Below are 72,089 nucleotides of genomic sequence, written 5' to 3' on the forward strand. Positions count from 1 at the left end.
AAGGGTTTCATCAGCAAGAAGGCATAGAGTACATTGAAGTGTATGTTCTGGTTGCAAGACTGGAAGCTATACGTATCTTTTTAGCCTATACAGCTTTCAAGAACATTAAGGTTTATCAAATGGACGTTAAGAGTGTGTTTCTTAACGGGGAACTTCATAAAGAGGTGCTTCTTGTCCTAATATTATGTTTGCTGTTTGTTTGTGTGCCAGGTATCACTCGAGTCCCCGAGTGACTCATCTCGTGGCGGTTAAACATATGTTTCACTATCTGAGGGGTAATCCTAATACCGGGTTATGGTATCCCAATGATGATAGTTATGATCTCACTGCATTTTCCGATTCGGACTATGGAGGATGCAAGATCAACTTCAAGTAAACTATAGCGGGTTGTCAATTTCTAGGAAGCCGGCTTGTTTTCTAGCAGTGTAAGAAGCAAACAACGTTTTCCACTTCAACCGCATAAGTTAAATACGTGGCAACCTCGAGTTGCTGTTCATAGGTTCTTTGGATCTAGGAACACTTGTGGGATTACGGTTTGAAGTTTCTTGGTACTCCCACATTTATTGATAACTCAGCTGCTATTTGTATAACGAAGAACCCCGTGCACCACTCTAAAACGAAACATATTGATATTCGATATCATTTCATTCGTGATTGCTATGAAAAGAAACTGATCGACATAGAGAAGGTGCACACAGATTTTCAGAAAGCTGGCCTTTTTACTTAAGCGTTTGACAAAACGAGATTTCATTTTTTTCTTGGTTTAAATGGTTTGAAAATTCTTGCTGAAATCTCTAAGTTTGGATAATCACGTTTTGTTTGTATAGTTTTATTTTTGTATTGTTTGTTTTCGTTAATAATTTTGTTTTTTTAGGGGGGGAGGGAAAAATACAAAAATATTGTGCTTTTTGTTTTTATATAGAAAATCCAAAAACATTAATATATTCAAAAATCCAAAAACATTCAAATATTTCAAAAATACAAAAACATTAAAAATTTATGATCCTCAAAATGAATTTTAAAGCAAATAATATGATAGTACATTGGTCATTTTATTCCAAAATTTCAGTATAAAAATAAGCTTAAAAGACTGAGTACTTAACTGCATTGGTGTATTGATAGGTCTTAGACAAACTATTAGGGTAAAGTATGTGATATAAACATAAGAATTGCCAAATTGAAAGAGGTCTTAGTCTCTTCCAAAAGACTCGCTAATGAAGGCAGAAATGTAATAGCATGTCATACTCAAGCCTTATGTCTGTTTGATCACCAAAAACAAATATTTTAAATAAAATGCTTCTAGTTTATAGTTAACACTTCAATGGTGTATGGTCTTATGGCCTCAAAACATGTATTGATGGGATGCATCCGGTTTCTGGACACTATGAGTGTTTATGCGATTTATTATCCGGGTATTCATAATCTGGATATTTCAAATGCTTTAAGAGCGATCCCAAAGTCAATAAACTTGATTACTGTTGTACTTCGTACAAACTCATTACTGACTAGATTAAAATTCGATGTGAATCATATATTGTTCCTCCCTTGCGTACGTCTTAATACCAATAAGAAACGGACCCCAGGGGATGCAATGCATGTAAGCCATACAGATAAAGTCGTGCATACTCATTCACTGATAAAGGAAGTTTGGTGTATTGCTTGATAACGGGGGTATACCTTGTAGTGGGGATTATAAACTAAGATTTCTTAATCAACATAAATCCGATATATTGATCTTCAAGCATAATGGTTTAAGTCAAGTTGGGGTGACATAGTAAAAATCAAACTAAGCCAGAAATTAGATTAGAGGCTGATAGTTTTTGATATTCTGTGCCTTAATTGAAACTAAATCATATCACAAAAATACTTGAGAGTTTGTTATAAGATCTAAGTGGACAACAATATCAATGACCGACTTTATGCCAGTCATATTAAAAGCTAAAGAATAAACATGTTATGGAGGATTTCTTGATGAATATGATTCTGTGCTCAACTCACAAAAATATGCACTGCTCTCATATATTAGATTTCATATTTGTTTTGGTTGTTAAGTTTGTTTCAACTGCGAAAATATTCAAAATCCAAAAATATTGTGTTTTTATTTGTGTTTATTCTTTATTTTCAATTTTCGAGCTATAAGATAAAGTTTGAAAAATTAGAAAATACAAAAAGATTTTCCCAGTTTTTTTTTATTCTTTTAAGTTAATTCTGTTAAAGTTATGCGTTTTTCTCGAAAAATGTATTAAGGTATGGTGTTTTACCCCGAGTGGTAAAAGGGTTTTAAGGTAAAGTTTATTGAGACCCGGGGTTCAATGCATATTTAATCCATGGTAAATTGAAAATTTTCATTATTACTCTGTTATTTTATTCCCCATTCGTTACGTGTCAAGGTAACGAATGAAGGTCATTCACATTGAAAAAGAATAACGAATGTAACCATTCGCTTCCGTTGACCTGATAATGTATGACCTTATTCGTCATTGATTATGATAACGGGTGAAGAATGAATAACTTGCTAATTGTTATGGACTTAACTTATTGTTGATTCATTAACCGTGGTTAACGAATAAGACAACGGATTAGGGCCATTCGTTAATTTAAAATTAATGAATGAGCTCATTCATGTGTCTAGGGAAGCGTGCGTATCTGAGTTTATGTCACACCCCCATCTTAGGCCTGGGCGTGCGACCAACAGTTGGTACCACATTTGAAAATAAATCAGAGTTAGAGGATTAAAGAGGAAATTTTGTTTGCATAGATTAAAATATTATATTTACATTACAAAAGACGGGATTATAAAATATCCGTTAATTGTTTTACAAAGATTACTTGTTTATACAAAAAACACCATTTATATTTTAATATTAACAAAAGGATCTGAGCCATCAGATTGCCTAGATGTCACTTCGTCCTTTCCAAGCGGCTAATCTTCTTTACATGTAAAATGTTTAGAAAATATGTTAGCAACACATGCTGGTGAATAAGCTGACTCATAAAATATTTTCTTTACTTAATTGCCCCTTGAGACATAACTTTGGTTCGGCCCATCGTGGCTTAGGAATAATCAAGTTTTTTTTAAAAAAAACACAATTATAAACTTAAGTTTTACACAAGCCGCTCAACAAACAATGCATCGTTCTACATTACTTAGGTACCATCATTACACACATGATCACCCTCACTCGGACGTAACTTAGGTCCGGCTCATCATGGCGGAGACTCATGACCAGGTGTGGCGCGGTGTGCCCACCGACTTTTTACCACATACGTAAGGATCCAAACAAACGTACACGACAACCTGAGGGATAGCGATTACCTTTGTTTATAATGTTTTAGAGATACGTAATCTTATGTAATCAATATGTTTTGACACGTTTAATACAAGTTTTAAAAGTTGGGCGTATTCACATTTCTTTGAAATGATCAACTTCAATACACTAACCGATTCTTCTTTGCTATCTCGCACCTTTAGTACGAGTATAACCTTTTGTTAGTATCAGATCTTTAATCTGGATTAAGACTTCTAGTCTCTTTTGTATAATCTTTACCTCGATTATATTTTCTTTTATGAACCTTTAGTTCAAAATACTTTTCTTTTTATAAGTTAAACCTTTAGTTTTATATTATTCAAATAACAATTCAAATAATAATCACATCTATTAATAGAGAATTATTAAATATTCATATTCTTTATTTATTCCTTTCTTTATTCTTTCTTTTATTTATTTATTTATCGAGGTATTGAGTATACCTTCGACTTAGGGTTTAAGCCTTTAATATTTTATTATTATTTTATTCGAGCATTATGCCTACCTTGCTTGGCTTATAAAACCCTAATTACCTAGGCAACACTTTGATGCCTCTTTGTTTTCTCGAGCTTCTTGATCAACACCTCATTTGACACATTTATCGAGGCACACCAATCTTCGTCTCTCGTTGGCACGTACTTCGAGGCGGGTCGTCGAGTCGTCTCTATGGTGACACGTTCTTCGAGATAACGTCGTTGGTGAGTGGCACAGAAATCAAGGAAACGTCAGTTTTGGGCACGGGATTCGAGGAGAGTTGGCACGCTTTACGAAGTTTAGTGAGAGAGAGTACTTTGGAGAGAGAGAGAGAGCTGCTGAGAGATATGTGCCGAATGTGAGGGCTGGAAAGCCCTATTTATAGGCTGAGTTCGCCATGCCATCGCGATACGCGATGGCCTAAAAGAACCCCATCACGTATCTCGACGTAGGGTTGCAGTGCCACCCCTAGCCTTGCCACGTGGCGCCACGTGGTGGCACGTGCAAAATTTGTGCCACATGGGGACACGTGGCGGGACACGTGCCCCTTGTCAGACCACGTTATCACGATACGCGATTGATGACCGTTGTTCAAGTCAATCAAAAACCTGGTTAAACTATATAGATAGGATAAGTAAGGTATCGTATCCACCAGGAGTACGTTGTCAATGTAATCGTGTAAACAGTTTCAATATTATGAAGTAACAGATTTAGTGCTGATCACACAAGAAATTAAGTTGAATTTATAGAATTAAGCAAACAAACAAGTAAACGAGTTTCAATCAATTAACAAAGCAAATCACACCCGGGACTTCAAGTAAGCAACCTACAGTGATCTCATGCAAACTAACAGATTAATTATTAACGGTAAACTACAACTGATCAATCAGACAAAACCTTATACACCAACGTAAACCTAAACCTATTGAACACACAGAAATATCAAACATCAATAATCATATATCAACCATCAACAATTATACAAAGTGTTCTTAGTTACATGAGAAAACTGAAAAGATTACAGCCTATACATTCCCGAGTGAGATTCTAAGAGATTAGCCGAGCCTTGACATCGTTAGATCTTCATATATATGTTCTTGACACGATCTGGAAGGATGGAATTGGCTGCCTCAAGCTCTGGAAATCGCCCTCAATGATAAAAACGGAGATAGGGTTGTTTTAGATGAAAACTTGATTAAAAACCCTAACAGCCCGTCTGCACAACCCATCGCGATATGCGATGGGGTCTTCACTGGTCCATAGAGTATCGCGATGGACCAGAAAGTCCACTTTTAAATTTAAACCCATCGCGATACGCGATGGGTCTTCAGCCAAGCCCATCGCGTATCGCGATGGGACTTGTCACCAGCAAACTTTATTTGTCTTCTCGTTTTGCGTGCTGGACATCATAGGTCTTCATTCCGTTTCATATCACGTCCATATTGAGTACTTTAACGCCCGTGACCTGAAATACAATAATACACATATGAAGTATCGAAGTTCCTACAATAAACTATTAAAACTAAGAAATAAACGAGCTAAACAATATACAAATTAACCAACCATCACATCCCCACTTATCTTTTGCTTGCCCTCAAGCAAACTCTAAAGCAAACATCAACCTCCATCATAGATATGTAAATTATCGCCATTAATACTAGTAAGGTTTAAGGTCATACCCGGTTTTCCAGACTGACACTTTCTAGATTTCCATTAAGAAGTTAAACGTTAAAAGACCTAATTCACTATCGTAGGAATCACGATTGCATTTATCGTATGCAACAAGCCCTTTAAACCTCCCGGTAGCCCAGGTGGACGAGTGGGGTCTCGTGAGAGTTTATTGCGAACTACACCCACAAAGTTCGGTTACAACATAATATACAAAAAAATAAACACATCAGAACTCAAAAGATATATATACATAGACACCGAACCGGTTACCCATACAATATTCCCAATAATATAATATTAATATAATACAGTCCATGAGAATAAAAACAAAATAAAGTAAAAAGGTAACCAAAAGTCTACTGTGCTAGCGGATCATCATCAGCATCATCTTGTGGGTCCACCGGCTGCTCCACTGTAATAGTCAATGAAGGTGGAGCGGTACCTACAAGGCAACAAATAATAATCGAAAATAATCGTCATGACGGGACAGGTGGGCCCGCTGTGTCATCTTCTCCTGCTGCATCGCCTACTCCTGCTGATAGATCATGTCTAGCGTGACTTGCTGCTGCGGCGGCGGCTGTGAGGATGATGATGATGCATGTCTCAGCGGATGTTGCTAATGAGAGCGCTCAATGCACGGGATCGGAACGTGCTGACGATATGTAGGAATCCCCCTCTGCATGGCCACGTCAGCTGCAGTACCCTCTGATGGCGGTACCTGTGGTCCCTCTCGGATCGGGATGAGCGCGGGTGGAATGTGCATCTCACAAATCCTAGCTCTCCGAGCATCCGCCAAATCAAACGTCACTGTGGCCGGTCCGGGGGTGAAGTATGCAACCGGATATCAGTTAAAAACCCCCAGACTCTGCGCAATCTGCGTAATAAACGACCCCAAAGATAACCGGGCCGTCGCCTCCTGTAAACTCCGGCCTCTGCCGAACAATGTGAGGAGCAGCATCGCGATGTTCGCCTTCCTGCCAGTAGGGCTGTTCACGAACCGAACCAAACCGAACGCGGGCATGCTCATACTTGGTTTGGTTTGAAAGTGAGCCGAACCGAGCGGATTGAATTTAAATAAACGAGCAGAATCTTATGCTTGAACTTGGTTTGGTTTTGAAACCGAGAGGCTTGGTTCGGTTTGGTTTTGCTTGATTTCATACAAAGTTTCCAATTTTAAATTTCTAAAACTTCAAAATATCATTAATTCAAGACTTTCAACTCTAAATTGTCTAAACTTTCGCCTTTAAAATGTATAAAACTCATAGTTAACAATAAAACATATATAATACGAGTGAGTATGGTTTAAATTTGAACCTTTGAATTCAACACAAAAGATGGAAATTTTAAAAACTTTAAAAAATAGTATACTTTTATATATATATATATATATATATATATACATAAAGTTTATATATAAACTAATATATAAAAATTAATTCGAGCAAAACAAACCGAACCAAACCGAGCGAAGCTTTGCTCGTGCTTGGATTGCTTTTAAACCGAACCGAGCCGAACGACTCACTTCCAAACCGAGCCGAAATCGAACGATCATTTTTCAAGAAAAATTCAAGCGAACGACGAACGAGCGGCGAACGGCGAACAGCCCTACCTGCCAGTGATGATAAACAGGAGCTACAACAGATCGAAGTTGCTACTCTTGCCGCAGCCCGAATGGCGGCCAGCGATAGTGTAAGCGGCGATGCGTTATAAATAGCGATGGGCGGGGTCCCGTATGTAAGATGCCACAACAGAACTCTAGTGGGCCCCGTCCGCGATTTGTCCCCAAAACTAAGCTAACTGAGCCTCAGTGAGCCAAAACTGTCGGTCTCGCTGTGTGTGCATCGTATAACCACGAAAGCTCTCTATAAACGCGGGAGTCTGAACATACTCCCGCGTATACAAGCCAGTAGCCACAGCGAAATCTGGGACAGACACCTCATACACGTGTCGTCTAAGTGAGAACGAAACAGCATGTGGCTCGTCGAAATTAGGGGTCGTATACGGAACTTCGAGTAAAACTTGCGTGTGAGCTCGACGTACGAAGTTGCGCGACACTCGAGCACTCGCAACCACCGATCCGATATCATCTCCCGGAGCCTGGTCTCCGCACCCAATGTACCCAACAAAACCCAATCAAATCCAAGGAGCTGCATACCTCTAATACGCGTGTACCTGATATATTCCTTGGACGTGATGCTAAATAGGAATACCTAGTGCTGCGTGCGGCGTCCGTCGCCCATAATCTCCTCTGCATCAATGTCAGGAATGACCGGCACCTCCTGACCATCGTACTGTATGGTGCGAGGAATGTGCTGCTGAATGGGGCGGGGCTCACCGCTCTGTCTCTTGCGCCCAACGGCGCGATCAGACATATTTGCAAAATTAAACAATCAAGTTAGATATGTCAACATGGACTGTGGCGATAACCGTTTAGCATTTCGGTCGCGGTTGTCCCACATTTAATAAAATAATATTAAAATAATAATAAAATAAAAATAAATAAAGACAAAAAATTCGGGGACACCCTTTGCGTATTTCTCAAAACCAGATTATCCCGCCCGAATGGAGATTGAGTACGGGCGGATAATCAATTTGCAATTCAAAGCATTTAATATCAAACTAGCAGCGTGTCCCCAAGACTTGACTAACGAGCTCATAAACGGCATGACTCGACGTCTAACAAACAGACTCTACGAACAAACCGAATTGAACAAACAAAACGAACTGATAGACTGATTCGATTAAAGTGCAAACAAACAAACCAATAAACTGTCGGCAACAAAGAATTGTGTGACAACTCGGGTTTTGAAAATAAAATACTAATAAAATATTAATAACTTAAGTTCAAAACAATCGATAAAAATTGAACATTCACTATCATTAATTTAATAATAAAATAATGATTTTAAGTTTCGAACTTCACAACCCGACTTGTTACATTGCTATGTTTACAACGACCCGACATCAAACAAACAAATAACCCCAATTAACCCGGCAACCCAAAGGTTCTATTTTCTAAATTTCAATACAAACCGAACTACTCTCCCTACAACCCGGCACGTTTACGAACCTGAGAATACCCACACGCACATGTTAACATAATCAACACTCAAGTAACAAACAACCACTTCGATAAGCACCCGAACCCGCAACCCGATACCCCTCGAACGCTCAATAAAATAATAATAATAATTTACCTCGATATCGGAACAAACACTATGATAACCGAAGAATAATGACGGTGATGGTGACTGACTGTGGATGGTGGTGGTTACGACGGAGTAGACGACAGTGAAAGGGGTGGTGATAGCGACGGTGGTGGTGGTGAACGGCAGTGATGGTGGTGGAGATGGTAGAAGGATGGTGGTGACTGTGATGGTGAGTGGTGGTGGTGACTGACGAGGATGGGGGTGGACAGAGGTGTGTTTGGTGGTGTGCGGTGGATCAGCGGTGGTGGTGAATGGGGATGGGTGAACGGATGTGGTGGTTAGGTGGGTGGTGGTGTGGTGCGACGGTGGTTCACCGGAGAAGGGAGATAGGGAGGGACGACGGGGAAGGAAGAAGAAGAAGAAGAGGCGTTTTTTATAGAAATACTATTGGGTTTACCACGACCCATCGCGATACGCGATGGGTCAAATGGGTGGCGATCGCGTATCGCCACCCAATTGAATTTCAATTAGGGTTCAGCCCCCATTGCGATACGCGATGGGGCTTAGATAGACGTCATCGCGTATCGCGATATCGTCATCCCTGTCTGGGATACCAGCCTCCATCGCGATACGCGATGGAGGAGTTGTAATCCCATCGGGAATTGCGATGGGATGTGTTACAGAAAGTTTTTTTCTCGAAATCTGATCCGAAAATTTTCCGACCCGACCACTTTTTGGCATCCTGGCATTACCCTGAACACGTTTCCGAACTCAAAACTCAGTTTACGTACCTGGAAAGACGTGTAATTGATCCAACGCTTATCGAACTTCTCGAACTTCCAATTCTACAACAAGCTCCCCCACACTTGGTGTTTGCTGCACAAAACTCGAGACGAAAATAAGTACAAGAATCAATAAAATGAAAAAAAACCTGGACAGACACTTACAAACCACGGGTTGCCTCCCGTAAGCGCTGAATTTAAAGTCTACAGCTCGACAGTGCCTCGAACTCAATTGTCTTCATAAACCGATGAAGTCACAATGAACTTCACCGATTCCTCATCCATCTCGTGTATGTCTTTCATTTCCATATATGGCTTCAGTTTATAGCCATTTACCACTTGCCTCAAATGATCATCGAAATCCTCAATCTCGTACTGACCATGATTCCCGACTCGTACAATCGAATACGGGCCCGTCCACTTACTCTTCAACTTACCAAGGAAGAGTTTCATCCTTATATTGTATAACTAAACTCGTTGACCAACTTCAAAATTCTTTAACCGGATGTTAACATCGTTAACTTTCTTCATCTTTGCCTTGTAAGCGGACGCGCAATCGTATGCCTCATCTCTCAACTCCTCGATCTCACACAAAGCCAATTTTCACGCCTTACCTGCATCATTATAATCCATGTTAACCTGTTTAGTAGCCCAAAACGCTCTTTGTGCGATTTCAACCGGCAAATGGCAATCCTTTCCATACACAAGTCTATAAGGAGTGATTCCAATTGGTGTTTTATATGCGGTTCGGTAGGCCTATAGAGCATCGATCAACTTAGTTGACCAATCCTTTCGGTCCGCCCGAACGGTTTTCTGCAAAATCTGTTTTATTTGCCTATTGGAAACCTCAACTTGTCCACTCGTTTGTGGATGGTAAGGAGTTGCAATCCTATGATCAACACCATATCGTTTAAGCAATTTCCCGAATTTAAAGTTCTTAAAATGAGATCCCCCATCACTTATGATGGTTCTGGTGACTCCAAATCTAAAAAATATGTTACTTTGAACGAAATTGCAAACGACTATGTGATCATTTGTCCTAATGGCTATCACCTCAACCCATTTAGAAACATAGTCGACGGCCACTAGGATATACAAATTACCGTGCGAATTCAGAAACGGGCCCATGTATCGGGTTCAAGGGCATCTCGTCCCTCTTAGAAATGCCCCCGAGTTGTTGACACTTTAAACAGTGTGTCGCGAACTCGTGAGCATCCTTAAACACTGATGGCCAAAAGAAACCGCTCGTTAAAACTTTTCGAGCGGTTTTCTAGCCACTAAAATGACCACCACACGCAGACGAATGTGCGTTTTCCAACACCGATCTGACATCCTCCTCTGGTATGCATCGTCTGATCATCTGATCTGCACCAATCTTGAACAAGTATGGATCGTCCCAAATGTACTGTTTAGCTTGGGACTTCAACTGTTTCTTCTTTCTCCTTAGCCAATGCTTCGGTAAGTCACCTGCAACTTTAAAATTAACAATATGAGCAAACCAGGGATTTTGTGAGACTGTCAAGATGTGCTCATCCGGGAAGGACTCGTTAATGGGCCCATCTGTGTTCCCATTTTCCACCATAATTCGGGACAAGTGATCTACAACAACATTTTCACTTCCTTTCTTGTCCTGAATATCTAGATCAAATTCCTGCAGTAGCAAAACCCATCTGATGAGCCTCGGTTTTGCATCCTTGTTATCCATGAGGTACCTAACTGCAGAGTGGTCAAAATAAATAATTACTTTACTTCCCCAAATATATGATCTGAATTTATCTAGAGCATATACTACTGCTAGTAACTCTTTCTCGGTTGTTGTTTAATTCAATTGCGCCTTCGAGAGAGTTTTACTCGCATAGTATATAGCAACGGGTTTCTTGTCAACCCGTTGACCCAAAACAGTCTCGACCGCATAATCACTTGCATCACACATTATTTCCAAAGGTAAATTCCAATCGGGTGATTGCGAGATCAGGGCTTCAACTAATTTCAATTCAGAATGTCAAAGGCCTTAGCACATTCATCATTAAAGTCAAACGGGGCATCCTTAAGTAATAAATTGCATAAGGGTTTGGTAATATCACTAAAACCCTTAATAAACCGTCTATAAAACCCGACATGCCCCAAAAACGATTTAATGCCTTTGACATTCGTGGGATGAGGTAGAGTAGAAATAACTTGGACCTAAGCCCGATCCCACGACTTGACACAACATGGCCCAATAAAATTCCCTCTTGGACCATAAAATGGCTCTTTTCCCAACTAAGAACCAAGTTTGTTTCGATACATCTTTTCAAAACTCTTTCGAGTTGATTTAAACATGACTCGAAAGATGTGCCGAGGTCCGAATCTATGTGGCGGGTTACATACTCAAGAAAACCAAAGTTCACCATTGTAAAGTAAAGTCTTTGGATTAAAAGTTCTTCCTTACAAACTGAAATGAACTTTAAGGTGGCATATTTTCTCTTTCCCTATCTCACATTCACATATGTATACATTATGTATATATAGTTTTAATAATTTTTTAATGGGGTTTGCATAGGTTTGTTATGGAAAAAAGTGAGGTTTTTGAGAAAAGTTTGGAATATGATGTGGCAGTTTGTATATGTTTGTTGTTGTGGATGCTCTAAGTTACATGATTACTTCTTTAAATTTGAAAAGACTAAAATGCCCTTAATCTTAATAAAAAAAGTTAACAGAAGTTAATGTTAATACCTAAACTCGATACAAATTTGAAAGCTTAAAACCCAAACCTGTTAATTTAAAACCTTAGTACCCAAAGATGTTACTTTACTTAAAACCTCGGACACCATATGTGTAATTGTGCCTAATAGAAACGACTAAAACCATAACAAAATGTCATTTAAGGATACCCATTGAAAGTCGTATTTTTAAAAGTACCTGGTCTATAATTTGTAAAAGTTTGTTTATATGACGAAAACTGTAACTTCCTTGCGAAACAAAAAGTGTAACAACAACTGATAGCCGACAAATTCACCGAGCAAAATTAAAATTTTATGATGCAAAGGTGGACAACTCGACATCTTTGGAAAGATTTCACGAGCAATTGGATAAGTTCTTTATGATGCAAAGGTCGACATCTTTGGAAGGATTTCCTTTGTTATTTTATATTTATAGTCTTATATACATATATACACACAATATATGTAAAAAGAAATTTATTATAAAAATCATTAGATTAAATATAAAAATTAAGTGATGTTGCGTACATTGATATGGAAGTTTGTGGATGTTTGATAGTGAGACAAAAGAAGTTTTTTGAGAAAAAATTAAATTTATCTGATTTTATCGAAGTGGATGTTTGTGGTAATTTGCATTGGAGATGCTCATAGACACGATGATGAGAGGTGTATTTTGATGGTCCAGTCCCGAGTGGAACCACCTACGGCCTACCACAAGTTCATTATCGATCATGAATTTTTAAAATAAACAAACTGATTGAAAGGTAATATTGGATGGTTAATTATTAAGAATCACTATTTTTTAATCAACTTGAAGAATCATTGAATTTTCTAATATTTAACCCATCCATCTAAAGAGTTGAATATTATTTAATCAATTATTTAATATAACACGCATAAATAATAAAAAGTCAGGGATATTCGAATCACATACCTACTCGAATGTATTACTCGTTAAAAGAAAACTAGTTTTTATACCTCATCGCAACAACCTAACACGTTGAGTTAAAAGATTCATCATTATTTAACAACCAGCCACTAACCAACACACATTGCAATATAACAAAAACAATTACATTTTTTTGAATTTTCCGACCATAAGCCAGAAACCCAAACAAATAAGAAGAAAGAAAATTCAAACGGAGGGTGTTTAATGCCAATTTTAATGGTTTTTAAGTTAAACTTGTGAGTCCAGGCGTTAACACCGATTTTTGTCGTCCAAACCAAAACTAAACTAGTTTTAATAGAAACTGAACCGATACTAACAGTCTGATTCCAGTTGTGTTTCACAATTAAGATTATTAATTTAAATACCATCAGTTCTAACTAAACACCAACAAAATACGATAGTTAAGAGGACCATAACAGCAAGAATGATAGTTTTAGTCACATAAATCGTAAACATTAATAAGATGAAATAATAACAAGAACAAAGATTATAAAAATCATACTGAAATTAGGTTAATTTAAAGTTTACTTGTATTAAAATGGATTTTGTTCAATTATATTTTAACTATACCCAATAAGGTGAAATAAACTTTAAATGATAGTTTCTCATGCATTTGACCCGAATTCAAGGGTATGGGTCTTACCAAAGCCATATAGCCATTAAACGGGTTATAATATCTCATTATATTAAAATTAATCTCACCGAATATTTGATATAAAAATCCTATAAAATAAGGATATAATAAAAATTAATATCCAATTTTATTAAAAAAAATATTATTTATAATTATGAAACAATTTTATAGTAAAAGATAAGCGGGTTATGGGTCTGATCAAACCCAGATAGATTTTAAACATGTTATAACATCTCATTTATTTGTGAAACCATTTCATTATCAAACCCTAAGTATATTATTAATTACTTACAATAAATAAAATTAAAATACTATAAAAATATATCAATATTCTAAACCCTAATTTAATTTTCAATATGGATTTAGTTACACGATTCTTATTTCTTTTAAGTTTAACTTAAATGAAAAGTTTCACAAAATAATATCAAAATTATAACAAATGAACATAAACGAATAATTAAAAATTAAGTGGAAAATTCATTCAACGTTTCATTAAAAAATGAACAAACCCAACATAAATAAATCGAAATAGGTTTGAGTATATTATTAACTTCTTATATACTTGTATATATAATTACTCTACTTAATTATCACGTTTAGCACTTAATTTCATTTGTACGTTAACTTTCCCCTATATATATATATAACAAAATACATCTAATACTACATAATAAAAAAATAAAAATGCATTCATTTACCGTTTGGACCGATTCATATGGCTGATTTTTGGTATAAACCGTGAACACAACCGTTCACTATGGTTTGAAAATTTTGAAACCGTCCGAAAGTAAAAGAAAAAATAACAATTGTAAAACCAAACAGATGACTGGGTTAAACAATTTCAAGGTTTTAAACTGAACCATGAACACTCATAATTGTTAGATGATTAACAGAGTCTGCGTTCAAACACTTGTCTCATCGCGCACACCCTCTAGTATACATCTTAATCTTAAATATATATATATATATATATATAAACAAAACATTTAAAAGTTCTCTAGTTGCTCCCCACCCCGCTCTCAAGCCACCAGATTTTTTTATTTGTAGAGGCTTCTCATACATTTGACCGAATTCACAAAGTATGGGTCTCACCAAATTCAGATAACTCTTAAACGGGTTACAACATCTCATTAACTTAAAAACTAATCTCACCAAATATTTGATATGAAAATCCTATAAAATAAGGATATACTAAAACTTAATATCCGATTTTTCTTTTTTAAAAAAAGATATTATTTACAATTAAAAATCAATGTATAGTAAAAAAAAATAAACGGGTCATGGATCTCACCAAACTCGGATAGCTTTTAAACGGGTTATAACATCTCGTTTATTTGTGAGACCCTTTCATAATCAAACTCTAAGTATATTATTAATTTACTTACAATAAATAAAATTAAAATCCCAAATATATATAAATATTAGAAACGAAAAATATAAAACAAATCCGTAATAAAGGGTAAAGCTAGTATATAATATTGAATCAAATTATTAAAAAAAATTGCTATTATTATTTTAGCCATTTAGAAAAAACTGATTAAGGATAAGGAAAAAGATAACAATATAATACTATAGAATATACAACTAAACCAATAACACTCGTAATGTAAGTTCCTAACCTAACAAAATGGGTTCCATAACTAAACCCCATGCAGTTCTAGTCCCATACCCATCACAAGGCCATGTAACCCCTTTCATGAAGCTAGCAAAGCTTCTACACTCCCATGGCTTCCACATCACCTTTGTCAACACCGAATTCAATTAACCACCGCCGCCTCATCCGTTCCAAAGGCCGAGAATCCGTCAACGGCTTGCCAGATTTCCGGTTCGAGACCATCCCAGACGGTATGCCCCACTCGGATAGAGACGCCACTCAGGACGTGCCCATGCTTTGTGACATGACTAGAAAGACATGTTTGGGTCCGTTCAAAGAGTTGTTGTGTCGGTTGAACTCATTGACCGGGGTTCCTCCGGTCAGCTGTGTGATTGGAGATGGTGTGATGAGCTTTGCCATAAAGGCGGCTATGGATTTAGGTATTCCTGAGGTTCAGTTTTGGACTTCTCCTGCGTGTGCTTTTATGTGTTATTTGCACTATAGAGAGTTCATGCAAAGGGGGATTTTTCCCTTTAAAGGTTGGTGAACATATTTATTATATACTAACAGATATAATATACATATGCATATTTAGGGTGCACATCTTTTGATTCGATTTTTGGTTTGGTTTAAATCTATACCGGAAACCATAACCAAAATTCCGTTTTTCAAAAATATAACAGAAACTATGGTTGGATTTAACCAATTACCTAGCTTAATTGGGGACTATAAAATGGGACGACTTTTGTCATGTGACGTCTAGTTGGCAAATGGGGGATTTTTTGTTGTGATGTTATAGCTCAATGCACACACACAGGCACGCGTGCACACACACACACACATATAGTTAGGATCAAACACAAATGAAATTAAAGTGTTAATTGTGAGAATCAAATAGAGTAATTATATATACAAGTAGAGTAATTATGTGATTACATAATTACTATACCTCTATGTGTGTGTGTGTGTGTAGGGTGGGGTTATAATAAGTAGTGTGTGTTTTAGAAGTGTAAGAAGTAATCTGGTGCGTTAGATATGTTGATCTGACGATGGATATGAAAAGTATATTTATTATGAGGTGTGTTTTATTAGATCTAATAGTGAAAATACACTTTCTACACTTTTTAGGAAAAAATATTTCTTATCATAACCTTGCTCTCTCTATATATATCACACACACACATACACATATATATATATGTATATATCACACATATATACTAAATAAAATAATAGCAAACCACAAAACAACTTAGGCGAAATGTATTTATCACCCTCATCATTATCACTCCTTTTGTAGCCTGAGGGGACGATGTTCCCCTCCCAAAGTTATCGTCCATTTTTATAGCCCATTACGTATAGCCTTACCAATCAACTTTTAGTCTAGTCTAGCTAGTGGTATCATAACATCTAGTAAATGTGTTTTGTTTTTTCCTTTTGTTTCCCAAAATAATTAAGAGTTTTAATCTCATGATAGGTTTTGAAGTAGATTTATGATTAGGTTTATCATGTCTATTAGTTAAGTTGTTTACAAGGTCACCTTCATTATTGACTTGTCTTAAAATTAATAAGTAAAAGTTTTTCTCATTTCCTAATAGTTATTAACTAGTATTAACCCCCACCGTGTTGCGGTGAGGTGAAAACCATTAAAAAAATTAACCTTAAAACATTTTTCGAACCCATGTGTTGATGGGCCGGGGACGTAGGATCCGTGCTTTGTGACAGGACTTTTAAACCGAACGAAAAGACCTAAAAACGTTCAATCATGGCCATTTGTTATGGCTTGTTAACACGTGAAAAATAGACCGAAAAATAAAACATAAAAATAATAACAAGGTCGTCTCATGACCGAAAAGTTAAATGAGGAAGATAGACATAAGAACATTGAACAACACGCATGTGTTGCGGCGTGTAAATTTGCAAAATTTAGACTAAAACATTAAATGAAAATTTTGTAAAAGAAGAAAAGTATTAGGCTATGTGTAATGGAGGGGCTACAAAATGAAGCGTTTTGCGTCATGTGGCACCCAGTCAGCAAATGGTGGGTTTTTTTTTGGGTGTAATGGTGTTTTAGCCCAATATAACAATTATAATAATAATATAACCAAAGAGAAGCAAGGCGACAAGCAGTCCTCACCCCCCCCCCCCCCCCCCCCCCCGCCCACACACACACACACACACACAATTCGCCCAGAGAGCGGTGTTCGCGCCCCAAATTGCCTGATTTCGTCCCTAAATTTCGCCCACTACGTATGGCCTTAGAGAACAAAATTGAAAGTAGAAAATTGTTGAGATTAAAAATGAAACATACTTTGTGGCAAACTTGTAAAAAATAAAAGGTATATGGACTAAAGATAAACTATGAAAACTATAGGATGAAAAATAAAAAAGAAAAAAAATTGGAAAAAAAAACCTTAATGCAAAATGTTCAAGCCATGATGCATACAAATCTTTACAATTGTTATATATATATATATATATATATATATATATATATAATTATCAATAGATTACGGACAAGTTAAAATACAAATAGAAAACAAAAATAAGAAGTGAAAGGATTTGTGACAAAAAAAAACCTTTAAAAATAAATTTAAAACAATTATAATTTAAAATATAAATAAAAACGAAAAAATTTAAAAAACTACAATATTTCCGTCATTATTCACGTTAAAAAAACCAAATTTGACAAAAAGACACATTGCTGAGATTAAAAACATAATGACTAAAATGAACGAAAGACACAATAGATCGCAAAATATAACACAATGCCGAACAAATATAACACAATTTGAGTTTTATAACACAATATAATGAAAAAAAAGACACAATCAATAACGAAAATAAACACAATGATATACAAAATGATACAATGATCTTTTCCATTCACCATTGTGTCTTTTCTTTAAAACGAGAAAGGCGTGGAAACATTTTTGTGTTTTTACTTTTTTCGTTATTTTTTTTTAATTTTTAGTTATAATTTTTTTAAGAGATTTTTGTTTGGCTACAAATCCCTCACTTTTTGTTTATCTTTTTAGAATAATTTGACCAATCGATTTGATTTGGTTAATACTCTTTTGTAAACCCGTCACTACAACCGAACCAATATAGTTATTAGTTGGTTATAAAACATATTAAAATTGAGCTATCATTCACAAATTACAACAAAAACAGTTGTAGCATTAGCGACTGGATTAGTGACAGAAACCAGATTGTCGCGAGGTTAGCGACTGTAACAAAATGCGTCACAAATCCAGCCGCTAGAGTTTCGGCCACATATTCAGTTGATAATATTGCGACATGCACTCCGGATACTAAAGTAGTTGTATAATTATTCTGGTTACAAAGGTTATTTGCCACTAGGGTGACTGCGAGAATTTGACGGTCACATATTAGTCGTTTTTGTTAGTTATGGTTTTATATTTTCTTTCAGTTGCCATTTAGTTAGTTTAGTTCGTTTTTGTTAGTTATGGTACAATATATGCTCTTCACCTTACATAAAGATTGTTTAAATTTCTAGGATTTGAATATTAACACTAAAAGTATACATAAACCTTTTGTAGACGATAACTATTTGACGGATGGCAGGCTAGAAAAACCAATTGATTGGATCCCGGGGATGACCAATCTTCGTTACAAGGATATTCCAAGCTTCATCAGAACAACGATCCAAACGATATCATGTTCGATTTCGTGGGAGAGGAAGCCCAAAATAACTTAAACGCACCCGCGATCATCTTCAACACGTTCGATGCATTGGAACACAAAGTAGTAGAAGCGATTGCTTCAAAATTCAATTACCCAGACGTATACACAATAGGCCCTCTTCCTTTACTAGCCAGATATGTACCGGACGACAATCCAGTACAGTCACTAAACTCGAGTTTGTGGAGGCCAGACTCGAGTTGTTTACACTGGCTAGACCAAATGGAAGAAGGGTCTGTGATCTATGTCAATTATGGTAGTGTGACTACCATGACTGACCAACACCTAGTCGAGTTTGCGTGGGGCCTGGCAAACAGTATGCAGCCGTTTTTATGGGTGGTTCGACCCGATGTGACCATGGGGGATTCGGACGCGTTGCCAGAAGAATTCTTTGATGAGATTAAGGATAGAGGGATGTTGGTGAGTTGGTGTGATCAAGAAAAGGTTTTGGCTCACCCTTCGGTTGGTGCGTTTTTGTCACATTGTGGATGGACCTCGACTACTGAGAGTATACTTGAAGGGGTCCCTTTGATTTGTTGGCCGTTCTTTTCGGACCAACAAACGAATTGTCGGTTTGCGTGCACCGAATGGGGGATCGGGATGGAGGTTAATCATGATGTGAAGATAAATGAAGAAGTTCTTGTTAGGGAGATGATGCAAGGGGATAAAGGGAAGGAAATGAGAACAAAGGCCAAAGAATGGAAAAGGAAAGCAAAAGAAACTACTGATGTTGGTGGTTCATTATATAATAATTTCCAGAGGTTTATTAAAGAGGCCCTTCATTACCATATTTGATGTTTAAGATACTTTTGATTCATGAAAATTGAAAATGTGATTGATATTTATGGTTTTCTTTATCTACATGTTGTTTGTTTTTTCTAATGTGTGTAAATTGCACTCTCTATATGCATGTGTAATATTAAAAACCATTAATCATCTATACCTTCTATCTCACATACTTATCCTATTCATACGTTAATTTGAGCATGGTTTACAACTCTTTTTTAAGCATTTTAATGTTTGCAACTCTGTCTTAAGCATTTAAATAGTACTTAGTGGTTTGTTTTAGCCATCGGTAGTTTAGGGGTTCGGTATGCTATCTAAATTTTACCGGATTTTTGCCTTTGGTGTCATACCGAACATTTTTGGTACCTGTACTCATTTTTTGTGAGTTTCGGTAACGATACTTTCAGTACCGGTATGCTACCGATACCTAGCGCATCCCTAATCATTGTAGCTTCCTGTTGAATGTGGTCAGTTCTAAATTTGATAGTGTATTTGGCAGCAAATTTTTTTGGTACATTTGGCTTCTTTCTCTCTATTTTGTATGTGGTTAACCTAAAAGATCCCTGAGAACATAGATAATCAGCCTGAAAAGTGTTTTATTGTTACACTTTTTGGTAAACCCTTACCAATATAATTAAACAAGTAAATAAACAGTAAGCCCACACGCGGCAACGTACGAGTCTGAACCAAGTTTGAATTATAAGTTAATCTAAACATATTTTAATGAATAATCTAGTGGCTTTATAGTCACGCTTGTAAGGTTATATGTAGTGAGCGTCGGTTAGGGGTGAGAAAGGGCGCAAACACCGCCCCCGTGGGCGATATTTGGGCGATTAGGGGCGGGGCGGGGCGGGGATAGTTTGTCGCCGGCGAGTGTGAAAAATAATAATATTATATTATTATTACTGTTTGACAACGGTCAAATATAAATTTTTTTTTATTTAATTTAAACAATATATATATATATATAAACATCAACCATTCTTCTCCATTTTATACACAAATCATACCCAAATTCTTACAAAAAAATAACAAAATGAATCTTAGAAACAACCCGAACCAACCGAACTACCAATTCCCTAGTTACGGTCAAACGTATGGTTCGTAATCGAGCCAACCGAACCAACCGAACTTACAATGGAACCCGATGAACCCGAACCAACCGAGCTATCCGTATCAATTTTCCGACCCGAACCTAAATATGTACGCCAACTATCTCAGCCCCCAAAACACAATGCCGGCGTTCGGGTCTACACCACCGGAGTCGGAGCCGGTGACGGTGCCGGAGACGCAAACGTCACGGGGCTCCGGTTCAAGCCAAAAGCCGACCTGTAAACACAAAAAAAACAATCGAGGGAGCCGATGGCGCAACATGATCCATACAAGCATTGGAGCGAGTAGGAGGAGGTGGCCCTCGCAAGGGCTTGGATCGTCGTTTCGGAGGATCCCGGCGTCGGTAAGTTTTTTAATATTAAGTATTTATTAAAAATGTATTTAGTGTTTATTAAAATGTATACTAATTGATACAAATAATTTTAATTTGTAGCTAACTTTCAAGCCACCGGGGTGTTTTGGAAGAAAGTCTTTGAAGCTTGGCTCGCGATAACCAATAAACCCGAAGACTACCGTGGAAAAGAAGTGGTTCAAGCCCACTGGAAGGGGCTTAACGACGATTGTCAAAAATTTGCCGGCATAATTAATCGGTTGCAGGGCCCGGCTGGTGTAGCGGGCATAACGACGGCGACATTATAACTCAAGCCTCAAGCGACTTTCGAGCTCAGGGCCAAACTTTTGAGCGGCCCGGGAAACCGTTCAAGTATTTGAATTGTTGGAAAAAACTACGCGGTTGCGCGAAATGGAGCGGGGCACCAACCGTTCCCGTCGCCCGACGAGCCGGCTCATCCCGACAATTAAAAAGGTCGAAGACATCGTCGTCATCAAATCCGAGCACACTAAACACACCCTCCGATTCTCGTAGCTTCTTCCTGGACGACAGGGTTAATTTAGCCGACGATTTTAATATACCCGACGAAGATGAGGTAGAGGAGTTGCCTCGACCACGCGGGAGATCGAGGAAAAATAAGGGGGAAGGTTCGTTGTTAACACGATTCAATACGGAGCCCGTTGAAATAAACGAGTTGGTCGGTCGTTTGGAAACAAATGCCACCGTAATTGGAAACGACCTTCGAGCATCCAACAAACAACAAGAAAAGCTGAACCACACGTTAGAATTACTTCAAATGAAAGACGACTACGAATCCCTCAAAGCGGAGGGGTTTCATGAGGATGCCGCATTATTGTTTCAACGACGACGTGAAAAAATGCGCGAATATTACGGATATTAGTTTTTTTTTAGTTATGTTTTTTTTTTAATTTTTTTCTTTAGTTATGTTTTTTTTACCTTTTTAGTTATGTATTTTTTTTGTATTTCTTTTTAATTCTAATGCATTTTTATTTAATTATTTAAATAAATTGGTTTTTATTTAATTAGTTTAATTATAAAAAGAAAATAATAAAAAACACACGGTGGGCCCAACTTGTAACCCCTACACCATTACACCCTAAAAACAAATTTCCACTCCATGCTGACTGTGGGCCCAACTTGTATTTGATTCAAACCCTATGGCATGCATAATATTAAATTCAAAAGTTGAGGATAACATACCTTACACCGTGCTAGATAAATGTGTACTAAACAATGTTTGGTGTTGAAACAACTACAAACTTTGAGTTAATTTATGGGCTAAACTCCTGTCATTTTTGAAGAAACGTGGATCGACTCACTGGTAGACGATCTACTTTCCTCGGGTGTGATTATGCTATTTCACCGATGGTTTCTCTTGGATCTGGGTTCTTCCACCTACAAAATGAACAGCACCGTAAACTTACCCCTCAGAAAGGGACAGAGGGGTCCTCTTTGGGGTAACCCTCCGGTGTGAGAATAAGTATTTGTGGGAGAAGATAATAATATGTGAGAGTAAGGAATTTAGAGTGTATTGCTTAATAGCTGAATACTCTGTTATTGTCTGTTTCAGTCTGCTATCTGATGATATTGGATGTGATATTTATAGTGCTAGGGTTTCCACTGATTGGGCTTAGACCTAATCAGGGCCTTGCTGGCCTCCTCCAATTGCTTTGCGCCACGTGTCCTTGGGGACACCTGGTGCTCTTTCATTGGTTATAATCACGTGGTAGCACATGGTTTATGCTGAGTTGTCCACCTTTCATTGGCAGCTGTCGACATCAGCACATTCTTATTCCTTAAAAAGATACCTTCTGGAAGGTTGTCTGACGTGCACAATCAAGGTTGCCCTAATCCTGATTTGGATAAGGACGAGGTTGATTATGTGCATGTGTGATATGCGCCAATCCTGAGGATGCGCGAGGTCTTCTCTTTATTCTCACGCGCAGATGTTTCATGCACAGAAGTGATATGCACGAGCATGTGATATGCGCCACGCGCTGATGCGCCACGCGCATATGTGATATGCGTGAGCATATGTGATGCGTGAGCATATGTGATGCCTGAGCATCTGTGGTGCCTGGGCATATGATGCCTGAGCATGTGATGCATGAGCATATATGATGCCTGAGCATCTGTGGTGCCTGGGCATATGATGCCTGAGCATGTGATGCATGAGCATATATGTGATATGCGCCATGCGCATAGGTTTTGGCTTTGTGCCTTCATAATGTCTTGATTTTAAGCCTCTTGTCTATATCTTGTGGGTTGACCCGCCTTGCTCGGTGTTGAGGCGGGTACATACCTCTTCAAGCCCCCCCAGTCTAATGTGTGTCTTGTCTCGCGCGAGTGAGGCAAGATAGATATTAGACTTAACAGTTTGTTCTTTTAGTAGGGGTTTGTCTTTTTCTTCTAATTATTCATCGTTGCGCGAAATTCTATCCTTTTTGTTGAAAATGAATCGTCCCTGTACGTGGTTGGTTGTTGCTGACGTGGGCCAGTGATGGAGACGTGTCAGACCTTTCGTGTGCTCGAGGTGCTACAGTTGCCTTTCGTGTCCCCTCACATGCTGTCAGGGACACGTGTCGCGCTCGCGTTGGTCCGTTCCTGCGAGTGGTGGCGCGTGAATTCTGGCAACAGCTGTAGAGTTTCTTTTCGTGTCCCCTCACACAGTGTCAGGGACACGTGTCGCGCTCGCGTTGGCTTACACCTGCGAGTGGGGGCGCCTGAAGTCCGATCAGCACCAATATTTCTCTCTCCTGGGCCTATAAAAGCCAGCCCTTAGAGTTTTATTTCTTCATCTTCTTTGCTGTTTTATTCTCTGCTTTCCTTTCTTTCCTTGTATTCCGATTACGTGTCTTCTGCTTCCAGATTTCTGTTCTTCAGAAGCCTCGTTTGTCCGTTTTCACCGTTGTATGTCTGATAGCTCAGACAACACAATCTCCCCCATCCATTGCCGTGTTAAATCGTTAGTAATGTCTACATTGAAGAAGACCGGCAAGGGGAAGAAGGCTGCTGAGGCCTCATCGGAGGAGGTAGGGAGGACCAAGGCCGTGAAGAGGTGGAATGAAATCCCCTGCAAACTGAGGCAGGCCGATCTTGACAGCCTCATCGCCTCTCAGGGTTTTCTCCCTGTGTTTGGCTGCATGTTGCCTGGGGCCGGGCAAACGGCGGCGGACCCGCCTGCCGGCTATATATCCTTGTACTGTCATTTTTTCACCCACTGCAACCTTCGTCTCCCGATGACAAGGTTTGTAGGTGCGGTGCTTAGGTTTTATGGGATTCATATATCCCAAGTCCATCCGTTTGGACTTGTGCGCATGACTCATTTTGAGTTCATGTGCAAATCTCAGCGCGAGGAGCCCACCCCTCGGCGCTTTCAATTTTTTTATAAGCCCAAGATCCAAGACTCTTGGTTCTCTTTTATTCCTCGCAGTCAGAAGGTGAAGTGCTCCACTGTTTCATTCAAGAGCCTTCATGACTGGTCTGAGAGGTTTTTTTACATCAGGGCTGGTGTGATCCCCATCCGCATGACCATGCGCGCGATCTCTTCTGCGCCTGGGGATGTGGGTGTCTTCAAGAACCCAACTGGCGCCTGGGTGAAGAAGTTGACTGCTGAACCATCCCCCGCCAAGAAAATTTGTGAGGAGGCGCTGGTGGGGGTGGGTATGAGCAGGAGGTGGGCTGACAGCGCGACTGAGCCCGTGATCCAAGTTGACGGCTTGTGTAAGTTGATCTCATTGCATTACTTCTGCGCGAATACTTATCTTTTTGCTGATATCATTTGATTTGTTTTGTGCAGTCAGCAAGGAGTATGTCCACGCCGCCTATGATGAGCATATGGAGGGTGGCTCCGTCGCGCTGGGCGCTGGGGAGGTTGGCTTCCCTGATCGCTTTGATGACATGTTCATCCCTGTTGATCTGGGATTTGTCTTTGACAGCGATGCTCCTGGTAAGCCTTTGTACTTATGCATTTTCCATTATAATACCAAATTTTGCTAACACTTCTGTTGCGTGTATTGTAGACGCGCTCGAAAACTACGAGCTGGAGCTCGCGGAAGAGGAGGAGGAAGAGGAGGCGCCCCAACTAAAGCGTAAAGCTAAGGGGAAAACTGGCGCAGGGGCCAGTAAGAAACAGAAGAAAAATGATGCCCCTGTTGTTCAGGATCCTCCTACTCAGGCGAAGGGACCTGAGAAAACCCAGGTGTTTACCACCAAGTTTTCCTTGTCCTCCCTGCCTCAAAAAGTGGGCAGACCTCCTGTCCACCTGAGGTATGGTGGCGCTACCTCCTCCCTTCGCGCGGCGGAAAAGGGAAGCGGTGTTGCGCCTTCGACAGGTATACTTTGCTTATCCTTTGCCTATCTTTTATGATTCTATGAGCGCGATTCTAATTAATGTTTGCTCTCTCAAATGCTTGTAGAGCCGGCGACAGCGCAACAAGATGCCGAGGCTGCGCCGGAGGTCGCTTCGAAGTCCCCTGTTTTACCCTCGAAAAAGGGTAGAATGGACTTCATGGCGATGTTTGCCTCGCGAACGGAGTTGCGCCAAGGTACGTATTGTGCTTGTATTTTCTGACTTTTTTCTTTTAGACCAAGTCATGAACCATTTCTTTTTGTTGATTTTTCATAGGAGTCGTAGCTGGCGCACAAGCTTCTGGCGGCACTCCTAGTGCTGGTGCCAGCGCCGTTGGCTCTGCTCCTGCTCCTGCAAGCGCTGAATCTCCCCTTATCGGGATTACAAAGGAGCAGGAGGCCGTTTTACGCGCCGACCTGGCGGCGTCGAGACCTCCCTCACCTCCTCCTGCGCACAGCCCTCCTCGCGAGACTGATTTTGGTTCTAGGTCGCAGGAGAAGAGGCCTGTCTCAGAGGAGGATGAGGAGTTTGAAGGTGAAGGCCCCGACAGTGGGCGCGCCAGCCCTGTCGCGCCACGAGGTTTTGTGGCGGAGTCTTCTCGTGGGCCTGGCGCTGACTTTTCTGCTTCATCCCCGCAGGTATAGGTTCTTTTTTTTTGCTCCGCTGCGCGGACTTCCATCTTAATGTTTTGATGACTTAGATGATTACTTTGTTTCTGCAGGAAGCCGATCACATTTACCGCCCGAGATGGAATATTACTGAAGACAGCACATTTCAGTCCATGGGTGTGTGTGCGGAATTCTGGGCTCATGCTGTGCCTCCATCTGAAAGGAGGTTCCAGGAGGACCGCGCTCGCGACGACTTACTCAACGATCATATGTTTGCTGGGTCAGCCTTCTTTGCTGCCTCCCAAGAGCTTCGCTATGATTACGTAAAAGTACGTGATGCTCTTGCGGAAGCCAAGCAAGAGGCTAAGGTGTCTGCTTGGCATCTTTCTGATGCTCGAGAGAGAGCTGAGAAGCTCCAAGCAGAGCTCAGTGAGAACAGAGCAAGTGCCAACAGCGCCTTCGTGAAGCGCGGGCATGAGCTTCAGGCTGCGCGGGAGAAGCTACAAGCAGCGGAGGCGGAGGCGGCCAAGTACGCGCGTAGAGCGCGCGACTTGGAGCTGGAGGCGGAGGCGCGTGACCAAGCTCTTGTCCAGTCTATAACTGAAAAATCATCACTGGAGAGTGAGGTTGCGCGCCTGAAGAAGGAGCTGGCGGACGCGCAGGCCGAGAAGGATGAAGCCTTGGCGATGGCAGCGTCTAGCCAGGAAGCACTTGATTCTGCGCGGGCGGAAAAGGAAGAAGCCTTGGCGGCAGCAGCGTCCGACAAAGAGGAGCTAAAACAGACTAAGGAAACTGTTGAGTTGTTAAACTCTCAGATTCCTGCCCTCGAGACGACTGTTTCTTCTCTCGCGCAGGATCGCCAATGGCTAGTCTCACAGGGCATGACTCGTTGCGCTTATGCGATGAAATACTCAGACGAGTTCCAGGCCCTTGTGATGGATTGCAACGCTGCCGCGCGCTTGGTGGGTCGAGCTGAAGGGTTTAAGGATGGCTATGAATATGGGATGCTGAAGAAGAACCCATCCGAGTACCCTTATCAGAGCGACGCTGCCTGCGCGGACATGGCCGCGATGGGTGAGAAGTATTTGAATACTCCCATTCCCATCCTTGCCCAGGTATTTTAACCTTAATGAGATAACCTTGACTTATTTTCCAAGTCCTTTTATACTCATATTTTTCCTTATGATTTGCAGATATCCGCGCTTGCTGACCAGCCCGATCTCGCCGCGCTAAAGAAATTACTTGACGAGTGCGAAGGGGCTGGTGGCGGCGATGATGGCGCGGGGAATGCTGGCGTTGCTAGCGGCTCTGGCGTGGCCAAAGGATCCGCTCCTGACACTGTCGTGATAGAAGACTCCATTCAAGACGAAGAACTTGACTATGGTCAGTTTGGAGATGACGAGGAGCGGGCTGCGCCAGATGCTGAGGGCGGTAATGAGGATTATGAAGAGGCTGACGTCGACGTGGAGACTTGAGAAGCCCTTCATGTTTTTATTTGTATTTTGTAGTTTGTATCTTTTCATCTTGTATACTTGTAAATTTCAATGCATTGGAATGAAATTTTGTTTTTCCCTTATTCGCATCTTGCGCATTCCCCATTCATCTCTTTATATTGCATGTTTGCTTGTTGAATATAAGATATGCTTGCACGTTGAAATAAGAACAAGGTTGTAAGGAAATTATTATACTTAATCCTTGTCATATTGTAAGTGATTTTTCCATATCTTAATTATGTTGACATGTGCCTAGGCGTTTTCATTATTCCTCTTTTGCGCGACGTTATCGCGCATGGAATTATGAGTTTTTTAGCCTTTACGTGTCAATATGTGTTACTCAGATATCCATTACAATTTCATGCGCGACCTCGACCTGAGACCTTAACAACTATGTTTTGGCATTTGTTTTGCCTTAGTTGTGTTTAGGTATTTTTATGGTCAGGCTGCGCAGTATGTAGGATGGATGTTGTGAGTGATTTGAGCTAAGGCTCACATTATTGGGCTAAGGCCCTGACGTTTTAGAGTTAAGACTCGTTAACGCGTTTGAGCTTGAAGCTCGCGCATGTATGTTTTACTTCGTTTTATTTCGTTTTGATGTCAATACAATGTTGTCATATTGCTCAAAATTAATAAAGGGAAGTGTGAAACATGTATGCAAAAGGTAATAGAATTGGGCTAAGGCCCTGACGTTTTAGAGTTAAGACTCGTTAACGCGTTTGAGCTTGAAGCTCGCGCATGTATGTTTTACTTCGTTTTATTTCATTTTGATGTCAATACAATGTTGTCATATTGCTCAAAATTAATAAAGGGAAGTGTGAAACATGTATGCAAAAGGTAATAGAATCCACATTAAGAGAAGATAGCGCGTATCATTATTCATAATGGCTTAAAAAGCCTTGATTACAAACTTGACATTTTTACATGAAACATTTTCTAAGTTGTGCCGCGTTCCATGCGCGCGGGATCTTCTTTCTATTCAAATCTTTTAAAGCGTATGCGCCTTTTCCCAATTCTTCCGAGACTTGATAAGGTCCCTCCCAATTGGGGGACATTTTTCCCGGGGGTATCGCGCGGCTAGCTTCATTGTTTCGAAGGACAAAATCATTTTTCTTGAAGTGGCATTCTTTCACACGCTGGTTGTAATATTTTTCCAGTTTTTTCTTGTATTTGGCTTAACTGATGATAGCCGCCTCTCTGCGCCCTTCAAGTAAGTTGAGATCCAACCTTCTTTCGCGCTCGTTATCAATCTTCCTCATCATGAGCACTCTATGGGATGGGCATCCAATTTCTGCTGGAATCATTGCCTCCGTTCCATAGGTTAGGCTGAACGGGGATTCGCCATTGCTGGTTTTGCTTAATGTCCTGTGTGCCCACAGGACATTAGGTAGCTCTTCGACCCAAGAATGGGATTCTCCCTCCAACCTTTTCTTCAGCCCATTTAATAAGCTTTGATTCGCGCGCTCCACTTGGCCATTCCCCTGAGGGTGGTATACCGAAGTGAAGATTTGGTTGATGCGCAATTCCTTGAGCCAGTTTGATAACTTCTTGTCAGTGAATTGTTTGCCATTATCGCTCACAATTTCCATGGGCAAGCCAAAACGGCATATGATGTGGCTCCAGATAAACTGCTTCATCGCTTCGGCTGTGATTTTTGCTAGTGGCTTGGCTTCAACCCATTTTGTAAAATAGTCTACTGCCACTACCAAAAATTTTACTCGCCCTTGCGCTTGCGGTAGGGGACCCACAATATCGATTGCCCATTTGTGGAAAGGCCATGCGGAGGTCACCGGAATCAAGTTGTTCTTTGGCCGCATGGTGTTTGGCGCATAGCTCTGACATGCTTTGCATTTTTGGATCTCTTTTAAAGCGTCCAAGTACATGCCTGGCCAATAGTAACCTGCGCTCATTGCCTTGGTAACCACCATGCGCGGGCCAGCATGTATTCCATAGATTCCCTCGTGTATCTCTCTGATCACATAGCTTGCTTCCTCAGCATCTAGGCATTTCATGAGCGGTCCCAGATAAGAGCGTCGATATAATGTACCATCAAGCAGTTCATAGTTCTGCGACTTGTGTCTTATCTTCCTCGCCTAGGCGCGATCGTCTGGTACTTTTCCCTCATTCAAGAATTCCATTACTGGAGTTATCCATGATGAAGGGGTTGTATGAGTTACAAGGACAGACTTCGCTCCCACCGACGGGTTGTTCAATACTTCCACCCTGACATCTTTGCCAAAGTGATCGAAGCTGGTTGATGCCATCTTGCTCAGCGCGTCAGCAGATTTGTTTTCACTGCGCGGAATATGAATGATTCTGAAGCAGTCAAATTGCTCGATGAGCTTTTTCGCCTGCTCTAGATACAGAGGCATGGTGTTCTCCTTGGCATCATAAAGGCCATTGACCTGTGCTGCTACCAAGTATGAATCAACATGGGCCTCCAGCCTTTTAACCCCGAATTTGTGCGCGATGCGCAGGCCAGCCAGCAAGGCTTCATACTCAGCTTCATTGTTGGTGCTCTTGAAGTCCAACCTGATGGCGTAAGTATATTCATGATTCTCTGGATCCACCAGCTTGAGGCCTGCGCCGGATCCTTCGTTGTTTGAAGCTCCGTCGGTGAATAATCTCCACACATTTTCTTCATCATTGGCTCGCGGAGGGTCTACCTCGCGCTGAGCCTCCTCAATTTTTTCTTCGGGGACTTCTGCAATGAAATCAGCCAAGACTTGTCCCTTTATTGCTGGACGGGGCTTATAGGCGATCGTGTGCTCACCTAATTCCAGCGCCCACTTTGTCAGCCTTCCCGAGAGCGCGGGGCGCCGCAAGACTTGCTGGATGTTGTAACCAGTCAGAACTTCAATGGGATGACCATTGAAATATCTATGAAGCTTGCGCGACGCGTGTGTTAGTGACAAAACTAACTTTTCCATGATGGAGTAGCGCGTCTCAGGATCTGTCAGCACCCGACTCACATAGTATATTGGCGTTTGGATTCCCTTGCGATCCACCAACAATACTGCGCCGATGGCGCGCTCTCCTGCCGATAGGTACAATGTCAAAGTTTCACCATGAAGTGGAGCTGTGAGCGCGGGCAAATTTATCAAACATTCTTTTATCTCACTGAAAGCTTGCTCGGCCTCAGGAGTCCATTTGAACTGGCTTTTCTTTAAGCAATTCCTCAATGTGTTGACAAATGGGGTAGATTTGCTTGCATGGTTCGCTAGGAACCTGTTGATTGAAACCAATCTACCATTTAGCTTCTGGACTTCTTTCATGGTGGATGGCGAGGGCATGTCAAGGATGGCCTCCACCTTCTCAGGGTTCACCTTGAAACCATCCTTGGTGACCATTACACCTAGAAATTTTCCCTCTTGTACGCCGAAAGTGCATTTGCTCGGATTGAGCTTCATGTTAACTTCCTTTAGGCGCCCAAGGGTTTCTTCGATGTCTTTGAGCATTTGTTTTTCCTCCCTGCTTTTGATCACCAAATCATCTACATAGACTTCTAGGTTTCTTCCAATCTGCTCGCTGAAAACAGCATCCATAAGTCTTTGGTAGGTGGCTCCCGCATTCTTCAAACCAAAGGGCATTTTTGTGTAACAAAAAACACCCTTGTCGGTTCTGAAGGCGGTCTTGTCCTCATCTTGTGGTGCCATTTGAATCTGGTGATAGCCCTTGTAGGCATCCAGGAAACATTTGAGCTTGAATGGCGCCACGGAGTCCACCTTTGCGTCGATGTTTGGGAGGGGGTAACAATCTTTTGGGCACGCTTTGTTGAGATCCTTGAAGTCAATGCACATCCTCCATGACCCGTTACTTTTCTTTACCATCACAGGATTGGCTACCCATGTCTGGTATCGTATCGGGCGGATGATGTTTGCGCGCAATAGATCCTCAACCTGCTCATTCATGGCCCTCGCCTTCTCATCCCCCATGACTCTCTTCTTTTGAGCAATTGGCTCTACAGACTTGAACGTGTTGAGAGAATGTTGCGCCAGGTCTAGCGGAACTCCAGTCATATCAGAGTGTTGCCACGCGAAGACCGACATATATGCTGTGAGCAATCTTTTCATTCTCGACCTCGTGTCGTCTGATATCGTAGCGCCAATTGTGATTGTCTGCTCCGGGAATTTTGGGTTGAGAATCCATTCCTCTGGCGCGTTGTCTGCCATTGGAAGTTTCATCCTCCCTTCCCGCGGAGTACTTGTCACTGCGCACAAATGATCTCGGTATACAAAAGTTACACCTGTTGGTGTTGGGAACCCCAATGCGCCGTGCGCTGGCGACGGTATGGCGTTGAATTGTGCAATCGTTTCCCTACCCAAGATCATATTGTGGCATGAAGTGGTGGGCAAGACCAAGAAGTTGACAACTTCGGCTAGCTTGTGTTTTTCATCCCCCATGGTTAGTTCAAATTGTATTTGACCTAGGGGATGAATGATTTCATTCGAAACACCAGAGATTGGTGCATTCACAATTTCAAGCCTTGCTTGGTCTGCCGGATCCAGTTTCCTGAAACATTGCTCATACATGATGTCTGATTCGCTGCCAGTGTCCACCAGGACTTTTGACACTTCATAATGAGCAATGTGTGTAGTGATGACAAGAGGTCTGCTGATGGAAGGGCCTCCCCTGATTCTTGGGAAGATGACTTGTTGCTCGCGCCAATCTCCTTGGATTTGCGCTCTTCTCTTTCTTGATATTTGCCCTTGCCTTCCTCCCTCGGCTACACAGATTCTTTTGTACTTTTTGCTGGCCGAGGCTCCTGATTGTTCATTTTCTTGTCTTGAGTTTTTCACCAGGTGAGCCAGCTTGCCTGATTTCACGTCCTTTTCAATTGCATCCTTCAAGTGGTGGCATGCATCAGTGTTGTGCCCTGTGGACTTGTGAAATTCACAGTACTTGCCACTGTCTGATGGTCCCTTGTAGTGTAGTGGCTTGGGGCTTTTGAATTGGACATTCTCAGTGCTTAACACCTGTGAAGGCGTTTTAGTGAGGGGAGTCCATATTCTTGGCAGAGGTCTGTTAGGATCTCTGCCGCCTTCCCTCTTGTCACCCTCCCCGCGATTACGAACGTCTTTTTGGGGCTGGGGTGAGCTTGGTTGCGCCTGCTTTTCTGCGGAAGAAAAACTGGTTGGTTGCAACCTGGACCATACAGAGTTTTGTTTGCCCCTTTTTTCGTTGCTGCGCGGTGACTCAGCTTGATGCGCTCTTTCTCTTGCCCTATCTTGGGCAATTTGTTTTTCGTTTCTCGCGAAGACTCGCGATGCTTCCATTAGTTTGGCCCAAGTGGTTGGCATGCCATCTCTGCTTACGAGAGCTCGGCGGAGTTGATCACTGCGCGCGCCTTGAATAAAGGCCACGCGCAAGAGTTGCTCAGTGATACCTCCGATTGCCAGAGACTCCTGATTGAAACGAGTTATATAGTCTTCAATCGTTTCATCATTCCTGCGCACGCAGTGAATGATGTCATCAGGGTCGCGCGTGTGTCTGCGCTGCTGTACGAAGTGGGCTTGGAACTTTTCAATAGTTCCTCGAACCCATCGATCAGCCCAGTCGGCAAGCTCTCGAACCAGACACGCGCCGCGCCCGTGAGGCAGCGAGCAAACATGTGACACCATGTTGGCATCGTCCAGCTTTCTAGGTTTCCAGTGTTGTAAAACCCTTGTAAGAAATCGTCTGGATCTGTTGTGCCGTCATATTTGCCCAAACCACTTGGCATCTTGGTTTTGTGCTGAATCGGGGCCTTCGCGATGCGCTCAGTGAACTTTGAATGTTTCACCAAGATAGCTGGCCTGTATGGTGTGGTTACGTCCACTTGCCCTCTTACTGGTGGGCTGTATGGCGCGTGCAGATCCAGATCGGCTCTGGCTCCAGGCGCCATGTTCACGTGCGCGCGGAGTTGTGAGCCTCCTGCATGAGTATCTCGCGTCTTCCTCATGCTGTGCACTTCTTCATCACTGAACTCAGTGTGTGCAGTGTGAACGGAATGACCATCTTCCGGCGCGCGCGCCCTTTTTGTCCCATGAACGTTTTGCTTGTCAAACGCTAGCCTTTGTGTTAAGTTGGCTGTCTTTTTGTGTTTGACCATCTCATTGTACTTGTCCATTAGGCGTCGTTGCTCGTTTATGAGCCATTCTTTAGGGTCATTAGTTTCATCTTCTGGACCCATTGGTCCTTTTTGTTTCGCGCCGGCAAGATTTTGTAACGTAAGATCGTCTGGAGGAGTTTCAGTCTGGCCATGAGGAGTTGTGATGAAAGGACGGTTACTGGTGGCGCGCGTAGAATCACGCGGCGCCCTCAGAAACTGTTGTCCCTCATTAACATCCTCACGTTCAATATCCTCCATAACTTGATCAACGTTACGAACGCCAGAAACCATGGTGAAAATTTGGTTTTTTGTTTAGAGATCTGATGAGATCTTGTTGCCGTTGTAACAGTGGATGGCGCCAATGAAGAAACGTGGATCGACTCACTGGTAGACGATCTACTTTCCTCGGGTGTGATTATGCTATTTCACCGATGGTTTCTCTTGGATCTGGGTTCTTCCACCTACAAAATGAACAGCACCGTAAACTTACCCCTCAGAAAGGGACAGAGGGGTCCTCTTTGGGGTAACCCTCCGGTGTGAGAATAAGTATTTGTGGGAGAAGATAATAATATGTGAGAGTAAGGAATTTAGAGTGTATTGCTTAATAGCTGAATACTCTGTTATTGTCTGTTTCAGTCTGTTATCTGATGATATTGGATGTGATATTTATAGTGCTAGGGTTTCCACTGATTGGGCTTAGACCTAATCAGGGCCTTGCTGGCCTCCTCCAATTGCTTTGCGCCACGTGTCCTTGGGGACACCTGGTGCTCTTTCATTGGTTATAATCACGTGGTAGCACATGGTTTATGCTGAGTTGTCCACCTTTCATTGGCAGCTGTCGACATCAGCATATTCTTATTCCTTAAAAAGATACCTTCTGGAAGGTTGTCTGACGTGCACAATCAAGGTTGCCCTAATCCTGATTTGGATAAGGACGAGGTTGATTATGTGCATGTGTGATATGCGCCAATCCTGAGGATGCGCGAGGTCTTCTCTTTATTCTCACGCGCAGATGTTTCATGCGCAGAAGTGATATGCACGAGCATGTGATATGCGCCACGCGCTGATGCGCCACGCGCATATGTGATATGCGTGAGCATATGTGATGCGTGAGCATCTGTGGTGCCTGGGCATATGATGCCTGAGCATGTGATGCATGAGCATATATGTGATATGCGCCATGCGCATAGGTTTTGGCTTTGTGCCTTCATAATGTCTTGATTTCAAGCCTCTTGTCTATATCTTGTGGGTTGACCCGCCTTGCTCGGTGTTGAGGCGGGTACATACCTCTTCAATTTTGATTAAGTTATGCTCGTTTTCTACTTTTCTTTGATCTCTGGTTTTTAAAATTTATCATTTCTTTTTGTCTTTTGTTGGTATTGTTAATTACATGTAGAACTAGGACTAAATGATAGGTTGAAAGATGGTCATATTGGTTGTATGAGGGCCAAATCGTACTGACCCGCACGTTTGATTGACAAAGTCTTACAGCTCGTATGACCTTTTTCGCCCTATCACACGACCGTATAATGTGGTAAACCAACAAAAAAGTGACTGACTTGACCGATCAGAAAGTCATATGACCTGTATATAGCTCATATGATGACGAGATTGAAGTTACCTGGTGTTTGTATAGCATCAATGGTGTATCTATAACACGGTCCTACATTAATTGGCTGGATAATCCTTTATCTTTGCAACCTTTTGGGGTGGTGCAGTTTTTATTTTGAGCTCTTAAATATCAAGTGACTATTCATCTTGTGAGTATTACTCAAAAGTTCAAAGTATTGTGCTTCAGTCACCTTCAATTTAACTTTTATTATTAATAACATGTGTCAAGTCCCGTATCGATAATCAACACACAAACTAAGCGAATAACTCTCGTTTATATTAATCAGAAAATTTAACTCAAAAAACTGATTACAATTCTATCGAACCCAAACTCGGTCTGACTCTTGATGAACCCTAACTCGGTTACATCTAGATGAACCCTAACTCGGTTACATCTCGTGTGTGTGTCTCTGGATGAACCCTAACTCGGTTGCATCTCACACCACCATCAAATGTCTAACCATGTCTAAGTTTATATAGACTAACCTAACTTGCTAGCCAAGACCTACCTATTATAATCACAATACAATTATGAAACATAACATAACTAAGAAACATAACCAACTATGACCAACTTGTCAACATGGGTCCCTCAAGTTCACCGACTTGTGACTTGGAGTCTGAAATTACTTCCAACAATCACCCCCTAATTTCTGATTCAAAATATGTGGTTTTTCAACCCCGAGCATGTCTCTTTTGCGCTGTTTGATTTGACTCATGAACTTGACCTTCTTGGTTTTCACAACCATCTTGGTCTTAATCTCTCCGGAACTTTTCTTGATCCATAGATGTGTTCTTCGGCTCCCCCGAACTCGACTACCTTTGTGACCATATCCCCGACCATTCACCCAGTCGTATGAGCTCGCATAAACACTCCTTTAGCTACGATCCCGGTCATCTAATCGAGCGAACAACAATCTTCCTTGATCTTCTTTTTTTTCCCGAATCAAAACACGACATCGTTTAAATCAATACCTTGGTCAAAAGATAACTCTTTTAACCCGAATAAAACGAACCCTGAATTGAACCAACTTATTCAACCCAATTTCCCGATCACAACTTAACCGATAAAACCTGTTCTTAGATCACGACTTTGATTAAACTCAAAAACAATTCTCAAACAAACTTCACCAAAAATCCGTACGCTAAAGCCTGCTCGCTCGCAACACGGAATCTGGTCACTAAACCTACTCAATCGCAACCCATCGCTACAACCGAGTCTCAACAGAATATTATTTAATTAACTTTAAGCAAAAGAAAACATTAAATTTAATAATTTATTATGTTTTTTTTTCTTTCCGTAACCGCCATTCCAATTCTGGACTTTTGTGACCTCCCTTTTTAATTAATTAATCACAAAGCCACACCAATTATGTAAACCAGAAACACTTGTAACCGTGATCGAATTGCCTTTTCTTTTCCTTCTTCAATCGATGGCAGCAATAATCAAATCAACAAGATCCAAAAAAAAACACTTGAATAGCACCGATCACAGGTATAACTCACCTGCAAGTCACCGATCAGAAACTCGCTGTTTCCTCCGCTCGTAGTTACCGATTTCAGAATTCCTATCGTCACCGTAACAGACTACTCGCTGCCGTCGTAGCAATACTTACTCACGCCGCTTTGGTGTATTAGGTGCACTTACACAGGTCCGACTTGACCTGCTTACAAATAGACTCCGATTCAGAAACCCAACTTGGTTCCTATATGTGCTAGTGACAGCGCTCCTCAAGCCACCGCTCGCCGCTTATCACTGCACAGTTGATCCGCCTCATCAACGATCAAAGCTAACTCGATTATCGATTTCTTGAACTTGGCCCTGATACCAATTCAAGTCCCGTATCGATAATCAACACACAAACTAAGCGAATAACTCTCGCTTATATTAATCAGAAAATCTAACTCAAAAAACTGATTACAATTCTATAAAACCCTAACTCGGTTTGACTCTTGATGAACCCTAACTCGGTTACATCTAGATGAACCCTAACTCGGTTACATCTCGTGTGTTTGTCTCTGGATAAACTCTAACTCGGTTGCATCTCACACCACCATCTAATGTCTAACCATGTCTAAGTTTATATAGACTAACCTAACTTGCTAACCAAGACCTACCTATTATAATCACAATACAATTAGGAAACATAACATAACTAGGAAATATAACTAACTATGACCAGCTTGTCAATATTGGTCCCTCAAGTTCACCGACTTGTGACTTGAAGTCTGAAATTACTTCCAACAATGTGAACTCGTGGTAATGCATCCTAGTCCAGCTACGTATGATAATGTATTTAAGTCAATATTTGACTACATAGACTATCTCTTCTCATTGGTTCGCCCAAGAAAAATTCTTTATTTGGCAATAGGTAAACCTATAAACTTGCATTTGTGTAAGCATTCAATAAAGTTGAACTACCAATCAGCTGTATATATTGCAGATGGTGTGGCTCCTAGAGCCAAAATGAATCAACAACGGTCTCGCCGTTTTAGGGCTGCTAAAGATGCTGCTGAAGCTGTAAGTGTTATTTTTTATTATCTATTTTAGCGGTTGAGGTTGTAAGTTTTAATTTGTTTTGCTAATTATTTTTTTGTTTAGGAAGCTCAAAAGGAGCGATTAAGAAATGAATTTGAAGCACAGGGAGCTGCACTTGCTTCTAAAGAGGAGCGATTAAGAAATGATTCAAATGTCATTACACCTGGCACTCAGTTTATGTCTGTGTTGTTGGTAGCCCTTTAGTATTTTATACAATGTAGATCGAATCATAATCCTGGTAGGCAGTATATCAAGGTTTGTTCAGGATCCTTCACCTTATCGTCCCCAAAATATGATTATTATTATTATTTCTGATAATTTTTTATTCACTTTTATATTTTTCTTAAAGTTTTAATTTATTTGAAGGTGATTCTTTCCGACTCAAATGTTCTTGGTAAGGGGGAGCATAAAGTAATGTCGTTCATTCGGTTACAACATAACCTTCCTGGTTTCAATCCAAATACCCAACATTGCCTCTATGGATTGGTGAGTGTTAGATAATATAATATTCTTAGTATGATGCAAAATGTAGTATTTGGTGGAAAATTGCATGTTTGTAACTGGTTAAAATGGGTTTGGGTCAAAATGTATAAATATCTTAGTGTGATACAAAACAGGTCGGGCTGGGTCAACCCACAAGACACTTTTTGTCTGAAATTATTTGTTTTTATATTTTAATTGATGTTTGTAATGCAATTACAAAATTTATTTTACAGTAATAATCTAGCTTCCTCTAAATAAAGCGAGATAGGAGGTTTTATAAATTCTAGTTTTTTTTGGTTACTTAAATCATTTAGCTTAATTCATTTGATCTGTTGCATAAACTAAATCAACTCGTTGTAAGTAAATGAGTTAAAATTGTCACATGTTATTGTCACTGACTATTGTGGCTTATTATGATAGGATGCGGATCTTATTATGTTGCTCTAGCAACTCATGAGGTCCACTTTTCAATATTAAGGAAGGTTAGTAAAATATCTGTTATGTATCCTGTCACTTATGATAATGACAGTGAATCTAACTTTTTTTGTTGCACAGGTGATCACACTGCCAGGTCAGCAGGAGTTATATTTCCAATGTGGTCAGGTAGGTCATCTGGCTGCTGATTGTTGCACTGACGTGAACGCAAAAACCGTAGTCGACATCCCAATTCACAAAAAGAAATATCAGTTGTCATAGTTTTTTGACACCTTAATTTCTTCTGTTTTTGCAATTAATTTCTTAGCATATATTTCAACACTTGGGCAGTTTTTCAACATTTGGGTTTTGAGAGAATATTTGCAATATGATTTAGAGATTCTAAATCCTCCTTTTGAAGTCAACCTGGAAAGACTGGTGGATGATTTTGTATTTTTTTTTGTTTTTTTTTTGGAAATGACTTTCTTTCACATATGCCAACGTTAGAGATTCGAGAGGTATTGACAGCTGTCATGAAAGTGATTTCTGATGATAAACAGATGATATATGAAGTCATCATTAACCATTAGACCTTATGTGCTTATATTAATCAATATGTGGGGTGCCATAAATTTGCTTATGCAAGTCTATGAAAGGGAGTTTGCTTCAATAGGTGGTTATCTTAGTGACTCAGGGGAGGTAATTATGCAGTTTCTGATTTTGATTATAAATGGTTGTAATTATATTTTATAGAACTCGATTGCTTTGTGTGTATGTGTTATATCAACACATGAATCTGTTGTTGCTTGATATGTTAATCAGTTTTTCATGTGAGTAATAGAAAACATGATAAATATTAAATCTATGAACCTGTTACAGCAAGGAGAGTAGTAATCGCAGCAGAGTATGAGATAGTTTACATGTTTGTCATCTTGGTCGAGTTCCCCTTTAGGATGTATAGTTAAGGATGATTAGGGACTTAGGGTTCTTGAGAGGAACCCGGTTTTATGAGAGAGGAGGCACACAAAATTGTTATGTGTGTGTGATTAGGTTGTGATGTTAATATTTATCTCTCTATATATACACCCAAAGGGAAACCCTTTATTAGTTAATTATAGGTAATATGGCCATCAACAATTACCAAACTAATATATAATAAGGTATAATTAATTATTTTGATCTATTATTATATAAATGATAATGATGGCCATATAAATAAATATATAAAATATATTCATTCTTACATTCTCCCACTTGGCCGAGTAATCATCTATTATGAGTATTAGATAAGCCTGATCAGGAGTTAACACTCATTTTAGTTTTAAACTCAAACTGGAGCATAGAAATACAGTCATTGAATTGAACATCAGCTCAAGACCCCTATTAATCATACTGCAGTCCTTGTTTAAAACCTAAGTAGTTATGATCAAAATTTTCAAGTAAGCCCTTCAAATATTTGATTTGTATAATAATTTGTCTATATGTCATTATGCATGCAGAACATATTAAGAGACATACAAATCAAAACTGATGAGGAAATTTAATAGTTAATCATTCATAGTATGATATGCAGTTGCGCATAGTCATCAATAACCCGTCATTATTATAAGCGCTTTCATAATATTTATGGGTGAGACTTTTATTTATCGGATCTTTAAGCATATCATGAATGTATTCGATACGAAAATTTAGATTCCTCAATTCGTTCATCAACGAATAATTAATTTCATATCAAAATTTAATGCAACACCTCTCAAACTGTTACTGTTTGAAAAAACATGGTAGCTGACTTTATCACAATAAGTCTTCAATATATAATTTATATGGAGTTTAATAAAAACTTATGAGTCCACTAATAAATGTTCAACAACATTTATTGACAACAACGTTGTAATTAATCAACATATTATGTCGTTATGACTTAGGTTGTTGTTATCAGTTCATTATGACTCCTTCATGATAGATTTGTCTACTGACATAAGAATATATCCCGAAAATTACATTTTCTTATCTTTGAATATGACAAAGTTCAGAGTAATCTACCGGTTTGAAATTCTCACTTCTTCTTTTAAATTAAGTCTTTCGTTTCGTTTAAAGATATATTAGTACTCTTTTAGATGATTCACATTAATCTAGACATATCTAGTGTGTTGCAATTTTGAGTAATATCTAAACGAGTATAGACTTGAACTTATATAAGGCTTCTACTTAATGAAGCATAACGAAATAATCTATGTGTTCCTATTATCCTCTAAAGTAGAGCAATATTGTTTGTTACATGTGTAAGGAATATCTCTAAGATCTATAATATCAAAGTATGTGTGAAAATGCTTTGACTCATGTAACATATACTTGTCAGAAGAATGTCATCTATATAAGGACAAGTTTGTTTTTAGTTGCTCCCACTCATCTTGAGGTAGGTACATTAATCCACTTATTTTTGATGAAAATAATTGTATAAATATTTCATCTTATTTTGATGTTTTCATTAACCTATATATGGATTTTATTGATTTATAAACTAAATGTTCTTTGACCTTCAGTTTATAACTTTTAGGTTGTTTTATGAACATATAAATATGTAAGCCGATTGTTAGGGAAAGTTGTTTTAATGTTCATCTAATGTAGCTCTTAACTATTGTAAGCTACTAGAACAATAATGACCCTTAAAGAAATCTTTTGTAATATAGGTAAGAAGATTCTTTGATAATTGGTTTATCCTTGAATATAACCTTTAACAATCAATCATGCTTCTTATTGTCTTAACGTTTCGTATTGGGATTTAGTTTAGTTATGAACACTCTAAGGTGATTCAACCAAATCTCAAAACGTTATCCTGACTTATGGAGCCAATTATGATTGATGCTAATGGTTTAATTATAAGGGGTAGGATCATTAAACTTTCCAGTATCCATTTCAACTTTAGTTAGGGAGATTACATAATCATCAGTGTTAGTAGGTTTTAAAACCTAGATGGCCTCTTGAGTTGATTATTGGGTAATTTTAAAAGTCTCAGTTTTATGGATTAGCTCTTGGTTAAGTTGCTATCAGTTTTAGGATTCTAAGTATATAAGAGTTGGTGTAGTATGGTGTACAAGAGGTGTAATTGGAGTTTAAATATGGAGTAAAATTTAATGACTCTCTTCCCCCTCCTCTTGTATTTCTCACAAGTAATTATAAAGACTTTTACTGCTCTCACTGACCTTAGAAGCCTTTAGGAAAATTTGCATGCTTAGGGTCAATATTTAAAGACCAATAGATTCTAATAGAAAAACGAGTTAATGATGTAAGTCGTCATAGTTTCTCTTGTGAGGATTATTTCAGTTAGAAATCGTAGTATGCCCACATTTAAGAAACACCGAAACTTTTGTAAGAGTAGTAGTAAATTCTACAGAGATAAGTTTTGATGAAATAGTGTTGTGATGGAGCAGTGTCTTGTACAAGAGGTGTAATTAAGATAATATATAGTTTTCACTCCTCCACCTCTTGCAAATCTTGTAAGTTATGATTGAGACACTTAAGGCTCCCACTAATATTCTAAATCTCTAGGAAAAACTACATGAGAAGTTTCAATGATGTATGTGATGTGGGAATTTATCATACATACGTTAGACTTAATTTGATTTCCTTTATGTGTCATAAGAAACTTAAGGACATATTTAGAAGAAATCATATTAACTATATATGAATGGATCTCTTTAAGATCATGAATGATAGAAGACAGACTAGATACAAGTAAATAGCCTTTTAAATGATAAAATAATTATGTCTGAATATTCTGTATGAATTAGTTCCACTAATGTAAGTGAAATATAGCTTCTGGTGGACCCATACTTATTTCTTAAGCCAAACAATGTTTGGGGCATCTAACACATGATTTAAAATCACTGAGAATGAGATTATATGAAAAATCACCCTCATTAACCATGTCATGATTTCTCATGAAATTTGGTTTTAATGGATGAATTTTATATGTCTCATTTGTCATTTGTTATATTTTTATTTGCATGATAACAAAAGTTGTGAAAATATAGAGTATCATCTAGTTGTATTTTATAAATGTTTCAATCCAAATATTGATAACAAATCATATGAGAGTTTAAGGTAATAGTGACTTTATGTTGGCTATGCAAACCTTATAACTGTCATAATGTAGCTTAAGTATTGATACTAAGTTATGGTTAATCTCCAGAATATTTAAGGTATGATAAAGAGTAATTTAAAGACAGTTTATCATGGTTCTAATAATCTTAACATTTAAATTTGTCACTATCCCTCATGTTAGTTATTTGTTGATTTTTGGGTAAACATATAGAACCAGACTCAACCAATCATTTGTTAATGAGAATATTAGGTTAGCAGACTTAAATATCATTAATATATAACTATCAATTTTAGCTAGTTGTTCTTTTGAATTATGTATAATCTTGTAATGCATATGCCTAATCTAATGGCATATTTTTGCAATGAGACTTCTCCTTAGAGAACTTAAAGCTGGAAGTAATACTTGTGTTTTGTCTATGAACCTTAGAATTATCCTCTTTTAGGTTTTAGTGGTAGTGAGTTGAATAACATCTTATTTTCTAGTACTAGACATTTCTTTTCTTGTACATATGTTGTTGATCAACACACTCATTTTCCTTTGGTACTTCTGAGTGTTATAGTTGATTCTTAAGGCACCATATTTTACTATTGAAGATTTTAGTATGTAATGTACTAGAATATTGTACTTAATTTTATGTGTGAGCCCTTAATTTTATGGGTTATGATTGTACATTATGATGTATTCACTTATACCATTTAACCTTATAGTTAGAATTTTTAAGGAATGCATGCATCTTAGGAGTTATTTTGATTAGTTTTAGGAAAAACTAAATCTAGGATAACTCTAGTGATAGCATTTATTAAAATAAGTTCTTGATTATTATTATTATTATTATTATTATTATTATTATTATCATAAAAGACATTATGATTGACTCATCTCATGTCACACCCCAAACCTACGACGGAAATGTCGGGGCGTGAGCTGATTGTCACAGCTCACAAGGTTACTATCATGAAATTATAAAGCGACAATATCTAATTAATTTATTTATTTACTATCAAACAACATTTAAATATAACAAAAATAAAGAAATTACAAATACAAAACCAACTATTATTGTATATGTTTATTATCCTAAAATCATCTCTACGTGAGCTTCAGTTCGATAAGCAATCCAAATCTATAACCTGCAAATGCGTACAAAATATATATTTGTCAACAAAACATGTTGAGTGAGTAGATCACCAGTTTTGACACAAACAAAAATGGTAATATATAATGATATAAATAATAGAATAAACATAAGCAAAACTGTTATCTGTGAGTACAAACAATGAAATCAATAAGCAAGTAATGAGTGTCGGTGAAACCATTGCCAATGCGATCGGGCTCCGGCCACTACGACGGTCGTATGATCATACTATAATGAGATTATGTTGGACCTCTCCGAATGCGATTCAAGTAAGCAATTAAGCAAATATCAAGTAACAAGTAGTCATTCAATTGATACACCACACAAAGATCACAGTTTGCATTTGAGATACAATAAGTTAAATAATTTGATAAATGGTACACAAGTGTTCCCAAAATAGTTGAAAACAAGTAAAATAGGGGAGTGATTACTTACCTTGATAGACGAACAAAAATGAATGGATAACACTAAAAATAACGAAAGCGGGTCACGCGCGTTGACGACAAAGCCTAACAAGGAAAAAGAATCCGCAGATACGCTAAGTTAAAGAACTAGATCGTATAAGCGAGTTCGATAATTATAAAACTATTAAGTTGTTATTATATTCTTTTTAATCATACATAGTATAATATTTTATAAAGATATTGTATGAAAACTTTATTAGTTCTCAAGTTATAAAAAAAGTATATTATAATCCTTTATTATAGATAAAACACATCTTTAACAATATTATTAGTTTATTAATCCGTTTTAAAAGTATGTTATAATATTTTATTTTATAAAAATATTATTTAAGTAAAATACATATTTTAAAAATCTTTATTAGTTTGTTAAAATATTCAATAAGCTTGTCCATTTATATATAACCAAAAATATTAGTTTATGTGGTATTATATATACGTATATATACATGTATGTATATCTAAATAAAAAAACGTGAGAAAACGAGTATTATATGATCGGTTAATATGTCGGTTTTAGTAAAATACCGATTAATTATTGTACTTATAATATAAATTAAACGGATAATATATTATAATATATGTGTTTAAAAAGAGTTATATAAAAAAAACAAAACTCGGGCATGGAGGGGGTTTGAACCCGTGACCTCCAGTACCCACCACTTAACACAACCCCAACCAACCAACTACTCTAGATGATCAATTGGTTATAACCCAGGAAAAGTTATTTTAACATTAACAGTTTGATTAACCCAAACCCCATAAACCCTATAAATCCTAATCGATTAAACCCGATTATATTTTCTCAATTAATCATGGGGTTATTGTATAGCTTTAGACGACGATCAGATCCATGTAAAATAATACCTGTGAAGATGCTTAATGGTGGGCTATCAGCCCCGAGACGTTGTCGGCCAAACAAGAAACACGAACACAATAGAAACGGCCACGATAATATAATTAAGATGAGGGGTTATGTTGGCGATGGAGTGAATGTGATGTATGTCAGATTAATTGTATTATGGCTATCATTTACTTGTATAATAAAGAATGGGTTGAGTCGGCCAATAAATTTAGTAATACGAATCAAGGTGTGATTGATTTGCATAATATGAGTATCGGCAGGCCGTATAAGGCAAGAATAATACGTAATTTGATTCAATTTCTAAAATTGTGACGAAAATTGAGGATCAAGAAACCCAATTGAATCGGGTTAGGAATTTGGGTTTGAATTTGGGATACGGGTCTTCAAGCAAAATGGGTTATGAGGAAAATGGGTTATAATGTTTTGAAATTGCAGTTTAGTCCTTGTTGTATGAAGTTGGAAACATATAGGGTTAAAACTATTGTTTAGGGTCATTATAGTATATACTTGAAAGCTATTATAGTTAAATTAAATATATATAATAAAATAATACTAACTCGATAAAGGTGACGTTTATTAATTAAAATTTCCTGAAAATGAAAACGGGTCGGGTAGTATAGATTTTGAAAACCCCGAGTTGTTACATCTCATTTGTTATGCTCTAGTTTTTAATAGAATGATTGTTATAAGAAAGAGCAGTATGATAGTCATATCATGTCTTAATGAATAATTAAAACTGAGGAGAGCTAAATGTTATTAAAACTTGTTATGATGTAAAACTTATATTATGTTTTTATATTAGAGTGGATGATTTGGATGAGATAACTATTTATAGAAGAAATTATAGTGAGTAATGTTACGAGATATTAAGATAATACATATTAAAATTTATGATCATTAGATTAATGAAGGATCATTAATGTGAGGATCATTATATTTTATTGAAGATATGATATGTATATTATTAACATCAAACTAATAGACTATAATTAAAAGTTCTATTTAAACAAAAAATAAATCACCTTTGGGCATAATTAAATTTTATTTAAGTATGTGTGCAAAATAATTGTAACACATCACCTTTGGGCAGAAGTGAGACAATTATTTTAATTATACACATGCTAGTTTTGCTGAATAAAAATGTAACACATCACCTTTGGGCAGAAGTGAGACATTTATATTATGTTAGGCAAAAACTAACAAAAGCTTTCAGTTAGACTTGAATGATATGGTAAATGTAACTCATCACCTTTGGACAGAAGTGATACATCAAAAGTTCATTCAAGTTAAGCCTTTATGTTTCGTAAAATTTTATAATATTTAAGTATCTACAAAACATTTTAATGAGTTAATAGTAAAATCTTTCGGGGTAAAATTAAGGATTTCGAGAAATAACTTTTTTGGGTAAATTATAGTTTTCGGATGACATGGGTTCTTGGTTAATATTTTTTCGAGTAGTATGGGTTTTTGGGTAAAGTAATGAGTTTCCGGAAATTAGCGTGTTTGCGGGAAGAAGATTGGAAAACCATTCCAAAAAAAAAACCAGTATAAGGCGATATAATTTAAAATCCGAGAACTCTAAAATCCAAAAATTAATATTATCCTAATTAAGCTGAAAACACAAAAAAAATAATAAAACCCATACAAATAATTCCGTAAACTAGTTGATCCCTAAACAGATTTCGAAAACTAAAAGGATAATAACAAGATTTGGTTCAAATCTTTTAAGGATTAACAATTATATCTATTTCCTATTTTAATGGGATTCATATCTTTTAAGAAAATACCAAAACTTTTAATTAATTCAAGATTTGAAAAATTATATCCCTAAATTAACTTTAACAGATTTTAATCCAGATTTGAACCAAAATATGTTATAATTTTCAAAAAGTTATAATGAACACGAAAAACATCGTTGAAAATTTTAGTTATTAAACATATACAAAAACTGAAATTGAAATCTTTAAACATGATTTTAACTGATTTCGAAAATATTAGGGTTTATTAAATATGAATTTTAGCGATTTTAAACAGTTTCATATATTGTTTTCGTAATAGAACATGAAAAAGAAACCGAAAAAATTAGGGTTTATCAAGTTTTAGTCCTTGTCTTCTGATTCAATGCCAGATTTAGGGATAACATGAAGAACTGATTAATCAACATCACTCTGATGCCACATGTTAATCAGTTCTTCATGTGAGTAATAAAAAACATGATAAATATTAAATCTATGAACCTGTTACAGCAAGGAGAGTAGTAATCGCAGTAGAGTATGAGATAGTCGACATGTTTGTCATCTTGGCCGAGTTCCCCTTTAGGATGTATAGTTAAGGATGGTTAGGGACTTAGGGTTCTTGAGAGGAACCCGGTTTTATGAGAGAGGAAGAACACAAAATTGTTATGCATTTGTGATTAGGTTGTGATGTTAATATTTATCTCTCTATATATACACCCAAGGGGAAACCCTTTATTAGTTAATTATAGGTAATATGGCCCATCAACAATTACAAACTAATATATAATAAGGTATAATTAATTATTTTGATATATTATTATATAACTGATAATGATGGCCATATAAATAAATATATAAAATATATTTATTCTTACATGATAGAGTTGAGCAATTTATTCAGGCAGTTGCAGTTCATGAAGACCAAATATTTCAAAAGCGGGCCGCATACAAAAGGTGATTTGTGTCCCACACTGAGCTGAAGTTGTTGGATTTTATGGTCGGTTCGGGTCAAGTCAACGCGGGCCGACTCGATGACCCCGTATGAGTTACACCGAGAATAAAGAACCTTAAGCTCACTTAATCGTTAACTGAGCCGACACAATAATTTAGAACGATTGGATGGTGGATTAGGCTTTGATTTGGTAATTGAGCTTAAAGCCCAATGGGTTTAAATTGGTTTAAACCCTAATTGTTATTCTATATATAGTATAATATCATTATCCATATATAGTATAATACCATTTACAAACCCTATCCACCTTCATTACACCACCACCGTGGGCAGACGTTTTTCCGACCACCGGCTTCCTGCCTCTGCCGTCATCCCATCACCAGTGCAACCACCACCGTTGCACTTCTCTGGTCACCAGTGTTGTTGTTTGCATAACCCGCCGGCCGCAACCTTTTTTCCGGCTAACCCGGTTTTCCGGTGAGCCGGATTTTCCGGCCGCGCCTCCTCCGGTCACTGAACATCACCATCGCCGCTTGCTTTTTGTTGTCGGTACTGCTGTCCGCTTCTGTTCGCCGACTGCCACCGCGCCACCGCCACTCACTGGAGCGCTGCCGCCGTCCGCAACTACCTGCAACCACTGGAACTGTTCGGTTGTAGTTTGTGTCATTCTCCTAACGTAATTCGTTATTATCTCGGTGTTATTCCCGGTTTTGATAACCGAGGTATAAAACCAAACTATTATCTATGGTTGTTTGATTCGTTTAATCGTACTCGTATTAGTTTTAACCGGTTACTCATTTTGGGTTTCGGGTTCGTTTTTACTCGCTTATTATCCGCTGCGTTTTTTGTTAGTTTACGTATAAATATTAATTTGATTAATGTTTGCTTAAACCAATATAATAATTAAAACGGGTTAGTTTTGTATTAACTGTTTTTCTCCAAAACACCATTGAAACCCAACAGTGGTATCAGAGCCGCGGTTACAACGTACGAGTCGATACCGGTTCGTTTAAACCAGATCTACATCACAAACTTTAAATCGTGTAAAGTTTCTTGATCTAGATTTATTTTCGGGTAATTTTAGATTCGGTTAAAGTTTTGTTTATTTTATTTGACCAAGTCAAAACGACCCGAATATTATTTATTTTGAATATGCAAAGCCAGCCCCGACCTATGTTTGTCTGGTTGTGTTTGGTTGTTTAGCTTGTTATTTGGCCATATGGATGGTTCAAAGTTGTAAACAGTTATTATTTTCATTTTCGATTTTCTTTTGGCCATATGGATGGTTCAAATTTGTAATAGGAAATTATTGTTAGTATTATAAATTTGTAATAAAGAAGACGCGAATATAACCTAGGACGAGCTCAAGGATTTCTTGGAGTTAGTGGGAGTTCTGACAAGATGACGTGATGGACGAAGAAGTCCATCCTTGTGGTTGTTTTGTGTTGTGAACCCCTTGACCTGATCGGTCTCTCTAATTGGCTCTAGCGAGACCGATCACCTCTTTGGCCATTATGGATTTACATATTTTATTTGCTATTGTGGTTACTTGGTTGTCTATAATAGGTTTATAATATCACCAACCTAATACCAAATATATTTAAAATAAACAATTTTAATTAACCGATTATGTTTTGTAAATTAAAAGTGTGTTGATTTCCAAAACTAATAACTTAATAGTTTTTCTATTAACTTAAAATTGGTTAGCCGTATCGCGACAAACTTAGTTTTTAATAGGTTATTTAAAACTAAGTGTCATGAGAGATGAAAGGGTTCATCAATTTGTCCTGATAATAAACATAGTAAAATTTGACTTTTACTCTATTTGGTAATTATAAAATAAATCCCAATTTAAAACCAATAGTTTATGCCAATCGTACTATAAGTCACACTTGAGGCATACTGCGAAATTTCCAGTGTTTGGAGCTAGAGCACCGCACTTGCTTTCTAGCCTATCCTATCAAGGTGAAAGCGTTTCATTGACACATCTGACCCTTTCACACGTCACTGTACTAGGACAACTATTATTTTACTCTCCTGTTACGTGCTACAGCTGTCTGGAGACTTAAAGTGGGCAAATATGAGGCTAAGCGTATCTATACAAACAATCATTGTCTCTATAGGCCTCATAACCGAGAGTTGTGCTCTATTCACAATTGGCAATTGTTGTCAGTCTGCCTAACCACTTATTAATGTTGTGTGCTACAGCTGCCTTTAATAACTGGAAGCCAGATTCTCATGCTCCTATTTTATTAATGTTATTGGGTCATTAATAATAGGATTACGTCGTCAAAAATACAAATTAAATTTACTTTTGCTTAATTAATCAGATGTCGTCAAACGAAAACTCACCCTATGCCCTTAAGTCTATCCTTGAGAAGGATAAACTGAACGGTACCAACTTCATCGAATGGCACCGCAACTTGAGACTTGTTCTCACCATGGCAAAGCGCCTGTATGTTCTCGATGGACCTGTTCCAACCGAGCCTGAAAACAACACAGCCGCTGCTCGAAAAGTTCTTCAGAAGCATAAGGATGACTCGACTGATGTCTCCTGCATTATGCTATCCACCATGACTTCTGAGCTTGCTAAAGGCTTGGAAGACTTTGGTGCCTATGAGATGCTTGAGCAACTCAAGGGCATGTTCCAGAAACAAGCCCGTCAAGAACGTTTTGACACCATGAAACAACTCATTAGTTGCAAGATGGCAGAAGGGTATCCTGTCAGTGCACATGTTCTTAAGATGAAGGGGCACATCGATCAGCTCAAGAAACTTGATTATCCCCTGCCCGATGAGATGGCAGCTGATTTCATCCTCAACTCTCTCCCCAGCTCTTATGACCAGTTCGTAATGAATTTCAACGTGAATGTCTGGGGTGAAGAGAGTGTCGGAGCTTCATAACATGCTCAAGACGGCTGAGATGAACATTCCTTCAAGGACCAATCAAGTTCTGATGATTCGATCTGCTGGTGTCAAGAAGCCAAAACCAAAGAATCGGGGTTTTAAGGGAAAATGCAAGAAGAAGGTTATTGTTGCTGCCAAGTTTGTCACCAACACTAACAAGAGAGTTGCAAAGCCACCACCGCCGCCCTTTGAGGAGCGTCAGTGCTACTAATGCAACAAGATGGGGCATTGGATGCGAAACTGTCCCGATTACCTTGCTGAGATTAAGATGAAGAGAGCCAATGGTGAAGCCTCTTCTCGAGGTATTTCCATATACGTTATTAAACTTTTCACTGTCTCTAGCAACACATGGGTATTTGATACCGGATATGGTTTCCACATCATTAATGTCTTGTAGAAGCCTGAGAAGTGGAGGAAACTGAATAAAGGCATCATGGAACTCATCGTTGGAGATGGGAGGAGAGTACTAATTCTGGCAACTGGAGTATTTCATTTTGTTTGTATGCTCCTAGTTTGACTAGAAACATCATTTCAGTTTCGTTATTGTTTGAACAAGGATTTAAGTATGTTTTTAATGGCATGACTATTTTTGCTTACTTGAATGATATCTTTTACTTTGATGCTAAACCTCGAAATGGTATTTATGAGATTGATGTTCAAACTAATAATAACATATATCATCTTTCAAAGTGTATCAGATCTGGCATCAATGATACTTTTCTATGGCATTGCCGATTTGGCCACATAAGCAATGCAAGAGTTATAAGACTCCAATCCGAATGGATTCTTGAATCCACAGGACCGGACTCTTTTGACAATTATAAATCTTGCTTAGCTGGAAAACTCGCCAAAGACTCCTTCACCCATAAAAGTGAACGAGCAAGAGATCTATTAGGACTCATACATACTGATGTGTGTGGACCTTTCAGGACCATGTCTAGAAACCATGAAAGATACTTCGTTTATTTTATCGACGATTATATTCGATACAATTATGTGTATCTTATGAAACACAAGCATGAAACTTTTGAAAAGTTCAAAGAGTTTCAAAACGAAGTGGAAAACCAACTTGGTAAAACCATTAAAGTACTTCGATCAGATCGAGGTGGAGAGTATCTCAGCTCAGAGTTCATCACTCATCTAAAAGGGGGTAGAATTGTTTCACAGCTCACTCCACCTGGCACACCCCAACATAATGGCGTGAGCGAGAAGAGAAATCAAACTTTGCTAAACATGGTTCGATCAATGATGTGGAGAACCAACTTGCCTCACTTCTTTTGGAGTTACGCCATTATGGCCGCCGCTCGCATTGTCAATCTAGCTCCAACTAAGAAGGTATACAAAACCCCATATGAGATATAGTGAGTCTGATGAAAAACTTGATCCCCGCGGCGTAAAAGTTGTTTTCGTCGGATACTATAACCAAAGCGGTTATTACTTCTTTCATCCTGATACAAATACGATTTCTATCAAGAGGAAAGGCCACTTCCTCGAGAAAGAATTTCTCGATCGAGGAACTGGAGATAACATTGTCGATCTTGAAGAAATTCAAGAACCACAAACAACCGCTAAGGAAGTTGGAGCGTCTGATCAACAAGTTGTTGTTGCCGATACATCAGACGTGAACACGAGCGTTCGCAGAAGTAGTAGGACTCCCGTACCAAATTCTAGATACTTATAGCATCTAGATGGTCCCGAAGTCTTATTAGTAGCCGAGTCTGGCGACAAGCCTACTAACTACAAATCTGCTATCTTGGATCCGGAATCCGAGAAATGGCGAGATGCCATGAACGCCGAGATGCAATCTATGCATGATAACCAAGTTTGGAACTTGATTGAGCTACCCCCCGATAGTCGGGTAGTAGGGAGTAAATGAATTTTCAAGAGAAAAACCGACATGCATGGAAATGTGCAAACCTATAAAGCACGGCTAGTCGCGAGAGGTTTTACTCAAACTCAAGGTGTTGACTATGATGAAACCTTCTCGGCTGTTGCTATGACTAAGTCAATAATGATATTACTTGCCATTGCTGCATACTATGACTATGAGATATGGCAAATGGATGTCAAAACCGCTTTCCTTAATGGACATCTTTCTGAAGATGTTTATATGGTTCAGCCTGAAGGTTTTGTCGATCCCAAATATCCTAATAGGGTTTGCAAATTGAATAAGTCCATTTATGGACTTAAGCAAGCATCTCGAAGCTAGAATCTTCACTTTGATGAGAAAATCAAAGAGTTTGGTTTTATCAAAAATGAAGATGAGCCTTGTGCTTACAGAAAGGCTAGTGGGAGCACTATATCATTCCTCATCTTGTATGTGGATGATATACTGATCATTGGAAACAACATTCCTATGCTTAAGGAAGTTAAGCACTTGTTGGAATCTTATTTTGCAATGAAAGATCTTGAAGAAGCCGCATATATTCTCGGAATAAAGATCTATAGAGATAGATCTAAGCGGATTCTAGGGCTAAGTCAAAGTACTTACATAGATAAAGTATTGACACTCTTCTCAATGGAAAACTCCAAGAAAGGGGTTGTTCCTATAACTAAGGGAACTGTGTTGAGCAAATCGCAATCTCCAGCAACAGACATTGAATCTAAATGTATGCAAGCAATTCCATATGCTTCTGTGGTTGGCTCTATCATGTATGCTATGTTGTGTACAAGACCTGACGTCTCGTATACCTTGAGCATGACCAGTTATTTTCAACAGAGTCCTGGCATTGCCAATTCTGTGAAGAACATTCTAAGGTACTTGAATAGGACCAAAGATATGTTCTTGGTGTTTGGAGGAGTGGAAGAGGAGCTCACTGTAAGGTGTTACACTGATGCTAGCTTCCAGGCCGACAGAGATGATTCTCGCTCACAGTCAGGTTTCGTTTTCACTCTCAATGGAGGAGCTATTTACTAGAAGAGCTCCAAGCAGAGTGTAGTGGCGGATTCTACCACCGAATCCGAATATATAGCTGCATCAGATGCTGCTAAGGAGGCTGCTTGGATGAAGAAGTTCATCACCGATCTCGATGTGGTTCCGAGTATTCGCAAACCAATCGAGGTGTTCTGTGATAACACATGTGCTATTACTCAAGCCAAAGATCCAAGGTCTCATCACAGAACCAAGCATATCCTAAGGAAGTTCCATCTTATTTGGGAAATATTGGAACGAGGTGACATCGTGATAAACAAAGTAGACACGGATCAAAATCTAGCTGACCCGTTTACTAAGTCGATGACTCAGGACAAGCATGATCAGCATAGAGATGCTATCGGGTTTAGATTTGCTAGTAATTTCTTTTGATTTAGTATTTGGATGTATGAACATTTAAACAGTTGTACTTTTAACTTCATTTTTGATTTAATGGTTAAATGCAAACGTTGAATGATACAACTGTGTTCTTTTAATACGCTTAATCCGTGAATATTATATTTTAAATTATCCATAGTCGGTTTGATTCGTGGGAGGGATTCTGAATTAAGTCTATTCTGACTTTGGACTCAAGGAGTTGACTTCCAAACTCATAGACCTCATTATGAATGACGTTGGATGTAACTCGCATCAAATCATCTTCACAGATCTTGATTATAAGATGTTTTGATAATAGTATGCTCATTTAGTATCCTTAGACCTGAGGTAAATATCTGAACTTTCGTTTACCGAGGAATATTCTTTGATCATGTTAACCGTTGTTGTGTAACTGCCAGCCATAAAGTAATTGATTGGGAATATTCTGGAGTTCAGTGGGAGTTGTATGTAGTCAAGATGGGATTATGTACTCTTACATTAAAATGTAATAGTTAGACATCTTTGCGCCCTCGTTGATTCAAACTGGTAAAGTGTGAGGCCTCACCCAAACTTACTGTGTGTTTGATTGGACCACTTTGACTCAATATCGAGAACTACAATAATTGAACACTATGAGATTGATTTGATGCATGTCTCATCGTTCAATTGATGTCTTATACAGAAATGATAGATGACAATGATTACTATAAATTCATCATCTTGCAATAATGTATTCCAAGATATTTTGGTTATGGATTTAAAAATGTCATAATTAGTTGGGGACAGCTATGTGTAGCTAGAACGCCTCTAGCTGTCAGCGTTGTGCTACTTGATCCTAAACCGTCCAAGTGGGAGACTGTTGGATTTTATGGTCGGTTCCGGTCAAGTCAACGCGGGCCGACCCGATTGTGACCCGGTATGAGTTACACCGAGAATAACGAACCTTAAGCTCACTTAATCGTTAACTAAGACGACACAATAAATTAGAACGATTGGATGGTGGATTAGGCTTTGGTTTGGTAATTGGGATTAAAGCCCAATGGGTTTAAATTGGTTTAAACCCTAATTGTTATTATATATATAGTATAATATCCTTATCTTTAAGAGGCCAAGCTTCCCATTTATAAACCCTAGCCACCTCCATTACACCACCACCGTCGGCAGACGTTTTTCCGGCTACCGGACCTCCGGCTGCCGGCTTCCTGCCTCTGCTGTCATCCCATCACCACTGCAACCACCACCGCTGCAATTCTCTGGTCACCAGTGTTGTTGTTTTCATAACCCGCCGGCCGCAAGGTTTTCCGGTGAGCCCGATTTTCCGGCCGCCCCTCTTCCGGTCACTTCACATCACCACCGCCGCTTGCTTTTTGCTGTCGGTGCTGCTGTCCGCTGCTGCCTGTCGTTGTCCGCTGCTGTTCGCCGACTGCTACTGAGCCACCGCCACTCGCCGGAGCACCGTCGCCGTCCGTAACCACCTGCAGCCACCGGAACTGTTGGGTTGTAGTTTGTGTCGTTCTCCTAGCGTAGTCGTTATTATCTCGGTGTTCTTCCCAGTTTTGATAACCGAGGTATAAAAACAAACTATTATCTATGATTGTTTGATTCGTTTAATCGTACTCGTATTAGTTGTAACCGGTTACTCATTTTGGGTTTCGGGTTCGTTTTTACTCGCTTATTATCCGCTGCTTTTTTTGTTAGTTTACGTATAAATATTAATTTGATTAATGTTTGCTTAAACGAATATAATAATTATAAACACGCTAATTTTGTATTAATTGTTTTTCTCCGAACCACCGTTGAAACCCAACAGAAGTCTTCTTTTATCACCAATGCTATATATGCATTTTGCTGATGCTTGATCATAATTGATGGTATTTTATTATGTTATTTAGGCATACGAGAATAATGAAGATATGAGATGTAAAACAAGACAAGAGGCTGATGAAGAGCCTGTGGCTCCAATAGTGGACAAGGTACTACCGATTTTATGGCATGAAGACAACACTAGTCGTCAGTTGCAAGACACTTATAATCATAGGTACACTTGCATCTCTCTCTCTCTCTCTCTCTCTCTCTCACTCACACACTGATAGAATCTAGATTCTGGACTCAAGCAAAAGATTTGATTACTTAGATAAAAGACCCAATTCGAGAAGGGTTAGTCTCCATATTACAATTACAATAGAACTTGTTATATTTTAGATAACTTAGAATCCTTGAAATAGAAGAGACCTAGATTTATTTATACTAAAAAGGTCATAAGGAGTTTCTCCACTAAATAGGCCTCTTAACTTTGACTACCCTAATTCAGCCCTTGACTCCCCTAATTAAGCGACTTTGACTCCTTATAGATGAATTTGACTAGGTCCAATAAATAGCTTTGACTTTGACCCGTTCCTTCTTGTGTGATGGGTTCGTATCACACACACACAGAGGAGGTGCATAAATTGGGCTTTGAAGTTTGAACCCAAACTAAATTGGTTGGGGTCAACACAAGTCAACGCTGGGTTCTGGTCAAACTAGGTTGGATTGGAACCGGTTTTTGACGAAGAGAACATCGGGCATGTCTGCTTTCAAACCGGTTTGGGGGGGGGGGGTCGGTTTGAAACTAGCTCTTGCCAAATGGGTTGCTTGTAAATGAACCGAATGAACATGAAGGAAGATTCATTTTACTTTAACAGAACAAAAGATCGAATACGAACAATTAAAAAAATATGCTATTCATGTTCGTGTTCATTCTTTAAGAAAATGATATAGTCAGTTTTCATTTTTGTTCGTTTGTTAACAATATAAATGTACGATTCACGCACGTAAACATGCTTAAATGACCTAAACTAGTTAAAAGTAATGTGAAGAACAATGTGTTGGGCACTTGGGCCAAAAAAATGAACAAACTTAACAAAATGTAAACGATTGTCAATGACCGAAGGTAAACGAAAGTTCATGAACGAGACAAGTGTTCATGTTTGTTCGTTTAACTAAATGAATGAAATTTGTTATTCATGTTCGTTCGTTTTTTAAATAAACGAATTTCTCGTTGAACGGTTCACAAATTGTTCACTGAACGTTCAGTTCATTTACATACCTTGGTATCATTACCTGTTATGGAAATACAAATGTTTTTAATCACCATAAGCTGTAAACTTTATGAGAAGAACACTACATGAATATCGCCTTTTAGCCACACATGTGGTCTGGGCGATTTGCCACACTTCGGATTAAATGTGTGGCTAAAAGTTATTTGACCATGTTTGAAAACCTTCCAGAATGTTTTGGCCAAACATGTTATTCTTCATGTGACCATTCTATACCTACTCAGGTACTTTTCGCCACACTTTGAAAAAAACTGTGACAAAAGCTAGCCACATTATAAAAATGTGTGGCGAAATGTGACCTACAGTCATAGTTTGTTTGATCTTTGATACATGTGACCAAAAACACATGCATTAGCCACAAACTGTGACATTTAACTAGCCACATGTTTTAATAGTGTGGCCAAATGTGACGAACGGCTACTGTATTGATAAGAGGTGTGTCTAAAAGGTAAAAGATATAGCCACTTATATTACATTGTGTGGCCTAATGTCACATTTGTTGGCCACATTTTTAATAATGTTGCGAAATATGACGAACAACCATTGTATTTATTAGTAATGTGGCTAAAACGCTTAAAATATATGGCCACTTATACGAGGTTGTGTGACCAAAGAGTAATTTTGTTTTATATGGCTAAAACGATTTATTTTTCCTACGTATCATCACCTTCACCTCCTCCCAATTACAAACCTAATCCATAAACATCGATTGAAGCTCATTACTCTTCTTCATCACTTTGATTCTTGCTCCAAACTTCATCAACCATCCTGCGATAAAATCTAACGGGGGTGAAGGTGATGATAAAAATGTTAGGTTTTGAGTTTTGTTGAGATCAGTTGGTTGACAGATTCGTTCTCGTTTATTGATTGGTCTGTAACTCGATGTTAAACAACAATTATGTAACATCCCAAATTTCAAGATTTTTATAAATATGGATTTTAAACCAAAGAGGGGTCAAAGAGGAAATAAAACAAAAGGAGAACAAGCAAGAAGAAGAGAACGAGCAAGAAGGAGAACAGATGATTTCACTTCTCAAATCGATTATCAAATCGAGCATTAGAAAATACATAATCATCGTCTAGTAGATCGATTATTGGGTAAGTGTTTCTAACCCTAAAGTTGGGGCTTTGTTATCTACACTTCATGCATGATGATCTAGTACATGTTTTATGTGATTATTGATGAACTGATAGTGATAATATTGATTATGTGATCTATTACTAGTTATAATTGTTGATTCTATCATAGTAGTGTCAAACTGTGTTCAAGAGTATACCATATTTGATTAACACAGTTGATAAATTAGAGATCTTTTATGGATGTGGTTATATGATTATAATATGTACACATAAGTTGATTGTTGTAATGCATCAAACATAAGAGGTCATTTTTAAAATTTGTGAGCAAATAGGCATTTCAGATCTTGCGTAGAGATTTAAAGTAATGATTTCAAATGAATGCACACAAGGTGTTTGTGAAAATGTCTCAACCAACAAGGAATTAAAAGAGTTGTTAAGATGTGAAATTCATATTACTGCTTTCAATAAAATTCGTATAAAATCATAGAAAATCGGGTGAATGTGTATTATACATTCTTGAAAACCTCTTTTGATGTACTAGGTTTCATCTTTGAACACGATAAGCTAATTCAGACTTAAAACGGATCAAATGATGATGACAGCATGTTGTTTGAAGTTAAATTATGTTGCTGTCATGTTCTTTGAATAATCATATAAAATAGTATAAAAATCCGAGAAAGATGCATTTTATATTCTTGAAAAGATCCTTGAGTCTACTACGTTTTATATGTGAACATGAAAAGCTGTTTCGGATGAAATATTGTTCAAAACAGTTAGTTTCTAGAGCAATACAGCAGATTCAGCATACTGTTTTGACAGAAAATAGGTTGCTGACCTGTTTTGCTAAAAATCACATATAATAAACAGTAGCTCCGATAAAGGTGAACTTTATATGCTTGGAAACCTCTGTGTGTTTACTACATTTTACTTTTGAGCATATTAAGTTAGTTATGACTTTTAACTAGTCAAAAGTTGAGGTGAATAGGTACTGCACAAAAGGTGCAGTACTGAAAATAGTTTTTTCATAATAATAAATGGTATGCGCACTTGTTTAGAAGAGATTATGACATAAATGCTTTAATGTAAATTAATGCCATAATGTATGAATTTCTAAGTAGAGCCTAGTCGTATATGTACTGAGTTAACCGTTAAAACGGGGGAAGTGGATAAATGACTTGAAAATGTTTAACTGATAACTTGATGAACACATTGATGATTCTTGACTTGTTAATTATTCGGTATGAATGAGAATGGTATGAAAATATAAAGAATACTAACGCCGAGTGTCCACATTATGTATTCTAACTTGTTGAAAGTTGACTTTAACAAGCTAGGTATGTTGAAGCTTGGAAGCCAACGAGTCAAATGGACGAAGTGTAATCAAGCTCCTACGAACAAAGGTAAGTTTATCTTACATCTATTTTAAGAAGTTACAAGTCTTATTAGTATGTTTTGAGTTATTATGAATATCAAATGGATACGGGCCGCCTTGACCCATTAATTGAAAGTTGATTCTTTTGACTATACTTAGTGCGTACTGGTTGTTTTAACTCGTTACAGTTTTGAAGTTTATCCTACCAAATGTCTAAGTGGGAATTACTCGTGTCTAGAATATAAATAGTACTAGAATTGTGTAGTACAGTTTGATTTGGGTTTCGGACCAGCTTGTCGATTATAATAATAATATAGTAACTAGATGAAGATTTGACTTGTTGGTGAATATTAAATTAGTAGCATGATTCGTTAAGTTGTTCAGACGGGTTGTAAATAATATGTTGAAAAGTTGTAACCGTTTCTAAAGTTGAATTTTAGTTGAGACGTGAAATAGCATTAAGATTAATTTAAATGGGTTGTAATTATGTTGATGGGTTCTAATCATGCTGATTAGAAACAGGTACGCGAAGCTTATGATCAATCGGGCGAGTTAAGATACATAATAAATTGAATCTTTGGAGTTGCATAACGGTAGCCGGCATAGACTACGTTGGACCTGGTTTGGCTTAATATTTTGACTAATGTTACTCCGGGTTTAATATCTTATTTATATATAATATTTAAATATTGGCAATAAGTAATATTTGGTATTGGATTGCTTTAGGCGAAGCCCACAAATGGAAGCGAAAAGCCGAAGATCAAGTGCTCGGATTTGGACACCAATACACATCAAAGTGCAAGTTTCTAATATTGATAATGAATTATGAATAAGTTTTAAGATATGTACTATCTTTGATTAAAAGACAAGTTCCAACGGATATTATATGTGATGTTCGGATATTATACGTGATGTGTGGATACATGTTAAGACTTTTGGTACTGTTGACATTACTTATTATCACCAACGATTTTTTTAATTGAGTCGTTCCGACCCTGACCCGTTCCGACCCATAACCCATTTTGACCCAACCCAACCCATTTGCAACCCCTATGTTTAATGTATATTGACGGGTTAGGTGAGTTGTACCTCTTAAGACACAATTTAAAAAATATTCAAAAATAATAATAAAAAAATCATAAGTCAAATTATAAATAAAAAACGAAAAAGGTAAAAAAACTAAACATTTCCTCCGTTGTCCTTGTTAAAAAAAAACGACCCGAAACCCGTTCCGACCTTGACCCATTTTGACCCGGACACGTTATGACCCGAACCTTATGACCCTGACCCATTCCGACCCGAACCATAACAACCCTTTTTTTAATTGACCCGTTTGGACCTGACCCGTTTCGACCCATAACCCGTTTCAACCCAACCTAACCCATTTGCCACCCCTATGTTTAATGTATATTGACGGGTTATGCGAGTTGTGTAAGGCCCCGTTACCGGTAGCCCTACTTTCGTGTTGGATTTACTCATAACGCAGTTCTAAATATCAGAGTTAATTAAAACATTCGCGGAATATAAAAGTTTTCATAAAACATTTCATAACAAAACACATCTTGTCTTAAAACGTCATCTTGTCTTTCAAATAAACAAAACATTAAACTTAAACGTCTTGAGTCTTCCGATGCCAGCCTCTTATTCAGTGCCACGTGTCTCCTCAAGCGAGCTGCCTCATCCTACTCACCTGCGTGCATACTAAAAGTCAGCTACGCTGAGTGAGTTCTAGTTAATCATACATCATACAATACACATAAACTTATATTCTTTCAATTATACTTTCATACTTTCTTACTTTCATACTTTCATACTTTCTTTTGTATTAACTTGCTTTCATATCTTACGTTATAAAGAGCATTACGCCCTACATTCCTCGAGTATTATTAGGGCTCGGTACCCTCCTTCCTCGAGTATTATTAGGGCTCGGTACCCTCCTTTCTCGAGTATTATTAAGGCTCGGTACCCTCTTTCCTCGAGTACTATTAGGGCTCGGTATCCACTTTCCTCGAATATTAGTAGGGTTCGGTTCCCTAGTTCTCGAATATTAGTAGGGTTCGATTCCCTCTTCGTTACCATACAACCATACATCATACCTCGAGTATTATTAGGGCCTGGTACCCTCTTCGTAACCATACAACCATACAACCATCCTTTCCTTCTTTTATTAACTTTATCACATTCATACACATAAGCGTACATATCATACTTACCTTATACATAGAGTTACAACCTGGCAGTACGTGCAATATCCAAAGATCGTTCACGTACCATCAGGCAATCATTCATACATTTCACATCATTCATATAAGGCATACACTTATCACTTAGGATAAGTGTATTAACAAACATATCGAGTATGCACACAGCCCCGAAAACATAACACAGAAGTGTGGCTAGAAACTCACCTGAATCCTGTTACGCTCTCCGTTAATCGTTATTCCCTTCTTGAGCTGTGCACGGCTAACTGTATAATATTTACATGTATCAATTAACTACTACTACTCATTTGTATTTCTATCTTTATATAACCCACAACGAACGGGGCTCCGGGGGCAGCGCCCCTGGCAGCGGGGTCTAGGGGCGGCAGTCCCTAGCAGGGTCCAAGGGGCAGAGCCCCTGGATGGGGTCGAGCTGCAATTAATTCATTAATTAATTTGCTAACTCAAAAGTTCAAGGGGTGAATTGTAATTAATTCATTCTTTTTCTAAGTCCAGGGACTGTTCTGTCATTTTATTAAACTTTCTAGTTCGTTATTCAATCTTTAACGAATTGACTTATCTTAGCGAACTGGTCATTTGTAACGAACTGAGCCCTCTAGCGAACTGGACCTCTGACGAATTCGTCCTTGTACGAACCAGTCCACATGGCGAATCAGTTCAAGTAACGAATTAGACCTTCTAATTCGTTATCTCCTTTAACCAATGGCTATAACGAATGGCTATAACGAAAGGGGGGTTAATTCGTTATCTTTTCCTTAACAAATCAGGACACGAACTAAGGCTAGTTCGTTATCTTTCCTCAGCGAATCTACTTAACGAATCACCCTTAATTCGCTAAATTCCCGTTAGCGAACTAGGGTTAGGTCAGGGAATGTTAGAACATTCCCTGACATACCCTTAACCTCGTACTACTTTTCCGGCGTCGCCTTTCCGGCGCCGTCATTGCCAGAAAGCAGCCGGAAAGACGCGAACTCACCGGAAAAAAAACGATTTTTAACTTGTTTTTCACCGTTTTTTCGCCCCGTTCGATCCAGATCTGAGCTAGGGTGATCCCTAAGCTCATCATAGGTTCGGTTTATACCGGATTCCACCCGGATCTCGTGATTTAAACGGTTTAACGGTGTCGGCTCGTTGTTTCGCAACTTTATCTAACGGGTTAAGCTCATACAATATTAAACTATCGTTACCTTGGACCGGTGCTCGATTTCCTTCTTGATTTCGGCTAGAGATAAGGAAGAACTAGAGAGAAATCTTAAGTGTGTGTTTTGGGTGGTGTATGGAATGTGTGAGAATGAATTAAATGAGGGATTAATGGTTTATATAATAATGGATCATGGGCTTAAGCCCATGGTCCTTTCCTCTTTCTTTCATAATCCAAGTCCATAATCCATATCCATTTAACCCAACACTAGCCCAACTCGTATTCTATTTCTCTCAACCGATAACGACCCACTATAAAATAGAAGATATTTATTCTATTAATAAAACCGAAATTAGGATGTTACAAGTTGTACCTCTTAAGACACAGTTTAAAATTATATGCATAATGGGCCGTTAGAGATTTCAAGGCCCAATATGATACATTAGGACATGTATGAGTTGTTTTTGTCTATTATGGTCTAATATGACTCCCTATAACACTATATAACCCTTAAATATCTAATGTTACATATCACATGCCATAATAGACCACTAAGAGATTTCAAGCCCTAATATGACCCATTAGAGCGACTATGACATGAAAAAGGCTATAATGGGCCACTAACACCAACAAGGCCCAATAATACCTATGATGAAAGTATCACATGTTATCGGCCATTAACATCTAACTATGACTAATGACATTCCTATACAACCTTCTTAGAGCAACTATGATGTGATAAATGCTATAATGGGCCACAAACACCAGTTAAGGTCCAATAAGGCCCATTGATGAACGTAAAACATTTTGTTGGGCGTTAACCAAACTATGACTCACTAAACTCATATTCAACCCTTTTAGAGCAACTATGATATGATAGAGACTACAATGGGTCACTAACAACAATCAAGGCCCAAGACGGCCCATCAAAGTATGACGACCAACTATGCCTCTGGCTCACTACACTCATACACAACTCTCTTGTAGAAACGGGGACATGATAGATGCTATAATGACCACTAGTAACATTCAAAGCCCATTTATGAATGTATGACATGTTTTAGGCGTTAACATCTAAGTATGACTAATGATAGTCATATAAAAACTTCTTAAAGCAACTATGACGTAACCAAGGGACACTAACATCTAACTATGAGTCTATGACTAATGATAGCCAAATAAGGTCTATTGACGAAAGTATGGTGTGTTTCGGGCATTAACACCTAACCATGACTAATGACACTCCTATACAACTCTTTTAGAGCAACTGTGACATGATAGATGCTATAATAAGACACTAACACCGATCAAGAACTAGTATGACCCACTAATAAGCGTATGGTTTATTATTGGGCGTTAACACTGATTACTACACTCTTATACAACTCTTTTAGAGAAACTATAAATATCACTTGTATTTATTTTATATGTTTTTATATTTAAAATACAATTTGTTATATTATTTAAGGTTTAATTAGTTGTTATATATATATACACACACACACACACACTAACAACTCTTTATTTTAATTAAAAATAAAAATATTTAATTCTATTTATTTCCTATTAATTTTACTTCCCTCAAAATTTCAAATTAAATTCACCCCTTTTTTCTTCAAAAATTTTGAATTACCCTCTCAGTTTTAAATCTAATTTCATATTAACCTACCTTTTTTTTTCTTTCTCTTCATTACTTCTTCTTCTTCTTCTTCTTCTTCTTCATATCTCTACACCCACCATCTTTCATCTTTAATTCTCTAACTCACCCAATTTTTAACCAAATCCTTTGATTCCGGGCTCTAATCATATTATTTTTGCGAGATGAATTCAGGTATGGTGTCGGTTTCCATCAATTCTATCTCGATTTTTGCCGGATTCGTGTTGAGTGTGAAGAACCCTAAGAACCAAGTTTGGGGATTTTCAATTTTAAGTGTTATTTCTTGTAATTGAAGCTTAGTACATCTTCTTTCATCGCTAAAAAGGTATGTATTTCACTTGTAATTGAAGCTTAGTACATCTTCTTTTATTGCTGACAGATTCGTTTTTGTTTATTTATTGGTATGTAACTTGATGTTAAACGATGATTATTGAACGATTGTTGATTCTAGGATATAGTACTATGAGTCTAGTTTCTAGAAAGGTAAAGTTTGTAATTTTTGGACAAGTTTTGAATAGTTTTTATAATTTTAAAAATCACTGGTCAAAGCTGATTCGGGGAGTTATATTCTGCTCCGTCTTTCCGACACCATAACTCCCTAATGACAAAACCAAACGGGTTGGTTCTAGTTCTGAAAATTAGTATTATGAGCTTTGAAGAGAACCCAATTGGTCTTGCACAATTTGGATTAATGAGTTGATAGAACCATTAAACAAGTGTTTGTTGTGCAATCTGCTGAATTGTTGGTACATATCTTTAATGCTTGAATTATTGTGAGTTTTGTATGCATGAGAAAAATATAATAAAAATTGTTTGAGAAATCTAATTCAGATATTCTACTGTGGTAAATTGTGTAGAATTTATACTTCATCTTTTCATAGTGAATAAAATAAGTTTGTACATGTTATAATCTGTCTCGTGAACTAAGTGATCATAAGTTAAGTTGTATGATGAATATTTGGTTGATTTGCCATGATACGATGTGTGAATACATGTTAGGACTTTTAGTACAGTTGTCTAATTTGATTGTGCGTGAAGGTCGTTGTGCTATGCGTCGATTCAAGTTTTTATTTTTATATTTTTTACCCTATATATGTATCATATATTTTTCTCTCTTTATAGGGTTGGAACACAGAAAAATGGCTAAATAAGTCCGCAAGCGGGAGAGATAACCGCACGAAAGAGGGTAATGATGGCAGTATATCTAAGCATACGGGCGGTTCAATAGGGTTTGATGAGCATTGTATCCGCTTGGTAAGCTAGTTTTGTTTGTAAATTCAATATTAAAAAATTAGGTCAAAAATTATAATTGTTTGTGCTTTAACGTTTATTACATTACTTTTTATTAGGAAAAAGAACATGGTCGAAAAGTTAAGTGGATTGAAGTATTCTTAGATACCCACCTCAGCAAAGAAAGCAAGAAAAAGTATTGGGTGGGCGAGTTCAACATTAATAGCCTTGTTGGATTTGATTTTTGTACGGAAAAGTCAGAACACGCATTTGTAAGTTATCTTTATCATTTTTCGTTTTGTTATATAATTAGGTATAACATATCAACCAGGGGCGAGCAAATGAACTCATATTTCATATACATGTGGTAACATAAAAACTGCTAACACTATAATTTAATATACATGTGGTATACTCATAAACGGGTTGGTTCGGTTTATAACTAAAAAATTAAATTAAAATTACATAATGATTTTGTGGGTGTAATATAAACGGGTTGGTTCGGGTTCAGGTCCATGAAACCTAACTGGAACCAAACCGTTAGTAACCGTTTGGTTTGGTTCGGTTTAAAATTTATACTGTTTGGTTTTGGTTTACATAAATTAAAAACCGTTACCAACGGTTTGGTTTATAGTTTGACGAAAAACCGCGAAAACCGGACCGTGAACACCCCTACTTGGCTTTGAGGTTTCGCCTTACATTAACCCTTTATTAGTTATGATGCTAATATTTTAACAATTTTAGGTTCCAAAAGTTAGTGCCGAAATGGAAAAAGAACTAGAAAATGAAAGGAAGTCAAGAAACGAGTTGGAAGAACGAGCAACGAATGGAACAAATGGAAAAAGAACGTAAGGAAAATGAAGAAAGGAGGTAAAAACAATCTAATGAGCTTATGAGAAAGTTTGAGGTCGGTAGTAATTAGTAGTAGTTTCAAATATTTTGATTTTTTAACTTATTAGTGAAGGTTTGATAATGTAAACCTGTTTTGAATTTATTTTGTTGGGTTTGTTAAACTTATGAAAAAACATGTTTTGAATTTATGCTAATGTGTTTAGTTACATTTTTAGCCACATTAACAATAACCTCCAGTGTCTATATGATATGATTGGTCATACAATACATCACTATGTGTGACGAAAAGTTTGACATTAGTCACACTTTAAATTAGGAAAAACATTATGTGTGACAAACGGTAAGACAATAGCCACATCACAAACTACAAAAGAGTGTTTGACTGGCAAGTTCACATTTTTTGCCACATTGACAATAACCTCCTATGTCTATAAGATATGATTAGCCACACAGCACCTTACTATGTGTGATGAAAATTTTGACAATAGCTACACTTTAAATTATGAATAGCATTATGTGTGACAAACGGTAAGACAATGACCACACCACAAACTACAAAAGAGTTTTTGACTAGAAAGTTCACATTTTTAGCCACATTGACAATAACCTCCAGTTTCTATATGATATGATTAGCCACACAGTACCTCACTATGTGTGACGAAAAGTTTGACAATAGCCACACTTTAAATTAAGAAAAGCATTATGTGTGACAAACGGTAAGACAATAGCCACACTATAATATACAAAGGAGTGTTTGAGTGGCAAGTAAACATATTTAGCCACTTTTAATGTAATATCCAGTGTCTATATAATATAATTAGCCACACTATTATCAAATTTAAGTGGCCATTGCTTTGCTATATCCACACGGTATAGGTCACAATGCATGCTTAACACAACCCTATTGGCCACATTATTATAAAATTCATGTGGCTGAAACATTAATTCATGTGGCTCTATACGTGCAATGGTCATCATAGTAAATAGTCATGTGGCCATTTTCTACTATTTAGCCACACTTATTGGAGAGGCTTCTTGATGGCCAGCAACTAATGCCTGTACCCTTTAGCCACACTTACTACCACATAAGGCCACTAAAAACTGTGTGTGGCCATATCATACCCACGGTGTCGCGACCTTTGGCCACATATGACCTGAACCAAATGTGTGAGGCTAAAGGCCTACGGCCACACTTTTTTCGTGTGGCTAAAGGCCAATATTCACGTAGTGGAATTTATAAACAAACATATGTTTTTTTAATTACTTTTTTAATGCATTACATTGCTCTAATTCAGGCCACAAGTACGAGGTGCAACGCATGGAAACATGTTAGGTGAAGCTGCACATCGTCTTCTAAGAAACTCATTAAATATCAAATCCAGTAGTAATTCTAATACACCCGGGTCCAATAACCAATCACAGTACCGTAATTTCCCATCCAACTATCAGCAACATAGGCCCAGACCAACTGGGCCCATGGGCTACGGAAGGAATTACAACCATAACCCAAATCATTATAACAATGGATACCTTAATCCTCGCGACCCAATGCCTAGGCCCAGATTTGGGCCTTCGCCCAATCTGTTGCAAGCCAATAGATAGAATTTAAAACCGCAAGAAAATTCACGTATCAAGACCTAAGAAATGGCATGGCTGGATTAACCATGGAAAGTGGTGTCACAAACAGACCATACGCGGTTAGAATGGTGTAGCCACGTAATCCACGCCTTCAGACTGTTGGTAACGTTCCAACCCCACAACCGGCTACATGGGTAAACAGACCACACATGACAGTGAACGAGAATTAACAAGTAAATAATATTTAACAAGTAAAGACTCGGGATTTGTAGAATTATGAATCTGGAGTAAACAATTGATGTGACATGTTTGTTGGTGTAACCGCTTAAGTAAGATTCTTAGTACCATAGGTTTTTAACAGTGACTAGGGGCATGTTTTGTCATATATATTGTTGCATATATGGCATGATTAGTTGATTTTTTTCTTGATTTAGGTGGCTTAGAGAAAAAAAAAAGTGCTTTTAGGTTTTGAATTTGAATTTAATTGCTTTTTGGTAATCCTCCATCTGAGATGGCGGATTACAGGTACACGTAAGCAAGTTTTCCACATGCGTATCCAGGTCGGAGCCATGTAACACACGTAGAATCCTCTATCTGAGATAGAGGATTACGTACACTCATTTTAAAGAGGATTGTCACACAAAGTGCTTGTTACGCTCGTGAATGATTGTATTCATCATTTGAAATCCTCTATCTGAGATAGAGGATTGTCACACAAAGAATATATGCTTGTTACACTCGTAAATGATTGTATTCATCATTTGAAATCCTCTATCTCAAATAGAGGATTGTCACACACAGAATATATGCTTGTTACGCTCGTGAATGATTGTATTCATCATTTGAAATCCTCTAACTCAAATAGAGGATTGTCACACAAAAGAATGTATACTCGTGAATGAATTGAATTGTATTTAACATTTGGAATTAGGAAATATCATATTCCATACAAATGCATTTAGCTTTTTCGTAAATAAAACCTTTTTTCATGTGTGAATTATCGTATTGGACTTTAAAATTTAACTCTAAGAATCCTCCATCTTTCCATTTAAAAATAGGATTATAACTATTTTTCAGTACTCTTAATACAATTTAAATTAACTTTTAATGTCAGCGAATATGTTACATGTACGTATAGTTAGTTAGGGGCTGAGATAAAATAAAAATAGATTTTATAAATCCTTTCAGTTTTAATATAATACATTACATTAAAAATAATAAAATGTAAAGCACAAAACAATTCTTCAACTGATAAATTATTACAAACAGTCATAGATAACCACCTAAACATGATTCTTCATAAATAAGAAGATAAATTATTCTTGACGGTAAGGACATCTATTTTTCATGTGGCTGGGCTCTTTGCATATTGAGCATTTACGAGGAGCTTTCGGTTCGTCCTCATATCTGACATCCATTTCGTTGTGGATCCTTTTTTGCTTCAACCTTCCACGTCTAATAGTAATTTTTGACGTGTCACCTCGAATTCTCCAACTAGCCCTCTCCCATAAATCTGTATGCTCTAGCAGGTAAAAGTGGCCACTATATTGCAACCGATACATTGAAGTATGAAATCGAGAATCCACAATGGAATGATGATTTTCCCTTCTCATGTGGCAAACGGCTATGGCATGCGAACATGGTAATCATTGAATATGCCATTTCCCACATGTGCAAGTTCGCTTAAGGTATTCAACCGTGTAGTCATTTCCACCGTCTTCAGTGGTCTGAAGCCTTGACTCAACATGATACCTTTGTTCGAAACCATCATACAACAATACAATGTGTTCTCGTGAGGGACCATCATGTCCACTAAAAGCTTTCCAAACGCGGGGGTGGTAAAGCTGTGTTGCAACCCGTTGAAATCTCATGGTGCTTGGCATATTGAGCCATATCTCTTTGAAACGTGTGATGAATGCATGCCTTTATGGGTAACAACCTAGCTTTATGTAAAACATGGTTTAAACTCTCAGAAATGTTCGTGGTCAGGTTACCCCACTGACAATTGTCTTTATCATACACCAGTGTCCACTTAGACTTATCAATGCCATGCAAGTAACACCATGCTTCTTTATTAATGGCCTTCATTTCTTTATTGCACTCGTGTACTTTCGATAGTCCAACACCACTTCTTCAAAGCATTTCTCTTGAACTTTGACCCAAAGTTGCTTCTTACATGGCGAAGACAAAAGCGATGGTAAGTGTCTGGCTCCTTCCACCCATCGAGGGTCTCCATTGCTTTAATTATTCCAACATGTCGGTCCGAGAGCACACATAGGGGGCGTCTCCTATCATTATTTGAAACATGATCCCGGAACTGTTAAAAGAACCAAGCCCAACTCTCAATTGTCTCTTCATTGACGATTGCATACGCCGCCGGAAGTATGTAGTTATTCGCATTTTTGGCCACCGCAATTATCATATTACCCTTATACGGCCCCTAGAGATGTGTGCCATCCACAGAGATGACAGGTGGTGAACTGTGAAATGCATCAATAGAAGGCCCAAAAGCCCAAAAAAACATATTTGAAAATAACACATTCGGGTGTGCTATTCGGATGATGTCTAAATTGTACAACGGTACTCGGGTTTTTTGTTTGCAAGGCTTTAAGGTACATTGGTAAGTCATTGAAGTTGCTCTCCCAAGTACCATAAATACTTTCGATTGTTTTTCTACGAGCATTCCACGCCTTAGAATACGTGATACCTACCTTCAACGTCTCCTTGATATAAGTTTGAATTTGTTTTACCGAAAAGGTTGTATCCGCACGAACTTGTGCAACGATATGAGCAACAACATCTTTGGATCTTAGTGAGAAGTTGTTGTTACGTTCTACCATGGAGTAACATGTGTGTGAAGTAGTCCATGTAGTGATCCGCCACAAGTGTTGATGTTTTCTCCTGGATGCAGTCGCAGCTCAATGACAGTTAGATTTTTTATTTATACATTTCACTCTCCATAAACATGGTTTGTTTATATTTAAAATATATAACACACAACTAATAATTTAAATATATACTTAACAATACAAGGCCACCGTACAATATAATGAAATTAGTGGTGTCTATCATCATGGCGATGTCGATGGCCGAAAATCCTTTCCGTACCACAAGGAGGTGGATGCTATCACGATCAGGATTTCTTCGTGGTCCACCCATTTGATTTTCAGTAGGAGAGCGCATGCTTAGTGGTATTGGTGAAATGTTTGAAAAGGCTGGTGGTTTGTCCTGGCTTTGATCTCTTCCAAAGAAATTATAGGAGGATTGTTGTCCGGAGAAAGCATTAAACATTTGAGACGTTGGGGTACCCTCGCAATCCTCAAGGTTTGGATTTGAATGTTCCCCAACGTTTTCAAAGAGCGAATTTTCAGATTGACCAAAATCTAGGTTGCAACCCGTTTGTGGTGGCGTAACTTCGGGATATTGATCATTGACGATTCTCCACATCGTCTCCATGTCATCATTAAACAGGTTTTGGACACTTGAGGTCCCCACTTCTTCATCCACTAAGACACCACCTCTTCTCATGATCCTCCTACGTGTCCTTTGAGGTTGGTTTTGGTTCGGCCCCAAGTCAACCGGATCTTTTTGTAGACGTGAAGGA

General features: G+C 38.2%; 1 protein-coding gene and 2 pseudogenes across 2 annotated transcripts; all 3 read left to right on the forward strand.

The window, feature by feature from the left end:
- Nucleotides 1-15,296: 15,296 nt before the first annotated feature.
- Nucleotides 15,297-19,763, forward strand: LOC143597783 (linamarin synthase 2-like; annotated as a pseudogene). Its single transcript, XR_013146991.1, has 2 exons — nucleotides 15,297-15,802; nucleotides 18,827-19,763. The product of XR_013146991.1 is annotated as a linamarin synthase 2-like (transcript).
- A 17,873-nt stretch (nucleotides 19,764-37,636) lies between these two features.
- Nucleotides 37,637-48,069, forward strand: LOC143597778 (5'-3' exoribonuclease 4-like; annotated as a pseudogene).
- A 7,057-nt stretch (nucleotides 48,070-55,126) lies between these two features.
- LOC143597779 (uncharacterized) lies at nucleotides 55,127-68,619 on the forward strand. Its single transcript, XM_077076181.1, is given in 5 exon segments — nucleotides 55,127-55,174; nucleotides 55,343-55,672; nucleotides 56,151-56,296; nucleotides 68,203-68,531; nucleotides 68,534-68,619. Coding segments are annotated over 5 exon segments (939 nt in total).
- The last annotated feature ends 3,470 nt before the right edge of the window (nucleotides 68,620-72,089 follow it).

The sequence above is a fragment of the Bidens hawaiensis genome, unplaced genomic scaffold, assembly GCF_021521415.1.
Source record: "Bidens hawaiensis isolate Kalapana, Puna unplaced genomic scaffold, B.hawaiensis_p1.1 tig00049037_1, whole genome shotgun sequence".
Classification (NCBI taxonomy): domain Eukaryota; kingdom Viridiplantae; phylum Streptophyta; class Magnoliopsida; order Asterales; family Asteraceae; genus Bidens; species Bidens hawaiensis.